Raw genomic sequence first — 72,089 nt, forward strand, 5'->3', positions numbered from 1 at the left:
TACAGACTCGTAGAACATCCTGAGTTGGAAGGGGCCCACAAGGATCACAGAAGGTCAGCTCCTGGCACTGCACAGGACCACAGCAAGGCAGCATTGTCCAGCCCTCTGGTCATTTTTGTGGCTCTCCTCTGGACACAGTCCAACAGGTCCACACCTTTCTTGTGCTGGGTTCTTCAGAGCTGATGCAGCACTGCAGGTGGGGTCTCACCAGAGTGGAACAGAGGGGCAGAATCCCCCCTCACCTGCTGCCCACAGTGCTTTGGATGCAGCCAGGATGTGTTTGGCTTTCTGGGCTGTGAATGCCATGGCTGGGCCAGGTCCATCTCATTCAGCCTAAATCCTTCTCCCACCAGCTGTGTTAATACCAGAGGCTGTCCTGACACAGGTGCAGCACCTTGCATTTTAGAGAGGGAGGGGTGAGGCCTTAAATTCTTTTGGGAGCAAATCTGTGATGAGTGGCTCTGAAGGCTTCCTGGAAAATGAGATGGGGAATCATGGGACTGAAGATGTTACATGACTCAGAAGCTGGTTTTATCTGGCACGAGAAGGAAGCAAATGTTGTATCGATAAACATTTGCATTGCCAGCAAAATACAGAATGTACTCCCAGTCTGCTCAACGTTATTGAGGCCTCAGTTGTAGTGACATGTCCTCTTCAGAGGAATATGGGCTCCCTGGAGATGTTCTGGCAGAGGAAGGCTGGAGTGATCATCTGGTTTAGAACTGAAGAGAAGGCTGAAAGAAACAGGTCAAATAAAAGCTGTTGTGAATCTGTTCTTCAGCAAGCATGTGATACACAGAATGGCAACTTTTGCAATGGTTTGGAATCATAGAAAGGGAGGTCCTTGTGTATTTTCGTTTCCTTTCTTTAGCTAACTAGGAAAACTGTGTCAAACACTGTGATGGGTTGCTGGAAGAGTCTGGGGCACCTTTGCTTTGGAGACCCCAAAGAAGCTATGAGGCTTTGTCTGGTATTTTGTCTGTTTTATGAGGAACTAGTTATCTAAAAAATTTAATTGTGACACTGTTCAGGTTATATAAAGGCCAAAAGCCTAAAATATTAAATAATCTTTCTTGTCTAGATATCAGGAGTCTTCCTGGCTGAATATCAATCTGGGTAAGGATAGAAAGACCTTCAGCAGAGAGAAGCAAATGAAATGGGAGAATCCCAAGTTTGGGACTATGCTTTTACTTTAGGCTAGAGGAGAAAGCCTTGGAAATTCCAACATTCCAGCCTGCCTCATGCTATTTGCCACCTTACATGCTGACAAAAGGGCTCCAGATTTTACTGAGATATTGTACACTCTCTGACTCTTTGTAGAGTGATGCATCACGTATGTGAGGAGCAAAATAAGGAGCACCTGTGCAGTGTAACACAGCTCCTGGGCCTCAGAGCAGCTGAGACCTGCAGGAAAACAGGATTTACTGGTGATGCAAACCTCTTGCAAGCTAGATTTAAGGTCAGCAGCTCAGACTCCCACGGCAACCCAGCTGATGTTTTCCTTGGCTGTTCCCTGGCTCGTGACAGTTCTGAAGGCAAGGCAACACAGGGAGATCAGAACATTTTCTCTACAAGCTTGGATTTTCAAGAGGTGGTGAAAGCTCCAGGGACACTTCCTTGCCTTCCTTTTGCTGAAAGCACAGGCCTGGTTGGCCATCACCATGAATTTTAGAGAAAGAGACAGTATGTGCCATGCCAACAATGTCCATCCTGCCCCTGGAGTGCCATGTAGATTATGTACAACAGTATCTGGACTATGCACTGAGTCAGGATTTTCTTCCACACTAGTGGGATAGTGGGGTTATAGCCAGCCCACCCAAAAAAAGGTCATCCAGCCCTTACCTAAGTCTGTGGTATTTGTCTGGTGTGCTGTAATGCTCCCCCCTGCTGATGTATCTTCCATAAATATTGAAATTGATCTTTGGGATGATATGTTCCTTCCATGATTTGGTGAAGAATTTAAAGTTTTGGGGATGTTGCAAGAAGGAACCTCTCTTTTTCTTCCCAATAAAAGTCTGTTGAAGCATGGCCAAGTTACCAGGCTTCACACTGCCCCTGCCCTGCCCTGCTTGGGGAAGGCAGAACAGTTTGTGCAGGTCACTGAGGAGCAGGAGCTTTTATAGCCACTGCCTCCAGCTGAGCACATCTCCTCATTCCCATGCAGCTGGCCTGACTGCAGAGCCCAGGCTGAGACTGTGGGGTACAAACAGGCACATAATTATTAATCTCTGCTAATGCCATCACTTGGCACCAGAACAGAGGAGTGGGTGTAGAGCATTCAGCAGCTTTTACCTCGTGCATAGCTGGAGCTCTTTAAACCTTGTATCAGTTAATAAGCAGCTAATGACCTTCAGAGGTCAGAGTTTATTAGGAAGAGAGTAGTCAAGCAAAGTGTCCAGGAACAAACTGCTACACTTCACAAAGCTGCCATGTGTGTACAGATCCCTGCCTTCCCTCCCTGCCTGCCTGCTCGCTCTGGGGAGCAGGAACAGAACCACCCCAGGCTGACCTGTGTAGGTAAGAGGACATGGAGTTTAAAAACAGGTAAAAGAAAGAGAGGAGCTTTAGGAGGGGAAGAGAGCTACATGAGAGTGTGCTCAAGTGAAGCCTGGAGATTTAAGCAGAATTCCCACGTCTCTGTTCCCCAGTAAGGGCGTGAAGGGCATGGGGGCTTTCAAGCTCTGCTGTCCTGGCAGGGTGTCTGTCAGTTTGAAATGTCAGAATCACAAACCCTCATGATAGCTTGGGCTGTGGTGTCACTCCTGCTGCTGATATTTGCCTTTACAGAACATAACCCCATTACTGCCTATTTTTTAGGTCTGTGGTCTGATCCTTCAGGTCACAGCATTAAATTCTTTAATGATTAAATTCTTTTTGAGACAAATATCAGTATGCTACATCATGTCCTCTATTTTGCATGCCATTCTCTCTAGTTTATGTGTTTTGACCAATTTCTACTCTCTACACGAGCAGTTTAATGCACAGATCTGCAGAGTTAAGTTTACACTAAAAGCCTCCTGAAAAGTCCCAGCTTTGCAGCTTCAGGGCAAAGATGCTTTTATTAAAAACAGCCAGCCTCTGAAGTCTGTAGGAGACATACATAAGTGTGTGCTGTGGAGTAACCAGTGAGACTGTTTACTGGAACATGAGCCTTTGTTTATTGCCTTAGAGCAGTAAGTTAGGTGATGTTTATTCTGAAAAGCTGCACTGAACTTCCACTGGGTGCAAGCACATGGGTGTGCGTGGCTTTCCTCTGGGAAGAGACCTTGGCTCATGCTGTTTTCTGGAGCTCTGAAGTTGCTTGTAGACTCTATTGCTAGTTTTTATTGAGGTTCAGAAGGTAGGAGGGTGCATGCCTGAGGTTCTTATGCGCCATAGCTTTGGTTTTATGAAAAGTTTTAGTGTTTTAGTTCTGCAGAGTAATCTGTTCTGCCTTTAAAGAGCATGGCCTGTGCTGTGTGATTCCCTGCTTATTGCAGGGAAGTTGGACTAGGTGACCTTTACAGGTCCCTTCCAACCCAAACTGTTCCATGATTATATGATTCCAGTCTAGCACATACCAAACATATCAGGGGTTGCTGGTTAGAGTCATGCATTTTGACATGGGAGGAGTTCAGATGGATGAAAGGCTGGAAAGACTTCACAGCTTAAAGGACATTCCCTATACATTTCTATTTAAAATTACACTTGATTAATTTAAACATCACTATGCAGCACTGAGATTGGATTCTTTGTTCTTTGGAATTTTTTTGTTTATAACTTTGAAGTGGGAGGCTCTTCATACCACCATATCTCAGGCACTTATTTCATGGATGCTTGTCAGTTATCTGTAAAACTAAAAACCTTTTTACTAGACAGGAGAACTCAGTTTTGTCCTGTTTTTGTCAAACTTTTTTTTATTGTTGTAGCAGTGGCAGCAAGGAGAATGCTTTTACTCCTGCTATAAACAAACATTTCATTTCTGGGAGAAACTGAACAGCTTTTCTAACTGAAATTTTGCTTACAGCGTGGCACTTCAGGTTTCTCTCACTGGATACAAAAACCCCCATCACAGTTAGGATGAACATCTGGCTGCTCTCCTGTTATCCTCAGTACAAGGGATCCACTGCCTTGCAGATTTATTGTGGGTAAGCAGCTGTATTCAACAGAGCAGCAGAGATTTTACACAGCCTTTGCTCTAGGTTTGTGTGCCCCTAGCTCACAAAGAAAGAGAAGTTAATCACAGTAAGTTTTCCTAAAAGTATTTCACTGAATAATTAAAAATCAACTAAAATTCAATTAATTAGACATACATTCATGTTGTTGCTTTTATTTTTAAAATGTTATAAGATGGATTTGGCATCAGAATGGATTAAAAAACTGTAGATAATGGAGGGGAGCTGAGGACTTCATATATCTAGCATGTATTCACACCAATACCTGTTCCACCTATTCCAGGCCAGCAGATCTTTAGTGGCAAATGCAAGTTAGAGGGGTTTTTAACCTAATCCAATGGGTCAGGTACTAAGTATCAGAACATTAGATTTAACTCTTTGCCATGGGGGAGCCTCAAATTTTTTCTTAGATTTCTCACCTTGCAGCTCAAGGTTTAGTTGGAAAAGTAGGGGCTGCTGTCGCTGGGGACATTGAAGTACTGTCTTCAACAGCATCCTTCTCAAAATCACTAAAAACAAATGCTTTTCCTTTGGGATTTGAAAACACATGCATCACTTGTGGTGCTACCATGGTGTTAGAAATCATAATGTCTTCAATTAAAAACATATATTTTTTGTTTTGGTTAATTTGGATTAATTACTTTTTACTTTATAGTCAAGTGGAAGATTTTCGGCTGGTTTGAGCTGAGAAAACTCAGAGGTAGCTGTGCCCAGTGGAGCTCTATGCCAAGCTGCCCAAGGGGATGTGGTAGACATGGGCTTTTCATGGGCTAACTTGGCTTCTTATTGCAGGCTGACGAAACTTTCCAGTGACTCTATACAGTGAATGCCACAGTCACATTACTGAAAACTTTCATGTTTGTTTCTCATTTTTAAGCACAGTAACAGTGCAAGTCTATCTGCACATCAGCAATGAGGAAAATAAAAGACTGCTCTTCACCTACTAATCAAGCAGCAGCACTGCTGTCCATTTAAGAAGAGCTTTTTTAATCTGGAGAGCTTCTTTGTGAGTGACCTACTCAAGTCACTGTCTAAGATAAGAACCTGGGGTATGTGCTCTTCCTTGTGAGCTGGAAGTCACTTTAAATCTGCCAACACATTTGCTTAGCTTTCCTGTTAGAGCAGAGCCAGCTGTTCTTCAGGGTCTCTGGAGTATCTGTATGCTCCCTTAAACTCTCCTTTCTGGCTAGAAAATAAGGACAGTAGCTAGACTGTTTCCCATACTAAAAGTTTAACAACCTTGGGTACATTGCTCAGATATGTTCATGGTCATAGTTCAGTCCCTGCTTGCCCTTCTGGAGGCTTCATCAGCCCCACGTGCAGGCTCAGCTCTTGGAGCAGGGCTGGCTGCTATTTTTCAGGTCTGTCTGTCAGCCCCTGCCACAGCCCACCGACCCTTCACTGTTCAGAGCTGGTGGCACTTGACTGACAATTGGTTCTTCTGTCCTGGTGAAATCGAGGAAAAAGCCAAGGGTTCTGTTATCTGAAGTTAATTAGGAGTTAACGAGGCTTGTGTGAAGCCAGCAATGGGAGTCACAAACAGCTGGTGATTAGACGGGATGTGAAAAGGGCTGTGCTGAGCCATTAATCAGGCAAAAAGAAGAAAACAAGTAATACTGACCTAAGGATGTTTTTCCCTTCTGTTCTCCAAGTATTAAATTCATGCTTAGGATGAAACTACACCATTTTAGAAGTGAGATAGAACAGTTTTGTGAAAGGTTAAAGATTCTAAATGGGAGGCAGAGGAAATAAGAAGGAAACAAGTTTTATTCATCTTGGTCACTGGTCATGGAGTTCATTCCATCATTCCATCTTCTGTTGAAGGATGAACCTGTGCTCCCTGTCTCCTGGAATGACAACTGTTGAGACCAAGCCATCTTCTCCCAGCTGAATACACACACTGGTACTTGTTCTTCCCCTCCTACTCTCAACACAGGGAGAAATCAAATCCCATGCCCCTGAGCTGGGGTAGGATGGAGGATGGAGCAGCAATGCTCAGGGGTTTATAGACAGAAATTAAAGCAAGTGTGTGATATGATCAGCACAACTGGGCTGTTCAGCTGATCCCAGAATCCTGCTGGCAGAAGAACACTTAGCCACAAGAGTAAGCAAACTTAAGTATAATGCAAGGGATTGGGTTTTGCTGTTTTTGCTGTGGTGGGTTTTGTTTGTTTGTATTTAGGTTTATTTTTTTCCCCTCCCCAGATGTGACAGGTGAGTGAGTAAAGTGAGGCTCCTGAAGTGTTTTCCCCACTGCCCTCCTGCTTCCCACAAATATGGAGAGTAATTTATGAAAAAAGCTGTTGAGAGAGGAATTCAGAACTGAAATATTCACCTAGTGTCCAAATACTGGACAAAGGAATTTTCAGTTAGGGATGCTTATTTTTCTCCTTAATCAATGCCTTTTTCAAATTGGCAGAATCCTCAAAGTAGGTCCTGTGTTTTTCATGTTTCTGAATTCAAAATATTTGTGACTTTTCTTTCCATTTTCAAGTGCCTAAATTACTGGAAATAATTATTTTTATAAACATTAGTATCTGTACATTGATGTGCCTGATCATGCAATGAAAGTGGCTACAAAGTCATCCAAAGCAAATTTAATTTTCTTTTATGAATAAACACACTGAAATATTTGTCCAGTTCAGACAGAAGTACTGTCTTTGCCTGTTTTACTGTGCTATTTTGACTGGTTCCATTGTTTGCTACATTCCTGCTGCATTTAGAAGATCTTAAAATTTTAACAGGCAAGAAGAAGGTGGGTGAAGGATGCTAATGCATGCCTTTATAGGAAAATATAATGTTTATTATTATGGGTTTCCTGTGAATGAGAGTAGTCCAACAGGAACCCTGGACCTGCTAGTCAGTGGTGCCAAGACCTCCCTTTCACTAGAACCCATTTTAATAATTTTCCTGGAGTTGAAGTAATGAACTGAATATAATATTCAAGTAGCATTGAGTATCATGATTTTATGCAAATGACAGTGCATTTCCACTTTCCCCCCTTCTTAATGAAGCCTATCTTTGACTGCTATGCACTAAGCAGGATCCCTTAGTGAGCCACAGAGTGACAGCATGCAAATCCTTTGAGTGAAATGTGAAATGTTGATCAGAAATTATCTCTATGTGGCTTGTTTTTTTCTCCTTACCACTCCTTACTGCCTTGTATTCAATTTTCACTGCCATGTTTGTTTTGGCTGTCTCCATAACCCTGCTGTGACCTCTGTCATCAGGATGGTATATTTTTTCCCTGCCTCGTGTATCTCCTCTGTTTACTTCACAGAACTGAACAAGACCAATGTTGATCTGAATGTCTATTCACAGCTATGTTTACTGGCAGTATTTTCCCATGACAAAATTTTTGTTTTCTTTTCTCTGGCTTTTACCCAGTTCTTAGTACATAACAGGACTTAATTTTCTATCCAGTTACCCTGCTTTCCCCTCCCCATTTTTTTTAATAGTTCTGTCCAGAATTAGCTTTTTATACATGGAAAATGCTTTTAGACATTTGCATAGTGTTTTCCATGAACTTAGGCTTCTAAGGAGGATCTCTGGATCCACTGAACCCAGAAGAAGGAAGAATATATCCAGCCTGGCATATTTAATGCAAGCATGCCTGTTGGTCATGCCATGCCATGCCACATCACTCTCAGTAGAGTTCTGGAGCTGTCTCCCAGAGTAGAGGATGAGGAAGACCCTTCCCCAGAAGACCAGGGACGTGCTCTACCTAAACTGGTAAAACTGCAGCAGTGAGTTGGGTGGTCTGAATTCCTTCCACTGTGCAGGACAGCTACCTGCAAGCACTTGAGTTAGCCAAGTTAATTCTACCTAAAGGGTTGTCCTGTCTCTGAAATAGGGCTTGCTCCATGTGGTGACTCAGACTCTACTTTTGTAGGACAAAGGGGGGAAGCCCTGAAAATGTTCATGCAGCTCTCTCTTGCTCTGATCTGACAGACCTGCAGTGCAGCAGGAAGCTACTGAAGTTCCCTCTGCCTGGGGGCTGTGTGCCTTAGGGATTCTCTGTGATCTGGATCATTCAACCTTGAAAGGGTTGCTCAGAAAAATTCGACTGAGTTGTCTTTTACACTTTCATGTACAAAGTTCTTACCCTCATTAACAAATATGAACTGTGACCTTATATTAACACATTTAGGGATTGAAGAAATGTTCCAACTTTTGCTTGCATTATACAGAACTATGCTGGAAAACTGAGAGAATGGAGGTGCTTTATTTGGTGAAATTTGTGGACTTTGTGTAGAGAAGATATCTTACAAGGATGTGGCTGCTAATATATCTGATATTTGGATATTGCAGCAGCTTTCAGGAGAGAGAAATTTAGGCTCAGTGTAAAACCCTGACTGAAATGGAAAACAAACTTTGTGAGATCCAGGATCCTGCCTCTGGTTTGCCAGGGCTGTGAATGTTTAACTAACAAGGAAAAATACCTTCCTTCTTTTGTGAACATTTTAAAAGGGTCTGGTTGTTCCCGCCTGGAGTAAAGGAAGTAAGTACATGGCTGTCTTGTTTCCTATCCCATCCTTGATAACTCTTATCAAACAGCATTTGACACATGGGACTCAGCAAGAAAACTTCAGACATGGTTGGTTTTCTGCTGCTACCCTTGCACCAGGGAAGTGGCACATTGACACTGAGTGACAGATGAACTTGACTGTAGCAAAATGCAGCTGCTCACAGATGTGTAAAAATGAGACAGCAGCATAAGTGGCCTGTTAGGAGAAAGCATCAGGAATGTTCAAGGGGTTTTGGAGTTCTCTGACCCATGCAGCTGTGGAACATGGGATGCTTCTTCTTTATGAGTTGTTTGCTTGGCCCACTTGAAAGGTTTTCTAGGTGATAGACATAACTGAACACCAGCTTTCTGCAGGTGTACTGCAAGTGTGTGAAGAAATGGTCTATCCTAACTGAAACAGTGCTGAATGCCTATAGCATTCTTTTAGGATAACCCAACTCTGTGGTTTTCACTGATTTAATTTTGACAGTCATGATGCATTCAGTTGTAACAGGTCTCATGCACTTAACATAATTCAACCATACACTAGAAAGTTTCATGAAAATTGAAAGCACTTAAAATACTTTGTATAATAAAATATTATCAGGTACTGGTTAATTTAAAGGCTGGAGAATAAAAGTGTGAATATAATTTTATTTTCTAAGTGAAAATTAATATTTATTGCCTCTAGTAACAAAAGGCAAGTCTGATTTCAATTTAATGGACTCTATCAGAAGACTCTGAAATGTCAGCCCCCAACGAATTTAGTATGATAAGTTCAGCCTCTATTTTTTGACAATATGAAGCCAAACCCAATATCTCATTCTCCTAGGGGAAAGAACGGAGGAGGATTTGAACCAAAAGAAATGCAATCTCTCCTATACTGAGGAGCTGCACCAAATCAAGCTGCTCCCTCACAGGACTGCTATTGTTTAGTCCAGATTTTATCTAGCAGTTGTGTCAGTGCTGTGTCTTCACATTCTTAGTTGTGGTATTTCTGCTTGAGTAGCCTTTGTGGATAGCTAGAGAGCAAAGGGAACCATGGTTTTACACCAGAAGGAAACTTTCTGTGATCAGAGAACTGGCCTGGCAGAAACTGCCCACTCAAATAATCACCTCCATGGGGCACAAGTGCATCTATGGAAAGAGCTTGGGGAGAGAGAGGTTCTTTTAATGCCCTGATGAATCAGCCATGGTGACAAGGAACCAGTGCTTCAGAGTGCTGTCAGAGTGAAGTATAATGTTCTTCAACTTCTGGTATTTGTTATGTCCCAGTAAACATTCTGATAAGGACACAAGGCACTTTTTAAACAGCTTAATATCTCTTTCTGCTTTATTTCCCTGCTTTTTGAAATGGAGCTACTTATCATGTGAGTTAATTAATTTTTAAAGTCTCAGCCAGTTGTAGCTTCATATCTCACTTTGAAACTAAATTCCATTATAAAAGTGCTGTTTCAAACTTATGAGTCTGAATTTTTTAATCTCCCTTCCCTCCTCTAGTGCCACAGCTGCTATATGGATTGCTTTCTTCTCTTCAGTTCTAAATGATGGTTTCTGAGGCAAACATTATTTTTGAACCAAAAATAACACAAAATAAAGTGAAATTTGACTTAATGTAATACTTCTATCTATTGCTAAATCAAAGAGGTTACAACATTGATTTTAGCATTATCTGTACATGCCTTTCTTAAACTCTTACCCAATTTCTGTTTGAAGAAAATAAATTGTAATTGAGCAAATTTGTTTATGAGTTTTTGAGGTTAAATATTTTTGGAGCTGTTTCTTGTTGATTTGAATGGGGTTTTTTGAACAGTGGCCTACTTGAAATAACATTTACTGTTGTGAATCATTTATCATTTCCTTGGCCAATGAAAATGTGTGCTGGGCTTTCGAGCACGTCTCCATTTGGTTGCTTGCATTTCCAATCTTCTTTTAAAACCACAGATTTACTTAAAAAAAAAAAAAAACAAAAAAAGAAAAAAACCCCAAAACTTTCTTTTAAAACCACAGCTCAGATTTACCACAGCATGTAAATGGAACAGAGGCATGTCTCAGGGTGATGTGCCTGGAGAAGTTGCTTCTGTACATGAGTACCTCTTGCCTGGGCTGAACCCCAGTTAGTGCATGAATTATAGCCAGGGACAGCCACAGCTTCAGCTGCTGCCTTCCCCCTTTGTGTTTAGAACTGTTTGCCCTCCAAAGATGGAAACTGCTCCACTGTTCTCCAGAACTGAGCATTCTCAAAGCGCTGCTGTGATGCTGCTGGTGGCAGCGCTGTGTTGTCACCTGGCACTAGAGCAGACAGCTCTCAGCTTGATTCAAGGTGAAGGCTCCTGCCTGCTCCAGGAGGAGGAGAGGACTGACCTTGTTCCCCCAGGCTGTTTTTTGCACAGAGACCGGTTATCCATAGTTAAATCTGTAGCTGCAGCAGTGCTTTTGTTAGGCTTGCCTTTAACTGGAGTGCCAAGTCTAAGGCAAGAAGAGAAAAGTGCACTCTCTCTCATCCTTGAATGAGATTGAACAGGGACTAATATGTCCTAAAATTTGAAATGCCTCAGATTAAAGACAGATTTTGGGTGGGTTCTTAGTATTTAAAGTAAAGAAACAAATGTATTCAGCATTCCACTGTGTCCCTTGGCGTGTTGAACAACATTCTATTATAGTGCTGGGTTTTAAACATTAGCAGCTATTGGAAATGGCTTCTATAATTGACCATCTGTAAGTCAGAAATCATTCAAAAGTTAAGAAAATATCTGTTGCTTGAAATGGGGAGCAACTCTTGGGTAGAATTCTTGGGTAGCAAATCCAACAGGAGAAAAGACAATACTATTTGCTTTTTGTGAGAATGGTCCCATCAGTTCATTGTGTCTGACTTGACTTGTTCAGTATCACACATTTCTTCAAGTCTGATTAGCCTTTGTTTTTTCCTCCCCCTCTGCCTCCTGTGTTTTTGTTTTCCTTTATTTTTTTCTTCCCTGGATTACTAGCTGAATCCTTAGTGTAGAAAAGCAGCAGAAGTAAATGTAAAGTCACTCACTAAGAAAGGTCTGTATTGCTTCTCATATTTAGCATTATTTCTCAATTCAGCATTCTGAGAATTGTTCTGTGGCAGCCTGAAATTTCAGCTTCTTTACAATTCTGTAGTAATATGAAAATCTGAAATTCAGCAACAGATACAAAATCTCACAGAGGTGCTGCTCCAGCTGACTTCTGCCTTTTGGTAGCATTTGAGTCTTGTCTGGATGTTAAAGGGGAGAACATGATGATGGAAACTTCCTCCCATTGAGATGCAACAGGTCTAAATGTCACTTGGACTCTACCAGACCACCAAAAGTAGCAGCAGGTGCCTCCTATTTGTGTTTTGAAGGAAAAGAGCAGTGGCTGAGTTGTCTGAAGGGTCTGGTTATCTCTGTGTTATACCAGAGTGATGCCCTGGGACCTGCTCTGCCTGGCTCTGGGATCAGAGCAGGGTCCAAGACAAAATGTAATCTCTGGGAGAACTGAGGGAGTCATAAAAAGGAGAAAACTAACACAGAACATGGGCTTGGGGGTCCTAGACTTGGCCTGGAGTTTTAAGAAATACTCATTTTGCACATCAACACTGTTGCTTAATTGTTAGGCATTAAAAAAATTATTCTCAAATAAAATATTCCTTAATGATCCTCTTTGGATTAATTGTTTGGCAATTACAGAAGTGGCTTAAGGAGTCTCAAAGAAGTTCTAAATTCTGACAAGTTTTGAAAATGTCTTAATTTCAAATTTTCCCAGAGATTAGCATTTGGAGATAAAGCCTGGGAAAGAAAATGTTGTAATTTTGTTGACATCATCATATGGATGAGTTTCCAAGAAACCAAGTCTGCTTTCTTGTTTTGTTTTTTGTTTGTTTGGTGTTGGGGTTTTTTTTTGAGGATTCTGAGTTATTTTTGGGAAATTCTTATTTTTCTCACCTTTGCAAATTGGAAAGTTGAGTAGATTGAATTGATGTTGATGTGAAGTACTTGTAGAAACTATTATTTTTTACAGTTTATTAATTTTAAATTAAAAATAACATTTTTCTTGGAGTGGAATGATTTACTTAAGGTCAAACTAATAGTTTAATTTTTTTTTTATTTTCCTGTGAACAGAACAGCCTTAAATTCATTTCTGACAGCTGTAAGAATGCTTATGTTTTCTGTTCCCCATGCCAAGACTGAGATATGAAAAGAGAACTTTCCAGTAATGTTCTTTGCACAAAGAGAAACATGTTCTCCCAATGTTGATTAGCACTTTATTTTTCAGATCCTCTGGAGGTCTTGGAATTGCCTTGTTCTCTCTATTAAAATATTTAAATTCACCTATATAACTGGGTTTCTTAACAAAAGAAAAGAATTCCTGCTCAGATCCAAGTCTGAAAATCCTGTAGCAAACACTAAATGTTGCTTAGCAGATTTAATAGGCTTTTGCAATCAAGCTGCCAAAAAAAAAAATCACATTTTTGTGAGACTTCTGAACATGAGGACAATAGAAAACTACAAAATTGCTTGTTTTCAATAAACTAATGTGCTTTAACAATCTGAAAGGGAGTTTACCACTTTTCCTTTTAAATGCTGCAAATATTTTGTCTGCTTCAAGTATTTCACTTGTTAAATGATATCTGCATTTGGCTTGTTCTGAACCAAAGTATTTTTGCCTCTTGTGAGATCACAGAAATTGATTCATTTAAGGAGAATAGTTGTCATATTCTTTTCTCTGTCTAAACCCTAATTCAAATTTCTTCCATGAGTGTTCATTTTATTTTAGGAAAAATTTATCATCTAAGATGATGAAAGCTACAATTTTCTCAGCAAGCTGTCAAACAACAGTTCTATTATCCTGTCATTTGCACATGAATAAAATGTCTGTGAGAACTAATAATAAATTTGCCTTCATTTTAATGTGACTGGTGATTTCTTGCTATCTCAAGGAACACTGCAGAATACTACAGGAAATGCAGCTGAGCAGGCAGTGATAATTTCATTTTGGCCCATCTTCAGTTACATGGGAATCCCATCACAGTCTGGAAATGTTTGTTAATGTATGTAAAGTATGGCAAACCAAGGCCTGTCCCAACTGAACCAATGTTTATTTAGCTACTATGGCTTAAGGGTGATAACATGTGAGTTTGAGTATGTGAACTCCTGTGGACTGCTGGGTGAATAGACAATGTGACAGAGGTTTTGCAGTATCACTGCAAGTTTATCACTGATATTTTCTTTTTGTTCTGCTGGGTTTTCTTTCTTTTCTCTTCTTCCTGCTGTGAATATTCCTAAAAGACAGGATCTTTTTTTTATGTTCCCTTAAATGTTTAAGAGATGTGAGCATGTGGGCATGCCCAGTGTAAATACATAAATATTTCTATTTCAGATTCTCTTTTGGGTTTGGAAATGAGATTAGTCAAAGGGATGGGGGGAGAAGGGAGAGCATGCAGTCAGCTGGAGAAAAGATTAAATGCTTTTTGATCACAAGCAGCAGGACTGCTCTTCCCTTGCTGTGTCCTGCAGCTCTGACTTTAAAGTCCTAGAGCTGAGAAATACTATTTCCACTTCTTTTTCTGTTGCTACCTGAAACGTGGATTTCCAGGGAGGTTTGGAGCAGGACTGCCTTGCCAAGGCTCAGGCTGCTACCACAGAGCAGGCACATGGTTTCCACAGCCCTGCAGAGGTACCTGGTCTTTTGGGGGCCACAGCTGAAATTAGGACTGTAAATAAATGATCCTGTGATGTCCCTCCTTGTCATGGGGTGTGTGCTCTGGGAGAGCTTTATATAAAGCTATAAAAACTTGCAAATGACTGAATTGTCTTGCATGATTCTCCAGCTGGTGGCTTTTTGTGGAGGATGTCCCTGGGATCATGGAGACCCTTGGTTTTTGGGGAAGACCAGCAGATGCTTTTTTACTAAAAACTACATGTAATTTATTTACAATAATTTTCAATACCTATCACCTATGTTAGACAGTCTGTCTCTACTCTAAACCAATCCAGAAGTGTCACCATCACAGAAGAAGATGAAGGACAAGAAGAAGGAGGACAGGACATGCCCAGATTCCTCCATCTTTCCTCCTGAACCCCCACTCTAAATCCCCAAAATTCTACTTTTTTGCCCTATGATAAATGAACTATTATTCTATTCAAACCCTTGTGGCTTGTAACTCTTCACACGAAGCTGGTAATTGTTTCCATGGGCTAAAATCAAAGGCACAGGTGTTTTTTACTCCCTGCCAAGGTCTCTGAGCCCCTTGCCAGGATCTCGAGTGCTCCAGGGCAGTCAGAGGAATGTCCTGGGTCCCTACACCTGGCGCAGCTGGGTGCCACAGAACAGACAGGAGCATCCTGGCCAGGCCATAGGAAATGCCAAAGGCAGGGATTATATCTTGGGCTGTGTCCCTAAAACTAATTTATCTGTGCCTCCACTTGTAATTCATGGCCCCAAGAAAGGAGCCAAATCTTTCCTTTCAGAAATAAAATAGGATAAACTTTGAAACTGGAGATTACACTGTTTTTTTCTCCAGTGTCTGGAGTAGTCAATAGAAGCCATCCATTTCTCTTCCCTGCTTTGCTGCCTCACACTGGCTTGTGGCTGGCATTCCTTTGGACCTGGATTGATTACCTGTCTCTGCACCTGTACAATCTCTGCTGCGTGGGAGCAACACAGAGTCTGTACCCAAACATTTATGGAAGCCTCCTGGAAGGCAGGAAATCTCTCTTTGGGCAGATCTTGACTAAATCCTCAGTCAGAGCTCTGGCTTAGGGGCAAATGTGCAGGGAGAGGTGGGCAGGGGAGAGCAGGAGTGGGAAGGACTGACAGAAATGTCCCTGGGCCACACTGGGTCAGGCCAAAGGACTCTCTGGGTGAGGGTCTCTGTCTCAGAGCACCCCAGTCACCTTGCCAAACCATGTTACAGCTGTTGTCTGACAGCCCTGCTAATCCTTCTTGTAAGTCCCGTGTAAATGAGACAATTCCAAACACGAGGTGCTCTGGGCCAGCAGCAGGAGAAGAAATGGGAGCAAAGAGCAGCATCTGCTGAGATCTCCCTGTTGCACTCACCCACTGTGTTTTTCAGGAGGTGAAGAACAGGAACCTACTTCTGAGCTTCCTATACTGACAAGGAAAAATTACAGCAGGCAGATACAAAGTAGCTTTTGGCATCCGAGAAGAGTTTTGTGGAATTCCTTGAGCTGCCTGTGTAATATTACCTCAGGAATTCCCAGCCCATTGAAGTGAGCTGTCCAGGTAGTCCTGAGCTCTAGATTAGGCTTTATGCCTTGATGAACATTTCACAGTCCTCCCCTGAGCTGAAATTTAGAGGTTCTGAGCTCAGCAGTGGCTCGTGTAGGTTGCCTAGAAGCAGTGGACTCTGGGTCTGTGAAAACTTGGTCCTGACTTCAGCTTTCACAAGTGATAGTAAAACATTTTCATCAGAAAAATTCCAAATGGTTCTAATCACAGTAGAAATGAAACTAGAATCTCTTCCAATTTCTCCATCAAGTGTTGTCAGACATAACATATTCTCACAAAAATGTGAATTTTTTTAGCAGTCACCAGATATCTGAAAAATCACTTGAAACTCAGTATGTGATGGAAAACTTTGAGTGAGGAATTCATTAACAACTTACAGGCAAGTAGAATAAGTTTCAAGGAACAGAATTATTTGAATTTATTACTTACTGACAGTTTAGGTGTGTATCTCTTTTATTTTAGTTTTTTATATTCAGATTTGTATGACACCCATTTACTAGAATATTCTAAATTACCAGGATAAGAAACTGAGTAATTTTGTTTGCTGGACCAGTTGATCTTAATTTCTTTCCCTCTCCCCTTGGTTTGGGCTGAAAAGGATGTAGAGGTGGTGTCTCATGTCTTAGATGTATTGTTTTATTTATTCTTTTTCCAGTAGGAAAGATAAACTTGCCTGCATGGAAGCAGGCACTTCAGCACTGACCTTAAAAAGAACTTGGATTGACAAAGGCAAATACCTATGTGACCAACTGCTGATATTCACTAGAAAAAAAATTGCATCATAGTTTCTTGAAGTATGCTTATCTTTTTGATATTAATCAGGAATTAAAGAATTTCCACAGTTTTTTTTTCCACTGCTGGAGAGTGGAGGTTGTATAAATAGTTATGCTTTCTTTTGTTTTCCAGTTCTGTTTCCTGTAGAGAAGCAGAGTTTCAAGGAGTTTGATTGAAGTTTCATTAAGAATTGGTCAAAAAAAATGAATTAGTGGCTATAATATAGATATCATTTCCCCCCCCCAGGAAATGTTTATGCTGTTTAATATCTATTTTTTCCTTTTGTTTAGTTCTTTGTGTAAATAAAGTTAGAAGCTAACACATACAAGAAACAATCACCATCTCTGCTATGTTAGTTGCTTTTTCAATAGGATCTCAGACCATAAATTCCCTTCAGATCTTGGCAGAAGCTTCAAGCTCTGAACCTCCAATTATTGTTTATTATTCCAGAAGAGTAAGGCCACAGGATGCTCTGCATTCTTCTGCTCCCTCTGTCCTTGAGCTGGTTTTGGTGCCACAATTGTATCTGTGTATTGTGGTAGGAATAAATTTTATCCACCAAATACCTGGTGTAAAAGAACTTCTGCCACTGAAAATACTGGATTATTCTTTCATCACCCATTTATTCATTGATGTTTGGTCTTTTCTGGCTTTGAAAAGACAAAACTTGTCCCAGCTCAAGTTTAGGATGAAGAAATACAACTGTTCTATTGAATTGTGACAATAAAAAATCTCCTGTCTAAAATCAAAGAGCATTTCTTGTTTCCACAAAGTCAGCAGTTCTAACGCTGTAACTGCCAGGGATAAATTCCTTTCAGGCCTGGAGGAAGAGTGTTGTACAGCTCAGTGTGCCTGGTGAAAGGGGGGAACCTGTCTCAAATAATTTGCTCAGCTGCAGGCTTTGTGTGAGACTTTGAGCAAATGAGCTTTGCTTCTAAAAATATGAAGAGTAATAAAAGCCTTTCTGCATTTTCTTTTATTTTCTAAGCTGGAGGATGCAGAGCTTATTAAGAAAAACACAAAATGTGATCTTTCTCTAAGTCCTGTAGGACTTAAGGAGCAGGAAATAGCAGGGGGTGAGTGTCCACCTGAGCTACAGCCTTGGAATTTGCCCTCTGTACACTTATTTTCCTGGCTTTGGTGATGAATTCAAATTGGGAGGCTGTAGGATGCTGCTCTCCAATTCCCTCTGCACATTGACTCAAGTAATGCTGCTCCCAAGTTTATAACTCTCCAGGGGACAGGATTTTCTGAGAGCCTGGATTTATAGTGCCTGTGTCTGGTGGTGATAAAGCATGATGAATGGAAAAATAAGAGGGTCATGATGTTTTTTAGCTGTTTCCTTTTATATAAATGTGTTCAACTATGATTAGGCCATATTCTTGAAGTTAAAGCTGGGTGAGATCTTAGAGGAAGGTTTGTTTTTATCTATGTGCATTTTCTGTCATTTTAGTCTGACAGCTTTTGTCACAGTTCAGTAAGAAAAAAAGGTGGAAAAAGTGTGTTTTTTCATTTAAATTTGGTTGCTTTTTGCACATCAGCAAGTGTGGTTTTGTTTCTTAAAAGAAGTCTGAAAATAGTATTTTAGATTGCAAGGTGGTAATTCATTTTAAGCCTAAAATTTGGGTTACACTTATCTTAATTCTGAGTAGTAACTTTACAATTCTCCATTGATATACAACACAAGGGTTGCTCTAAGCCCCTCGAGTTCTCAGGGCTGACCATAAAATAGATATATGCACACCTCAGCTGTTCCTTACCTGGAAAGAAGCTTCCAAGATGCACTGAGAGGCAGGACAAGGTGACATTTCACTGATCTGTTTGCCACTGCTTGCTTTGGCTTCCCCTGCTCCAAGCTATGGGGGGCTAGCATCTTCTTTCCAGATGTCAGAGGCTGCCACACCTTGCCCTATGCCAGTTTAACCCACTAAACCTACAGAAATATAATCTGGGTTTTTCTGCTGGGCTGCTGAGCTGAATCTGTCCATAGAGGCTTCCAGCAGCTGCCAGATATGTCAGGTTGAGTTATGACTGAGCATGACTGACAAGGTGGAAAGAGAAAAACAGAAAGCTAAGGAGGCAAAAGTCAGAAATGCCTCTTGACCTCTATTTTTGAGGGTGATTGACTGTCCTGTCTTGTACTGGGGGACAGCCCCCAGTAAGGGGAGTCAGCAGACTCAAGCATCAGACCATGAACTCTCATCTTCCTTAGCTCACAAACATCACCAGAGAAGGGAGCCTGTTCTAGGAGGTCATTTGGGAAAATAATGACTAATTTCAGTGCCCTGGAATACCTCAGAGGGACAAGTCTCCTCTCTCTGAGTACTTTATGCATCTGGAGCAATCAGCCTCAAAAAATTAGCCTGTGCAATACTTTCCCTAAAGTTTTGTTCTGTCTTTCACCTGCAGTTATGTTCTTCAGCCTCTCCCTTTCTTGCCATTGCTGCCTCTGGTGGGGAATGTCTTGTGTCCTGGCCCTTTCAGGACAGCTGGGCTCTATTGACTGCTCTGAGCCAGAGGATCTGCCAATCTGTTGTAGATAAATAATTTATTATTTATAGACCTCCCCTGTGTCATGTAGGAGGTACAGAGTTTGCTGTTTCACATGCTAGAAATGATAGTCCAGTTGTCCTTTAAAATGTGTCCCTTGGTGCTTCTGTAGACAAGGGAGCCATGATAATTTTACTATTTTTCCACTGTACTTAAAAAAAAAAAAAAAAAAGATGAAATTTCTCCTGGCTCCCATTCCTCCCAGATTTCAAAAATATTAAAACTGAAGATCTTTAACTACCTGACACAAGTTAAAATTCACAGTGGCTGTAGGGCCTAATCTGAGCAAGAGTGTAACTTCTTCCCAATATCTTTGAAGCAGTGCTTTTATAACCTTCTTCTTTTAATGCCACTTGAGTGGATTAAAACAAATAGGATTGCACAATTAGCTGCTGAAGACATGTGGTTGCAATTTTACTTTTGCAAAGACCCTGCTCTCACTGCTAGGCTCCTAGCAGTGCTTCTGAAATGTTGTTGGCTTTTTCTCTCTTCCTGCCTCTCCTGCAGCTGGAGGCCAAATTTATGGGCAGAAAATAAATATTTTTGGGGTTTTTTTAATTGAGAAAAGAGTTTTTCGCATTAAATGGCACGAGCACAGCCATATGTAATAAAGGCCGTATTTAGTCTCTTATTTAACAATTACAGTGGCTTTTTGTTTGCTTATCAACATATTCCCTTATTTTTTTACAGCTTATTTGATCTTTTGTTGCCTTGGTTTCTTTTCTATAGCCTTGCTACTTCCAGGCCTTCTCGATGTACCCATGTGCCTGTGTGTGAGCAGGAGTTTTTTATGTATGTACATAAAATTCTGCCTTAAACTGAAACAGCAACATTAAAATCCCTCTGATCTGGAATAGTGTCATTCCTGTTCACTGCAGCTCCTATAAAAACATGGACTGTGTATTTCTGGCCTGTCTCCAATATCTCAATTCTTCTCCTCTGCCAGTTCTAAGATTTGGCCTTTTGCTGCATCCTGTGCTTGGGGTGGAATTCCTAAACTTTTTGGGTCCCTTTTTTCCAACTTACACTTTTAACCTTTGATTTAATTTGTATTTCCTGAGTAATGTGATGCATTAGCAATTCTCAAGCATTATCCAAAATACAGAGGCAGTAAGTACTGTTACAATGCTATGTTCTGTTTTCTGTCTTCTTAAATAGAATGTTATAACAATCTTCTGTCCTTTAGTTCAGAAGGTCACCTAATGTTTTTGGTTACTATATTATGGAATTGAAGATTGGTCCGTGGTAAAAATGAACTTGATTTATAAAATCCAGAGGTATGTGGAAGAACATTTAGTAATTTAAAAGAGCTGAAAAGGAAAAGTGTGAAGGTGGCTTTGGTTTGTGTAGGTCAGGTGTTCAGTGCTGACTGGGACAGGGCTTGTGTGGGGAGTGACAGTGCCAAACAAACACAGCCCCAAAGGTTAGCAGAGCCAGCCATGACCAAATGCATAAGGACCATAACAGAAAGTGGATGGATTAAACACAGAATGGACCTAAATTTTTTACCATTTTCTTCCTATACAGTCAGAGAAGAGGGGGAGAAGTGAGATTCTGCCTTCCTTGTATTGCTGCTGCTGTTGCACAGACAGCATCAAGCTCTGAGTGCATCTGTCTGTCTTTGTGAGCTGGTTTGAAGTGCTGGGGGATGAATACCTAAAGCACAGCGAGACAAGCTGACCCACACAGCCAGAGGCAACCTGCACAGCAGGCTCCACAACCCTGAATCAGGGATCAGATTTCTTACAATGATAAAAGACCGGTAGCCTTCTCAGGGTGGGAGTGAGAAAATTGGGGATCCTGGGCAGAGAGCTGTGTTGCAGCTCTGTAGTCAGTACAGACAGATCTGTGTCTCACTGGGCTGCTGCTAGGAGTGGGTGGGAGAAGACAATGGCATTTGGCACTGCTGAAATGGATTTACCAGGGGCGAGCCATGCTTGACCAGACTGCTCTCTGTGACAAAATGACTGGGTTTGAGATGAGAGGAGAGAAGTGCATGTCACCCAGACCTTAGCAATGTTTTCAGCAGTGTCTCCCACAAGGTTTTTGTGCCCCAGCTGGAATATCAGATCTGGCTGTTTGGATACCAGGTGTGTTGATTTGATATCAGATTTTGGCTCAGAGTGTGGTAGTTAAGGAGCAGTCAAGTTGTACAATTTCCATCCTAGAAATGTTTAGTGCCCTACCTGGACATGACACTGACCAGCCTGGTCTAATTTCATTGTTGATCATGTTAAGAGCAGGAGACTCTTAATGGAGACATCCCGAGGTCCCTTCTACCCTGAGATATCCTGTCAGTCTCTTATTCTAATGTTTGGGTGCACAGCTGACTGTCCAATTGGCCAGACCAGAGCTGGCCTCACACTGACAGTCGAAGAACATAAAGTGCTGACACTGCCATGCTAATTCTGTGGTGGCAACCTTCCTCTCAGAATATTGTCAACAAGCTTGCTGTGAAAAACCAGGGATTCACATTACATTGTGTTTTCTGTCATACAACAAAAAGACTTTGATTTAGTGGTGTTAATGACAACTGTAACACAGCACACCCACTTGCCAACATGAGGTTTCCAAGTTTCCTGTCCTCAGTATTTCGTGTTGGTTATGTCTTGGACTACATTGCCTCTTGCATCCCACCTTTTATGGGAGGGTTTTACACTTTGGTATTTAGATTCCTGTAGCTTTCAAAACATTCTCAAGGGCTGAACAAAAGCAAATTTATCTTGATGTTAAGGCTGAATATTTTTCTACAGACAGGTAGGAATTCCTATTCTTTTCTTATTTTGTAATCCCATTTTATTCCCAAGGCTGTCTATGTTCTGATCATGAGGGGTGGTTTGACTGTTTTTTAGCTGCAGTAAATTTACTAAAGGGGAGGAGAGAGACCCTTTTGCTACGGTCTTCAGGGTGTCTTTATTGAGAACTATGGCTTTGAATGCCTGGAAAATGGAATTTATTCACCAAAATACATCTGGGTTCATGCCTTCTGGGGGAGGACAGACTTATTCCTTAAATAATTTTAACTTACTAGCAGAACGTTTGCCAAATCCTGTCCTTGGGATGAAACTTGTGGAGAAACTTCTGGCAGGGCATCCTGAGGCAGTCCCAAGGGAGCACCTGAGCCATGCAGCCAAGGTGCATGTCCAGTACACAATTGAATGGGACACTCTCACCCCCCCTGGAAATACAGGTATGTTTGCACTTGGGTGCTCTCATGAGCTGCCTCTTGCCTGGGGAACTTGCCCTTTCATGGATCTGTCCCCAGCTGGTTTGCTCCTGAGAAGATACAGGACAAGGGTTTAGAGTATCTGGAGCCCCTGATGATGCATGTGGACGAGGTTTTCTTCTTGCCATTGGGGTGAAGGAGTGAGAAGTCTGACCCAGGTGTCCACAAGGCCAAAGCAAGTTGTAACCCCCAAGCCACGACCTGTTTTCCATTGTCTCAGCCTTGCATTCCTAGACATTGAGGGCAGACAAAAGTTAGGGCACAGATTTTGTAGCAGGTTCGTCTCTTCAAGCTCCCCATGATAAAAGCTCTGGTGACTTTGCATTTATTCTGCACTCTCCCTATTTTCAAAGCAAGGTGAGCTACCTTGTGCTGTGCAATTCCTAGTTTATGTTAAGCCTATCTTCACTGAGTACTAAAGCAGAAACCAAAGGTCCTTGTAAATGCACACTTTTCTTTGTCTATAGCTCTATCCTGGCAAATCCCATCTGTACAAAAGCCTTGGCTCTTAATGGAAATATGTATTGCTGTTATCAGAATTCAGTCTTTGCTGGCTGAGACTAAAACTCAGTATGAAAACACAATTTTCTTTTCTTTTTTCTTGAAGTTAAGTTCTGATGTTGGACATCTTGTCAAATTTTCTGGTCCTGTTCCCTCAACAGTTCTGCACATGACTTTGGATAAGTAAGAGTGCAAATCTTCACAATAGTCATTCCAACTAGAAAATGAGGTGCAAAACCCATCTTTTTTTCTTTCCCCCTCCCCTCTATAAAAAAATAAGGGTAATGTGAGGCTATCTCAGCCTATATTCTTCCTTAGATCTTGAATCATGCCCAGAAATATGTCTGGTTTTTTCTACATCTGAGTTACAAATCCTGAGGCTTGCTATAATGGTGCTATCAATCTCTCCTATGACAACACGGAGGAGGAAAAAAACTGCTTTTTGTCTTTTTGAGCTTTTATAAATTAGGTTTCTTTTTTTTTTTTCTTTCTTTCTTTTCATGGATCTTGAATTTATTTCTGTGGTAACCAAAAAAATCTTTTTCTTCTAGAATTTTCTTTCGCATTTTACATCACCAAAGACCAAAGGGTCAATTAGCTCAACTTGTTTGACCTGGTCATTGCTCCAGATCACTGAGTTTCCTCAACACCCCAGAACTTCATTTGAACTCAATCCTTTCCTTCCTTAGGAAGCTCCATTTTATGCTATAAACAGAAACTTTATGCAGAAGTTCTCAGCTTGCCTTAAGCAGCATGACTCTTGCTTCAGACCTGAAGAAAAGCTTGTGTGCTTGAAAGTGTGTCTTTTTTTGCTTGTTTGTTTATATTTATCACCCCTGGCAGTGTTGGTTGGTTGAACAGAGCTTTTTTCCCCCTCCTGTGAGTTTTGTCTCCCTTGTGGCAATAGATTGTTTCAGCTAAGACAATGGTTAAGCGGCAGCATTGACTCCAGAATCAGCAGCAGCTTTGGGAACTGAGTGGATGGCCAAGAGGTGCAGCAGACAGGTACTCTGTGCTTCAGAGAAATGTGGGAAAACAACCTCCTTCCTAACTCATGCAAGAAAAATATCTGCAGAATTTATGAGATGTTTTAATGATACAAAGGAAAATCCGTCCTCATAGTAAAGAAATAAAGTTTATTTATTGCAATCTACTTGTAGACTGCAAAACTCAAACTTCAAATGAAATATAAAAAATGTTCCATTACTCACTTTTCTCTTTCTTTAGAGCACACTGGAAAACAAGCACGTCGTCAGAGGCCTTTTCTGAAAGGTTGCTAAGAAATAAAAACTGACCCAGTCCCAAGTGTACAGTGCTGTCTGCAGGACAGAACAAAAATACCCTTATTTTCCCCCACAAAGTTGGCTGCATAAACACGGGAGGTAATGGTTGCATTCAGTATGAATAAGTAGAAAATTCACCCAAACATCACTGCTGCACTTGGGAGGGGAGAGGGAGCAGCCTCTACCTGCCCAGAGCCTGGCCCAGAGCCTGGCTGGGAGGGCTGCACCGTGCTGGGCACACCCTGCAGGGGAAGCTGCTCAGGTGCTGCCATTACCTGCCTGCAGACAGCTGCCTGCACTTTGCCAGACCTCTTGCAGTCCTGCAGGGCTGTGCATTTTACAAACACACCCAAAGGTGTTTCATAAATGTCTCCCTTTAGCTTGGAAAGACAAAGTAAAAGTACCTGTGTGGAAGCTTAGAATAAATAAAGTGTTGAGAGCTATTACCTCCACTTCAAATCCTGTCAGGGATTTGATTTTTGAAATGGGAAAACATTCTTACTCTGACTGAGCCATCCCCAGAAAAAGGGCAGCAGGGTGGGGTGGATGGAGGACTGCAGAGGGACATGTGTTTGTGTTTCCAATTTTGACCCTCCTGATTTGTTTAGCATATGTAGTTATTCCATCAGTTTCCTACATTCTGAGTTACTGACCTGAACTGTTCAGCTCTGAAATACAAGAACTTCATCATCTCACAGGTCTAGACCAGAAGTGTAAAGGAGTTTTGAAGAAAAGGAAAGAAATGTCATTTCTAAGCCTTATTAGGTGTATACTTGTGTTGTAAATACACAGCCTGAGAAGAACCCTGATGCTGCTGCTCCTTGCATGACTGCTGCAGCATCCTCCCATCCTTGTGCATGTCCACACCAGCTTCTGCTCCCTGTGAATTCCAATGAGAGCTGTGCAGGGATGGAGCCATCTGTGTGTGCAGACATGTGTGTACTCAGCACAGAAGATCTCTGTAAGTCAGGGTCTCTCCCACTGTGAGGTCTCACCAGAGGAGCCACTGCTGCTGTCCCAGGGATCAGAGAGCAGAGGCTGCTGGGGGAGGCAATGGATTAGAGAGCAGAGAAATGCCATGGTGCAATTTTTTTTTTCACCTTGACTCAGTTTCTTGGATTTCATGAACCAGGTCTTTAAAGGCAGCTGGGAAAGTGTCTTTCAAGTGTCTGATTTATTTCCTTTGTGAGAGGAAAGTTTTGGCTGTCTCCATCACAGAACAAGTGGGATTTTGAGTTCCCTCTTGGGAGCAGCTGTGACACTGATGAGTGACTCTCCCACCTTAACTTCCCCACTTGGCTCAAGCTCAGCAATAAGTTCCACTAAAAGAGGGAGGCCACCCCTGCTCCCAGTGTACTCTGATTTACCAGTGCATTTCCATACATTGTCTCAAAATCTGACTCTTTGTCAGGCTAATTTCATCATTCTTATACCAGTTTTCATCAGCTGAACTGAATTCCTCCTTTGTGAGGAAGCAAAAATCCCTAGATATTTTTTTTAACTATTTTTAAACTTCAGAAGTGTATAGAAAAATCAAGGGTGAAATTATATAGATTGTGGAAGCAGAAAATTGAAGCAGGACACTTTCAAGCCCTGAATATGTTTAAATGTTCTGGTAGTGCTTAACAGGCTTTGTAGGATATCATGACACAGCAAAGTCAAAAATACACCTGAGTGGCCTTGGCTTTTAGTGATCTCAATAAGCTCTCCTTGGCTTTTAAAAGATGTGATGCCTGTGTGTTTTGCCATTTTTTTCTGGTTTTAATGGATCTGCAGTAGACTTCCATCATTATCTACAGTTTATCTTCCTGCCTCTTGGAGCACTTTGAAAATTTTAATTCTATTTGTGATTTAAGTGCATAATCCAGAGCCCACAAATGCATTTACAGATGTCCTGAATGTTCAAAACTGAGTTGAGTCTGAACTATATGTATTCCTTTTGATGCCAAAGGGTGCTGAACACTTCTAAACTGACAAGAATAAAAACTCATGGTGTTCAAATGTTTGCATTTTCACAAATCAGCTTCATGGTTCACAATATTGAGCTGATATAATTGCCTCTACTTCCTTATCATATGGCTTGCCCCTCAATAGTAATAAGTTTACATCCAGAATGCATTTCCTAGCTAGGGGACCATCTTTTAATGAGGAATGAAAGAAAAAACCTCCCAAAGCTGAGCTCCCACTAGGACATATATTATGGGATAACAGCAGCAGCCCAGTCACTGACACATGACTTTAGTCTTGAAGTGCTTTAAAAAATATTAGCTGCTAAATGTCTCTACCAGAAGATTGGTTGTCATCCATTGTATGTTTTTTTTTGACCCTGCTTTGGTGGAAGAGAGAATTTAAGTTGAGGCAATGGATATCAGAAGTATTTTCAAAGTATTGAGCAATTGTAGACTGTTGGAACATACTTATCTGTCAGCACGAGGAACAAGCAGATGTTTTAGGTGCCTACTGGCCCCAAATCAGCTTTCAAATGATGCTATAACCAGAAGATGAAGGAAAAGAATTCAAAATAATATTAAGATGTCTTAAGGCATAGGCTTGGTTGGGGTTTTTGATTGTGGGATTTTCCCCCTTTTAATCTCCCTTTTCCTCCCTCTTTCTCTCTTCAGGTGCCCAGTCTGGGTTGTTTCCTTCTGTTTGCACTGTTCAGATTCTCTTCCTGCAATTTCTGCAAAGACTGACCTTCAACATGCTCCACTCTGAGTTAAAGCAGATGTTAGAATGGTTTTGAAATTTGAGAAAGTAAGAACCCTTTTAATCTAATTAAAATTATTGCTTATTGCATAGTAGATGTACTGGATAAATTTTCTGCATTCATCATTAAAAATGAGTAAAATGGAGCACTGGCTCTGTCAGTATTATGGCTTTGGCTGGGGAAAGTAATGCAAGTTGGAAATGCTTTCATTATTTTTTCCAAGGCATCACTAACATATTTTCTAGGTCAGGTTAGTGATGCCAAATCCAGCAGTGAACAATGCCATATGTTTAATAAAACCCCAGATCAAACAGCACATTATTGCAATGGACTCATTCTGTGCTCTTTTTCCCAGGTAATGCTCATATTTTTTTTTCCTATTGCCGTGTCTATCATGATTAAAAAATCAATCTGACTTGCTGCTATATGAGGTATTTTGGTGTGCTATAGGAGTGTCTCAATTCTTTTGTTGACACACCCCTAAGCTTTTCTTATGCCTCCTTATTTACTTTTTCCCTCTCCCACTGCACAGCCTCATTAGTTCTCTAGTGATGTACAGCCCCAGTGTAATGTGCTGAAGATGTCCTCACAGGCAGAAGCCCCAACACTTTTCCAAGAGAGGCTAAATTGAAGCTTTATCTGAGCTCTGTTGTTTCTGTTCCTCATCATGCTCTTTCTACAGCATAATTTGCAACTTCCAGAGGAGCACAGCATGGGTGTGAGTCAGTGGCAGGAGAGGAGATGGCTGGTTAGCACTGCTGGTCAAAAAGATATTTAAGGCATGCATTTCTGTATATTTTGTGAGGCTGAAAAATGTCAGTGTTTATAATTACCAAATACATCCTTCTTTTCACTGAAGTGTTGTAAATCTGAGGTTGAGAGGATGACCATATTTTAAAGGAGTTGTTTAAACATCCTTCCAGTCAACAAAAAATATGGATTTTCTTTCTTTTATTTTTTTTCCTCCTGCACTCTTGGATGCAAGTAGAATTAGGTTATAAAGGGAGATAAAGAAATAGATCTAATAGCAGTACAGAGCTTAGCAGTTGAGATGCTAGCCCCAAGGATATTTTCAAGTTGATAATTGTTAGAATTTCTTACCTGTCATTTTAAACAGAGATTCAGGGCTGAAAACAAGGAGCCACCTGAGATGACCCTGTTGCATGACAGAGCATGGCAATGTTCTGCACTTGTCACTTGTCTGCAGAACATGTCAATATTCTGCACTTTTGCTACCAAATTGCCTGGTGATAAACCTCTTCTCACACATAAAGAATTGGTTTTATGGTTTTCCCAGCATTTTAGAGTAATTGTATTTAGTAGAGGTGGTGCAGCTTGTTAGGCTGAAAGAAAGAGCATCTCTCTTACAAGGAAAGGCTGAGAGAGTTGGGGCTGTTCAGCCATCAGAGGAATGGCTGAGAGGGGACCTGATCAACATCTAAAAGTGTCTGAAAGGAAAGTATCCAGAGGATGGACCAGGCTCTGCTCAATGGTGCCAACCATGGGCAAGGGACAATGGGCAGAAATTTATGCACAGGAAGTTCCACCTGAACATGAAGAAAAACTTTGTTGAGCAGGTAACTGAGCACTGGGACTGGCTTACCAGAGAGGCTGTGGAGTCTCCCTCACTGGAAATAGTCCAGAACTGTCTGGATGCAGTTCTGTGCAAGGTGCTCTGGGGTGGCCCTGCTTGAGCAGGGAGGATGGATCAGATGACCCACTCTGGTCCCTCCCGACCTGACCCCTGCTGTGATTCTGTGAAAGAAAGAAAGAGGTTTTTTTAATAATAGAGCTATTGCAGTTGTGACTATCTACAAACCTGACAAACTTTTGGAGAGAGTAAAAACTGAAATTAGACCAGTTTTTTGTGAATGCAAACACTCAGTTATACATTCATGAAAATTGTTACTCTTTGGAAACTCATCAGTGGATTAAAAACAACTACTTGAAAAATTAAATTGTGGGGGATTATTCTGGTTGTTTGTTTGTTGGTTGGTTGTTTTTTGAGGTTTTTTTGTTTGTTTGTTTTGTGGTATTTACGGTTTTTCCTAGAACCATTTAGTAGGTTGGAGGGTGAAAAGGTGTTTTAATAATGAGAGGTGAGACAGGAAAGAGAGGCTTAGTAGGAGAGAAGGAATTCAAATTGGGAAGCATGCTGACATAAGAGCACATATTAGAACATGAGCATGCAAGACACACTGGGATCCAAACCTCCAAAAAGCTCCCAGTCCCAGGAACAGACTGTGCATGCCCCATGGATGTTGGCTTCTGCCTGTTTTAGCTGGCCTCCAAGGAATGCAGCACAAAGCAGCAAGAAGAGAGCTGCCCAGGCTGCATGTTCACTCTGATTTCTGTTCTTCAGTAATTAGAGGCTCTTGCAGCTCTCACTGAATCCAGCAAATCTTTGCTATAACAGATTATTCTCCGTGCTGCAAACAGAAAGTAAAACATTGTAAACTAAAGGAATGAAGCCAAAGCAAAAGAACATCTCTCCCCCATCAAAACTGGAGTCCAAGTTTACTCCTAGTCACCTGTTTTCTTCAAGGGAAGGAGAGGAGCATGGGCTGGATGGGAAGAAATCCTGTGAATTAGAGTTAGTCATAGGCTGGGAGAGGAGTGAAATCTCCATAAGAAAGAGGTTTGCTTAGCAGCTAGTGAGGTCTCCTTAGAAGCAATGCCATTGAAACAGGAACATAATTATAGGTTAAGCTTCCTGAAATAACACTCACAACCTTTTTTTTCCTAGTTCAGCAAGTGTGATTTGAGAATTATGAAGAGGAGTTAAATTAAATACCTTCTGAAAACCCTAAGTGAGCTGTTTCCTTCCTAGATATTATACTTTAATAACAACATGCCTGCCATCTAGGAGAATAATATTCAGTGATGCTGCTCATACAGACATAAAAGCTGCATATTTGTGTAAAATTATATTCACCAAGGCAGTTATCTGATGTGTTGTGCAATATACTATCTGAACCTGTCATTTTTGAAATGATATGTTAGACTGAGAAGACAGCAAAAGAAAATCTGTTCATGTACCTATTTTGTGTGGAGAAACATCCCCCTAAGTTCTCCATCTCTGTCAGTGGGACTACATGGCATCACTTGGTTGGTCATGGTGGTGTCAAGGTGGTTTATTCCCCTGTACTTGGGGGCAGAAAAAAAATTGCATCTGAGACTTTGAATTAGTCCAAAATTAGGAGGATCATCTTCAATCTCTGCAGGCAGTTAAACTTCTGTCATCAAGGACTACTTAAAATGAATTTATACTCAATCCAAATACTTGTCCCTTCAAAATAGAGCTTGCAACTATAGTCATCTCTATTTTTTTGCCATGGAGCATCAGGATGCAAGAGATGTGAATCAACATGAAGACTGGCCTGCTTCCATATCAGCTTAGATTCAAAATGAGTTGGAATAAGCTTTCAGGTTTTGGATGCTTATCTGAAGCATCTTAAATTTTTATTTTTCAAAAGTTAGGTTTTATATCTGAAGAGAAAAGGTGCTCAGAGCTCTTCAGAGCTATGGTTTCACATGACAGTGAAGAAACCTTTTACTCTCCTACTTCAAGTAACAAGGTCTCTGTCAGGTCTCTGTGTCTGCATGTACATGTGAGTGGGGAATGAGCCAAATGTTCCACAGCCTTGACAACTAAATTTAAGCTGAGGCTGTTTGTACAGCTGAACACCGGCTCCAGAAGAGATCTCAAGCATGAGAATTTGGGGGGATGATTTTCTGATCAAAAATTTACTGATTTTCTTACTAGTAACAGCTTTCTCATCATCACCCCAAGTGCCCTGAGAGGGTGGTGGGAGTAAACTTGCACCGTGCATGAGTTGTCATATGTCTGTTTTAGAAGAAAAACAAGACATTTCAGTTTCTGCCATTCTGGCACTTCCTCCAAGCCTTTGATGCATTTAAAAAGAGCTTTCCCTAAACAAGTCTGTTATTTCTTTGTCTTTTTGTATCTGGATCCAGGCTGAGGCGTGTGGCAGATGTAATTGCTTGGCATTACAGTGAGCTAGGAGCTCCCATTTTCATTCTCTTTCTTTTCTCATAGGAAAAAACCCCGCAAAAATGAACTCCCAATTCCACAAACCACCAAACACCCAGACCCCCCAAATCCTGTATTTTCTCAAAGGATCCTCTCTGATACCTAAAGCCAGAGGTGCATATTCACATCCTTGATATGAGGCTCAGCTTCCTTACATTCCCAGCAGCAGGATTCATGGCCAGTTGTGGCTGGTCACTTGCCCTCTATGTTTCCCAGACATGTGTTTTTCCTATCAGTGCAAGGCTCTGCAGAATGTTGACTTTGTGCAATGGGATTCTGAACTCCCACTGGGTAAGCTGGATATTACTTGATCAAAACTTATTTTCATCTGAACAAGATCCTTTCACTATTCCATAATATTTTACTACTGCACCAATTTTAAAGAGTTTGGTCTAAATGCTTCAGTAATTTTTAAGAACACTTACACTGAATTTTGTCTTTTATTTAATAACCTGTAATAGTCATTTGCAGGTAGAAGGAAGTTGTTATATTTTCATCTAGAAAATGCTTTTCTTTTATCTGTGACCTATTAAAAAACACTTTCATATTTCAGAATTATATATATGGACAGAGAGATACATTTGATTTCTTTTTTGTTTCTCAAATACATTCATTATTCATAAGTAACTCACAGAACAGTCCAAGCAAACTAATTACAGACTATGGGTACTTTGTAAATTATTGAACTGGACTATTTGTGGCATGTTATTGAAACAAATTCTTCAGTGAGTGTGACTAAAACTTCTGAATTACAGAATAAAAAAGTAAAAAAATTACTAAATTATAAACAGAGGACTTATGGTATCAAATTTTATTTATACTAATTTATGCCATGCTCTGTAGATCTTACCTTGCCAAAGGTTTGATCCTGAAAAACCATTGTACCTGCTATAGCTGTTTGTGAAAAATACCTAAAAATTTCCATATTTATTTTTAATCTAATGGCAGAAAAAATAAAACAAGTGCATAAGAAACTGAGTTTTATTTTTTAGGTATGTTTTCAGACCCATAAAATGTATTAAGTTCATTCTCTCTGTTTTGTTATAGATAGCATGTATCTCTGGTTTGGATTAATATTTTCTAGTTGGGCTTTTTTATTTTTTGTTGTTTTTCATGTGAATTTGTCACACACAGGATGTCAGTCTGTGTTATCCTGTTCAACAGACAGCACCCTACTGAACTCTTTTTTTAAAATATGTTGGCCTTTCCCACTGGTATGTTCTCAGTGGAGAAGTATTGGATAAAATTGGTATGGCTTGTCAGCCATTTCAGGAGGGCAGCTGGGGCAACGCCTCTGAGGCATTACCTGTCACTGGCTGTACTTGGATTCCATCCTCTGAAGCCAGCAGGGTTGTATAAAACCTCAAATTTGTTTTCATTTTGACTTTAGGAAGTCAGATAACTTCTCCTTCCAGAAGAAATTATTAAAACATGTCTGTTTATCTTTTGTTATTGGGCTGATGCCTGTGGATGCTGGTGAGAAGCTTTCCTGCTGCTGCCACGTGTCCCAGGCAGGTCAGTGAGCAGAAGAGCTCTGGCAGTGGCACAGGCTTGTTGCTGTACATTGCTGGTGGCCCATTCAGCCAGCAGCAAAACCAGGATGACTTTCAATTCAGTAGAAGTGTTCCAATGGGAGTTAAATGCAGTTTTATGGAATCCCTGGCTCCTTTTTAAAAATGTAATTTTCACCCTGAAATTTGAGTGCAGAAAGGGAAACTCTCCTAGAAAGCATTGGGGAAGTTAATACAAGTTTACTTAAAGGTTACAACAGGTAAACTCCCCACCCCCCCGGAATAAGGACAGTGAGAGTGCAGATACACAGCCCTAATCTATGATTCAAATGTTCTCCTTTCCTTGGGAAACATACTCTCTGCAGTTCTAATTCCATTTGCTGAAATTGTGTTTAATACTGGCAAAACCTCAAGTTTCAATCTCTGTCAACGAAGTTGACTGACTGCAGCCAAGCTGTTCCCAAGTGAACATCTCCATGAGACAGGGCAGAATCAAGCCTTCAGGGAGCAGAGCAGGATTTCTTTTTCCAAGTTGAGAAATTATTTATTTTTGCTTCCTATATTGTAGAGAAAAGCCTCACCACTCCCCCCCTCCAACCTTTTCTTACTAAAGACAACATGAATTATTAAATAGAACATCCATTCATATGTTATACTCTTATTTATTAATTTCACTTTTGCAACATCCTATTCACAAATGTCCTTTGGGCATCTTTTTTTTCACTGAGGTGAGTAAAATTTGTTTTCTCAGCATCTTTATCCATTATAGTAAAAGGCCAGCAAGTACATTTTGCTTGTCTGAACATAAACTTAGAAGAAATCTTTGCTTGACTGATTTTATTGTTTCCTCAGACTTGTTTGAACTCCATTCTAGATATGGATAAGTAATAAGATAATTCTGTCAAAGTTCAAGGGATCAAATGTGTAAGAACAGTCTGAAACACATATGGTCAATCTCAGTAATATTTGCCATTACAACAAACATCCCCCTTAACTGTGCTGCTTCCCTTCCTCTGCCCCCAACCCAGATTTTATTATCTTGCTTTCTATCACAGCTCTGGTATTATTTATTTTTATCTATCTCTTAATATTCAATCTAAAACAATTTCAGGAAAGGAACCTTGTAGAATATGTGGGCAATGAACAAATAAAAGTGGTGGGAAGAATATTCTCCTTGCACACCTCGTGAAGCTGCAGATTTGTGTGCAGCTGCTATTTGGAGTCTTGCTGCAGGAACATGGTTATCCCAAACTTAGAAGAGTGTTTGGCTGGAGCTCTCTCTGAGGGAAATGTGCTGCATTCCCATGTTTAGCCTTGAATCTCTGACCTTTCATGCTTCAAGTTTCCTGTTGGACTGAGCAAGATTTCCAGCCAGCAGAGTTTGACTCTGACCCCATGGCACAGGCTATGTTTAGTGCCACTGACACAGAGCTGCTCTGTGGTTTCTTTACACAGAAGAACAAATGCCCCAGGCTCCCCAGGTATTTCACTTTCCCATGCATGCCCTCCTATCTGCTCCACACTAAAGGAAAAGCTGTTTTAAATTTAATCTGGTCTAATCCTTTTGGAATGGGTGAAACAAGCTTTCTGATTCCCATTCCAGACCAGCTCAAGAGAGCCAGAAAGAAGAAAAAGGTTGGTTTTGTTTGGGTTTTTTTTGCTTTTTTTTTTGTTTGTTTGTTTGTTTTTGTCATTGCTGTCAGAACTCCTTGGAATTAAGGACAGTATTTCTTTAGAAAATCCAGGACTAGTCTGCACCCCTTTTTCCTCCTCCTTGTGCAGTCACATCATCTTCTTCAGAAAGACACGTTAGAGTATAACCATTCAGAACAGGCCCTCAGTATTCCTTAACTCCTCCATTCTCCTTGTTTTACCCATCCTCCCCATTCAGTATGTCAGTGCTGCATGTGGCATTTCTGCAGCAGCAGCTGCAGCAGTGTGGCAGGCCTTCTGCTGGGCAGGGTATCCCAGATCAGAAAAGAGCCTTCTGAAACCCCAGCTCCTTATTTTAGATGGTCATAACTGCTCAGGGTAGGTGGGCAGAATATTGCTTCCAGTGTGTGTGACAACTGTGAAAAAACCCTTGCTCTTCTCTGACTTTTGGCATTTGGCAGTGCAGTCAAAGCAGGGAGTCTGTGGAGCATGAAAGTGACCTGGCTGACAGCTTCTGCCAGGCATTGATGGGGCAGTACAGATGTGACCACTCCTGACTCTGCGTAGCTCTGGAGTTCTCCAGGTGGGCCAAGGCAAGGAAATAAAGATTTTTTCTGTCTAAGCCAGAAAACGGGCTCGGGATGGAAGAGTCATGGTCCTGGGCTGGCACATCCTGTGAAGCCTTTTCAGGTTGGCAGCAGACTGCTGTCCTGCTAACCTGCATGTTCTCAGTAAGTGAGACTAAAATGATACCCACAAAACCAAAATTTTAGCTTATTGATGAAGTTTCTTTCTAACTCAGTTAGAGTAGATGCTATGTAAATAAGCAGAATGAATAAGACCCACTTTTGTTGAAAGTGGGAAAGATAATGTATTTTTTCCTCCCTCCCCTGCTCAATACAGAAGTGAACTGGAGACTGTCATCTTAGGGATAAACAAGTAGCCAATGACATTGAAGATGAGAAAAAAATGAGAGAGAGGACTGAAGTCTGACCTACTTGTTCTGGTGCTTAGAGCACTACTCCTCTTTATCCATGCTGTGGGAAGGATGTGTATGAATGGCATGAGCATGTGATTAGATTAGACTTCTAAAAATAGTGTCCACATTTTCAGCCTGAAAATAATTATATATATTGTGAGCGTGGACATATACATCTAATCTATATAGCTGTGTTTTTATCTTCATTAAAGCTTATTATCCAAAACTTGACTGCAATGAACTGACAGTTCTGATAGCTCTCAGCATGTGATGTTAGCTCTGGGAGGGGGTAAAAAGTTACATAGCCCTTGAAAATAGTTTGAAAAAATAATCTTGCATTCTTACTCAGGCAGTTTATGGCTTGTTTTGTGTAGAGGGTGGCTGGCAAAGTCAAGCTGCAGCCCTGACTGAGGAGAGGGCTGTGTACACAGAGAAAGTGCAGAGCTGGAGGACCAAAAAGAAGCAAAGGCAGAGACATAGAATATGTGACTTGTGTAGACAAGTAAAGAGATGGTGATGAGGAGGTGGAGAAAAGTCCTGGGTGCCCTGAAATAGGTAGCAGTTTTTTCAATGGCAGCCTGGGAGTCTATTGAATAAGGTCTTGTCAAGGGAAAGGTAGGGAATAAATTAAAAACCAAGCCAGGAAGGTAAAGGGAAAAAAAAAGGAAAACACAGAAGAAGAATTCATTAGCAAAATTAACACAAGAAGGGTTTGAGAGAGAGATAGACAGGAGGGAGTGGGATGAAGAGAAAAAGAAGACAAAATTCAAAACTTCTGAGTAGCAGAACTCTCATTATCTTTTTGTTCATTATCCCTGTTTTGTGAACAGCTAGCACATTGTGAATTCACTTAAATATCTAGAAAAGCAGAACTTGTGCAACTGAATGCACTGAAGTATAACTGATTGGAAAGAAACAAGGGAAGAAAAATTGTCTTTTATCTTTATCTGTAAGGCCTGAATATAGGAGGAGGTCCCCTTTGAGAAGAATAATACAGACAGACACTATGAGGCAAAGTAGCTGAATGACCTGCTCAAGGTCATCTCACAGGCAACAGACAAAGCTAAAAAGCTTGGAGTTACATTGCACAGTGAATGAATTCATAAAGCTGACAGAGGGCTGGCATGCTCTAATCCAGTTTTGTGGCTTCTTTTTTTTTTATTTTTTTTTTGTAATCTTCAAATGAATTCCAAAAATTGGGATACTACTTTTTCTCCCTTTAGAAACTTCTTTACTATGAGAATTAAAAAGATGCTCCAATACTGACTGAAGTCTTACAACACTGCCTAGGATGGCTCTTCTCAGTCTACTCCTCCCATCCAAAGCACAATGCTAACAATTAAGGAAAATCCCTCTTTGTTCTGAAGCCTGGAAGGAGGTATACCAAGCTATCTAACATAGCTTATATGACCTGGTAAACCCCAGTAAAGAATCCTCATTCTCTGATGCAAGAAAGCAATTCCTCCCCATGGAGTTTCCCTGCAATGCCTGCTTTCTGTAGTTGTGCTGATTAATATTTCTAAAGACTGCAATACTGTAGCCATCAGGCACTGAAGGCCAAATTTCAATCTAATGCAAAACCACTAATCAGAAGTTGAAGTAGAATTGAGCTTTTAATTTATTAACTTGAGAGAGGATATCTTGCAAAGGGCCAGCTGAGCAGAGCATGTAAGTACTTCTCACCACAGCAAGCAGCCTCTGCTTTAAACAGTATTTGTGTCTTCAAGCTAAAGCATTAGAAATTTATATTAAATAAGCTCCTTGACAAAGTGTGCTTCTAAATGCCATTTTGTCAAGCTTTCTATTGAAACCACAAGGTTTTGGATTATTGGGTCTTTGATCTCTTAGGATAATTCTCACAGTGCAGTTCTAGCTTTGTGTGTTTTAAAGATGGAAATGTTTGAATATCTCTCTCCCCCGTTTCAGGAACAGTTTGCTGAGTTAGCATACAATTCTGGTGGAATACCCCACTGATTTATAAAAGAAATCAGTGATTTATCATATACACATTTTCCACTAAAGTCATTCGACATCACTCAAAGAAAATCTCTGAAAAGAAGTTTTACCTTAGCAGCAAGAATGGCAGAGTAAAAGTGGACCAATTACTCTCTCCCCATCACTTGCATTAGTAAGGAGCTATGTAATTGTTTTATGCATTTAAATATGCATCTTTTAAACTGTTGCTGTTGCACAAAGTTATATCACACATTGTATCTAAATTAGCTTGTTTCACTTATTGGAAGAGCATTAAAAAAGGTGAAGATGTTACCATGTAACATACAGAATCATTGCAGGGAGGGTGCAATATCAGTGATTTGCATAAATGACTCATAAATAGAAGCATTCCAAGTGATGGATCTATAATATCAGCAGTAATGGATCTGCAGGTATATTGCTGTGCATATTTAAAAACAATTTCTCAGGAGCCATGCAGAAACAGTTCTGATGAGGCCATCAGTGTTCCTATTGCAAAGAAGCAGTGGCATGTGAAACCAAAAAGATAACTTGATTGATGGTAATGTTATTACATTCCACATGTAGTGGATGTGTTGAAGCATTATGAGGAGGACTGAGCTCAGAGGGCTTTTTCAGGAATGTAGAAATTGGCAGACAAGGAATAATTACAAGTGATATCTGGAAATTTTTCAGGGTGCTGAGGTGTCATTACAAAACCCTTTGAGGTCATGAGGCAGAGAAATAATTTTACACAAACATTCTTTGTCAAGAAAACAATTTTCCCATTGTTCCCTGGTGACCAGGCTCATTTCAGAACTGATGATTTAGCTGCTCTCAGCTCAGGACTACAAGTGGTAACTCCTGAAAACAAACCTCTTGGCAAGGTACTCCTGTTTCCTTTCTAAATAAGCTGAAATTGATCCTAAATATAATCACTTTAAGACTGAAATATAAAATTCACTTGACTTGACCTTTATACTAATAATGAAATGCAGTCATGAGAAAGAAATTTGGTGTCTCCATCTCCTCAGCCCAAGAGGACCTAATAGATGCAGAGTCATAAACTAAATTTTGAACACATTTTTTAAAGCCAACACAGGGTTTTAGAAAGACACAGAGTTTCCATTTTTCTGATTATAAATTCTATTTCTGTATTTAAAATCATGGCTTTGTGATTGTTTTATTTTGGGGAAAAGGATTTTTGATTCGATGGATCTCACTTTGGCATTATCCCTGTAAATTAATTCAAGGCTTCTGCAGGGATACTTCTGATGTAAACATATACACATAAATGATTAAATAGTCTTGGGCAGCCTCTTAAACAATATTCTAATCAAGGCAAACACTGGGACCAAACCAGCAGCCATAGGAGGCTGAAAGCTGTGTTTGTCTGCCTCAGACATGAGGGGCAATCCTCCTGTGTGTGTGGGATCCTCCTGCCTGTGCCAGACGCCAAGGGGAGGAGGCTCTGAGCAGTCCCTGCCCTGCTCTCTGAAGGACATTCTGGTGCCCTTCCTCAAGCTGGGTGGGGACTTGCCCTACCAGGACTTCCCTCCCAGCTTGCAATAAGATTCCTGTCAGCCAGCCATGGGTACAGACAGATGCAGGTGCCAGAGCTCCCTTGGAACACACGGCCAGGGCAGCACAGAGATTCCAAGCTCTCAGGAATTAGGAGTTGGGCACTGTGACTCCTGGCATGCAGAGGTGTGCATTGATGGCCACTTTCCCCAGGGTTGCTGACTAGTTTTTCAAAAGCTTTGAACACCAGCCTTCTTTGCCACCCTGGGTGTTGCAGTCCCATTATTATAGGAATATTATAGGAGTATTATAGCACTGAGAACAATTGATAATGGCAACATGTCATTATAGCAAGACTTCAGCAGTCAGAGATTCCAAGACTTATTTGAAGGCCATTATAGATTCAGTTATCCTTTTGGCCACATGGGGCTTCACTGGAGTTATTTTTGACTTATTTAACTGTAACTGAAATCAGAATTTTTCCCCATGGTAATTGAACATTTCAGAGCTTTTAAAGGCTTGGGCTGTCATAAAGAGCTAAAATGTAAGGTGTGAATGTACAAACAAACAAAAAGGAATGTGTGTAGGCAGAAGATGTATTCCCTAGTCTGGAAAAATTTAAATCAGAGAAGAGAAATTCTAAAAAATTTCTTAATGGAAATGTCAAGGTAGCTGTATTCATGGCAGCAGAACCAGACACCAGCTCAAGAAATAATCAAATGAAAAAGAAAAACAAGGCAGGAAAAGAAAGTAAAATAGCAATATACAGCGTGAGACAAGATTTCTGTTACAATCCAACTGTCTGTCAGCTCTGCTAAAGCCACTCCTCTGTTAAAGCCAGTGAGCACATACACCTCATCTATTGACAGGCTGAGGATGCATTATTTCCATTAGCAGGTTACCTAGAGCACAAGACTGGAAGGGTCTGGAATATTGAAAAAGCCCTTTCTATAACTGCAGCAGTCATTTAAAAAAATGTTTTTCACATTCTTGGAAAATGTGCTTCAGATGCCAGAAACAAAACAGTTCAAAAACCATGACTGAAAGAGCAGGCTGAAGCTAAAGTACATTTGGAAAAGACTTTTAGAAAGATTAGGCACTTTCCTGGTGCTCTGGGTTTTGCAGTTACAGGAGTTTGTTAAATACAACTCTCCAGAGAAAAACTCCTGTGGGCTCAACTGTTCTGACTTGGGGGAATGAAAACCAATCCTCCTGACTGTGAATGTGGTGGCAGGGTTTTCATCCTGTGGAATAGATTTTTCACTGTGTTAATGAAATGCTGATTGCCAGACAATAAAATGGATGCATCTTAGTAACACCAGATCAATTTGACTTCCTTATTATAACAAAGGTAACATTCATTTTTCTCAATTAATCAGGCACATCATCAGCACATCTCAGCTGCAGTCAACTAGTGATTATAAATTGACTCTGGGGTCACTTGGTCTCTGTCTTGCAAGGGAACATTTTAAATAATGTTCTCATTTCCCTGCGTGGTGTTGGAAATCATGAACATGCACTCATAAGCAGAGAGTAGACTTGATTTTCTTTGCAATTTAGCCAAGATCTGGAGTGTGTCCAACAGCAATTAAATCATGCCACCTTCTTTAGGCTTCAACAGAGTGGGGCAATTTTCTCCTGTTGGGAAAGGGAATGTTTCTCTATAATTATTTGGTCAACAGGAAGATCAGACTCAAGTTACATATACTGAGAATTTCTTATTCCAGTCCAGATATTGTACCTGTAACAATGGTATGCAAATAGTTCTCACGGGTATTGAAACAGCTTTTTGTCTCTCTTTCCTCCTCTCCTCCCTTTTCCTGTTCCCTAGTTGTGGGTGGCAGAAAACAGATTCTTTAGATTATAGCCCACTTTTGTATATAGATTGATCAACATTTTTATCTTTATTAGCAGCAGGTAAGATAAAATATTTACATCCTCTTAATAAACTTTTGGGTCTTTAATGCTCACATTCTCTGGGCTCTTTCTGTGGACTCAGAAGGACCAGAAACTATATAGAAACAATTTGTAGGATGTTGGTGTGTAGGTATAGATCACTGCAGAGCGTGTAGAGGGAAGAAAGTGCTTTAATTTACCTGTATGATGAGCAGGAACACCCTACAGTAGAGGAATCTGAAAACTGAAGGAAAAAAGGGGTAGTTGATGCAATGCTGCTTGTCAGACAAGTTATGAACTTGTGTCTCCCACTGAGCATGAAAATATGTACCCAGAGGTGAGAGGGTTTCACTTCACCTTTCCTCCAACATGCTGGACACCCACCAGCTCACGATTTTCCCAAGTGAAGAAAGTCATTCAGTAGCCAAAGTGGATAGTCAGCATGATGCTGTCAAATGGCTCAAAAAATGATGCTGTCAAGAAGAAGGCAGGCACAATGGCCTCCCAATACCCAATACATTCTAAGAAACTTTAACCAAACCGGGCTATCTTTCCCATAAAGAATTAAATTGGCCATGAATTTACAACTTAAGATGACATCGTCTTGCTATAGTTACCATTTTATTTAACTTTTAAATTCCTCTTTTTTTTTTTTCTATTTTATTATTTAATTTGGAAGTCAGCTCTAGGGAGAGTTATTCAAGCTCAAAACTTGGGTGGTTTTCACATTTTATAATCTTATAATCATCATTTCCAAACTTCAGACCAAGTCAGGAGTGAATCTCATCCAGTTAAAACAGATTGGTATTTTTCAATCTCTTATTTCATTGCACTTTGAATAAAAGTTAGCTTTTGTGTGTTCATATTTCATGGCTACTCATAACAGATATGGAGATCATAGCTTAACTCCTATTGCTTGAAAATTGCATCAGCAAGTTTGTTTAACTTAATCTCTGATCCCTACTTTGGGAAAAAAATTCTGAATGCTTTCTGATAGCTTTTCCTTCTCTCTTATATCCCATTCCTATCAGAGTTCATTTATATTCTCCCAGCTTACTCATGCCAGCCCTGACCAATTTAAGAAGCCTGCTGCCAATGTGCAGACTTCCCCAGAGCTCCAACATCATAAAGATAAGCACTGATGTTGCTAAGAGAAACATCCCTGTCTCTTGCCCAGGCTTTTTTGTAAAGTAGATGAAGTGAAATAATAATGTTAAGCTAAATGTGATTAATAGGGTAATCACATTTTTCATCTCAGAAGCATTCTATCAGCTCTCCTTCTATTTCAGACAAGGGAGCTCTCATTTTCTGTCATGCTCTATCTCTTCAAAAGGAAAAATGTAAATAAATTTTGCAGGGTATAGGTGTCCTTATTCAGTTTCAATCTGTTATAAAGGAATATGCTACCAGGTAACCCCCAAAGGACAAAACCTGTTGTGCAGGCTTGTTTTGGGAAGTGAGTCCATATAAACAATGCAAGCTCAACTAACAAATATTTCCATGTTAATACAGTTAAGCTTAATTATAGAAAAAATTAAAGGAAATACTGCACTTCTTGGTGCTCAGACTTTGGTTACTCAAGTCATTGTTTATGGGGCCTTCCAGCCTGATTGTAGGGGCCTGTATATGGCTTATATCCAGGAAAGCACTCAGGAGCAGGTTTGTGGTTTAATGGGCATCTAATGTTGTGCTGGATTAAAAAGTACTGGAGCTTTACAATGCCATATTTTTGGGCAGCAGTCTTTGTCAATGCCAGCAGGGATTTCTGCATCAGACAGTGGTAAATGCTGACCACTGGCACCACAGAGACTCTAACAGAGAGCTGTCCCTTGTGCTTGAGCTGATAGCTTTGGAGGATATAAGTTCTGCAAGCAGCAGTTTGTGATGGGTTTAGGAGAGAAACTGCTCTATTATAGATCACATTAAGGAACCTTTCACTTGGGTGAGGGTTTTTTGTTCTCCTATTCCCAGATCTAATCTCATGGCAATTTGCTTAATTACTAAGGAAATTGCTTATTCTATGTCCTCTTGTATGTGCTCACATACCTTGTGAGTACACCTCAGGGTGGACTTCATGCCAAGAAAACCCTGGGACAAAATCAGATGTTGAACCACTGGAATATGAAGGAAAACAACAAGTTTGCAATGTCTCTCCTTACTGCACCTCTGTGGGGAGCAGGAAAACTGGGCAAGAGCCAGGTGGGAGCTGCTTGCAATTGAAAATAAACCAAGGCCAACCAGGTGCTCTACAAAAAACCCTTCAGAGCTGGTGTTGTGTAAGGGTGCAGCCACACTGGTGCTTCACTGCCATGAACTTCAGAAAAGCTTTTTAGAAAGCAAAGGCATACTGGGCTTTTGCCCACAAACTTCTAGACACTTAAATTTTGAAGACAGCTCTAACCAAAGCTGTTATAGAAGCAGAAAAAGAAGAGCTTTGTGGCATTCACTTTTTCTGCTGATAGTAAAAAGTCCTCTGACATTCCCAATAGAAAGGTCAAATGCTGAAAGGTACTGAGCACCCATAATTTTCACTACAATCAACCTCTGAAAGTTCCATACCTTCAAGGACTGGACAGAAAGAATTCCTACTGGAAAAGGTGTGGGAGGGCCTGACTTTTGACGTGCCAATCAGGAGAAGAAGGTGTTTTGAGTTAAAAGACCTACTGATGAGGACAAAACACTTTTGATGGTTTCCATCTTTAATGTTACCACTGACTAGAGACCAGGATGTCCCTGATTTGCCCTGTGATGGGAAAAGAAGTGTCTTGTGCCCTGTTGGGAAACTGACCAGCAAATGAATTAGTGTGAACAGACTCTGAAAAGAGTTGCCCACTCTTCTTCTTGGCTGGGAGGGTCTTGTGTGTGCCCAGTAGCCTCGACACTGGGGAAATATAAGGACTGAGAAAAAATATGTGGGGCACAGGCATTTTGTAAGACTGGAACAGGACTAAATCTCTTTGATCTGGCTGTATGTGATATTCTGACCCCTCAGGAATGAGGCAAAGTGCTGTAGATTTCATTAGAGGAGAAATTAGAAGGAAAGATATCGAGGAGACAAATAAAAATCCAGTAGTGGTCTAACATAGTAGTACTACTGTTATTTCATCCTGCAAGGTGTGTAAGAATTTGTAAAGGTTTTGAGTCCTGATGGTTTTGAGGTTTCTGCAAGCTGGAAAGGAAAGTGATGGGAGTGTGGGGAGAATGGCCATTCAGGTTTAATTTGGGCAAAATCATTCTCTAAAGGCTTTAATATCAGCTTAAACACAGCTGGGGAAAAAAAGGTTAAAGATATGCTGTCTCTCAAAATTCCAAGTAAGGAGATTATAGATAAAAGGAAAGTTGGAAAAGGAATAAAAAGACAAGACTTAGAAGAAATTTTCCTTAGTGTCCTACTTTATAAAAGGATATAAAAATTGCCATTTGACTGAGTAATTGCCCTGTACTGCTGAATTGTTTTTCAGCATATAATCTTCAATTAACAACAAGTTTGAAAAGCGTTAAGCTTCTAAGTTTCTGGAAAAACCCAACTGACATTAGTCATAATTCTCTTAATTGCATTTTAATTTTGTGGGTTTACTGGACTACCTGATGTAGTTTCAGCAGAGGTTTGCATTCCTTTTTGAAACGGGATATAACTCTTGTGCTGAAGTCTGTGGATTGCCTCAGAAAACTGAAGTCATTAAAATTTTCTTATTAGTGAAAATCCTGTAAAGGGAAATTCAAATGTATGTTTATTGAATTGCTTGGCCAAATACAAGAGAATGTCATGTGAAAGCTGCTTGGAGACCTTTTATACTGTCTGAGGTGCTAAATTGATCTGCCTGTACTGGTATATATTGTTCTTCAGCTGGAATTATGCCTCTGATAGAAATCACCCCTCCAAGCCTGATTTTATGCAGGAGGCAAGGGTTAATGAATTCCTGCAGTGCTGAAGGCAGATGTTAAATAAGTTGCTGCATGTCAGAAGTTCTGTGCTGGAGGAGCTTGGAGGGCAGTGCTTCAGCGGTCGTGCTGCCTTGGCTCCTGGAGGAGAGGCAGCTGCAGGCACAGAGCCACAGCTCTGGGTGTGAGCAGGGGTCATTTGCATGGCTAACAGTGACCTTTGGGTGTCCTCTTGCTGTGTCCATGCTTCCCAAGAGAAATTAGAACATGAGGTACAAAGATGTGGCTTTTTGAATCTCTATTTCTTACAGACTTTTAATTAAAACAAAGAAAAATAGTGAGTGTAACGCTTGGTGTAGGAGGTGCATACTTTAGTAGTAAATAAGACACCAGAAAAAGAGAAATAGTAATAAAAAGGTTTCTTTGTATATGTTTTCCCTAAACAAATCTGCTAGGGAAAGTGCACTGTCACTTGATTTTTCTTATCACAATATTTCCTATCTTTACCCTGTAACAGGAAGTCTCTCCAAGGGCTGGGAACATGAAATGGTTACACCCATGAGTTAAATGGAAAAATACGCAGTGACAGACAAGGAAACTGGATTTTAACAGCTTTCAGCTGGCCTTCCTGGGTACAGGTGGAGTGACACGCTTCCACATCTCTGCCTAAGGAAATCCACCTCCATGTGTTGGGGAAGGGAAGCCCTGTGGTACATCCCACAGCTCTTGGGAAGGGCTGCAACATATCTGACACGTGGAACTCAAAACTGCTTATCTGCCCTCGCTGAATACACAAATCTCAGTGGCTGGTCACAACTCTGCAGCCTGTAATGTAAAAGCAATTGCTGGACTTTTCAGCTCCGGTAGCACCAAAAACTCCTAACGGGGATAAAACTGCATCTTTGTCAACCTTCATGTTTTTGAAAGTGCAGTGGTGTCCTGGTTTAGGACAAATTAGGGGAAATCTCCAAAAGGGAGTCCCCTAAAAAAACAAACCTCCAACCACCCCTCCTCCAATACCGGGTTCGGGAAGGAATTCCTTGGAGGAGCAAAGTGGAAAATAAAACCTATTTAATGACAAGTAACAAAGGAAAACTCCCCAACACAAGAAAGGGGAAAAAAAAGAAACCAGGCAGTGTTGTGGAGGGTGCTGAGCTTCTCTCGCAGACTCCGAGGGGTCCTGGATGTCCCAGGTCAGGTCCGGAGCCGGTACAGTATCTTCAGGGGAGGGTAAGAAAGAGGGAACGAAAGAAAAGGAGGAAAAAAAAAGAACAGCGCAAAAAGCAAGCAAGCCAAGCTAAGCAGCAGCAGCAAGCAAGCTAAAAGCCAGCAAGCAAAAGCCAAGGTGCCCGGTCACCCTCACCCCCTCCCTGCCCGCCCCGCCGCGGCAAGACGGCCGGGGGAGGGGGGAGAAAGGCGCAGATGCCAGACACAACACACGATATTGGGATAAAGGCTGTCACCCCACGACAAGTGGGCTTAATATTCCATTGGAAACGTTGTCTCTGCCTTAAAATAGCTCTAAATTTCAGTCAGAGCTGCAGAGGGTTCTAAGTAGATCTGGGATCATTTTAAAAGACTGTACTAAGTTACTGGTAGAAGGCTAGCTCTACAAAACCTGCTGCATGCTCTAATCAGCAAAGAAGGACTCTGGTTTCACTTGTAATGAAGTACCCAAGCTAGGATGTTTGTTTTGTTAAAGTCTGTGATAAGGCTGTTGAAGGGCTGATGAGAATCAAGTGTGGAGCTGCTCTTTGAGCACAAGCATGGAGCATTTCCATGTAAATAAGTTCAAACAGTTGAGGGCTGGTGGCTGCATTAGATCCCTCAACTGGAGTGGGGTAATCAATGCCTTTTCTCTGTTTTTTACAGAGCTCTTGAAGTAGAAGAATTTATTCTCAGACTCTTTAACTGAGCAGTGTCTTCAGCTACTCTCTGCTCATCTACCCAGTAATAGACTCTGACATTAGGAAGTGGGAAAGCACACATTTCTCTACAGACATATTTACCTGTTCTATGGAACAGGATCTGCGGGTGTGTCCTGTATTTCTAAGTCCCTTTTCTTTACACAGATATTTGTAAAGTCCCTAGCTAAGCCACTGACACCTCTTTTATTTTCTTATCATCTCTAGTCCCACTTTTCCATTTAACTTCATGGCCTTGTGTTTATTCTGCTTAAGTGTGACACTTTACAAGTTCTGCACATATTTTTGGGGATTTGTAATACCTTTGGAGGTATTCCCTCCATCCTTCTCTTTTCATACCACGTCAAAGGAATGCTTTTGGGCTTTGAGTACTACTATTTTTTTTTACCACTTAAAAAGACAGTTTTTCACCCGGACTCACATTGTCCTCGCTTGCTGGAAGGATCTTTGTGATCAGGATTCAACTTCTGACATTGCTGCCAGTCCTTTGATACCCTGTGCTTGTAAACTTCACTGTTGTTATAAAAGAGAACCATTAAAGTTCCTCTCTAATCCCTCATCTTTTCTGGTTTTTGCCCTATGAAATTACTGTCTGCTCTGGGCAGAAAGGCTTTCCTCCATTGTGTTCATACAGGTCCTCACATAGAATAAGAAGCCAGTTAATCAATATAATCACCCTGACAAGCATAGCTGAGAATATTCTCTTGAAGTTTCTTTAGCTTTATTATTGTCACTCTCCTCCCTTTGTCCAGGTTTCATTCATTTTTTCTTAAAACTTGTGAATTTCAATAATGCCTTCTGCTCAGCAGATCCACTAAAGGTAGCATTTTGAAAAGGATTTATTTCACAAATATAATTTTCTGTAAAGAAAGTCTGTTTTACAGGATGAATTCTCATATTCATTTGAGACAGTCCCAAGAGCTGCAGCAGACTATCCAGGATTGCCTTCTGAAGCACAATATTGTCAGGTCAGACACAGCACTTTCAATAAGCCAATTAAAAGTTTTATGAGTTCTGGCCTGGTTTGGCAGTGACAGCTCCTGAGGTCAGGCCAGGTCAGTTTGCATCAACCACACTTTGCTTTTTCTGGGCAAGATTCACACCAGCATTCACAGGCCATTTGGTAACAGAACCCTCACACAGTTTAAAGGCCTTTTAAAAGTGAGGGAAACCCAGTTGTCAGGACATCTGGAACTCTGGTGTGCTGGTATAGTTCCTATTGCAAAACTCCATCCCTTTGTTTGCTTAAACCCTGCATGACCTGACACCTGTTTTGTGAGAAGTTATTCTTCCAGTTCTCCAAAGAAGGCCTCTTCTGATGGAGATCTTGATTCATGATATGTAGAAGACTTGAGAAGTAAAATGCACAAGACAAAAGAAGGAAGAATTATCTAAATCTCATAAAAGGAAAATATTAATTTAACCTTTTTTCTTCCCTCTTTCTCTAGTACCCCCTTTGAAAAGGCAGAAGTATCCATGCAGTTCCTCTTGCAGAGCCCTGTCTCTTCCTCCTGGCTCTGTCTCCTATCTGGTCCTTGACTTTCCAGGAGGCTGCTGACAAAAGTATCAGGTTACTCTGATACTTTTGTCCCCCTATCATTAAAAATATGGTTGACATAATCAGTGTGCTGTATAATTTGGGAGAATCAGTGAGAGTGTTGTAATGTTTCCTGCTCTCATTTCAAGCAGTATTTTGTTGTCTGGTGTCAGGATGAGGGCTGGTTTTACAGCCAGCTCCTGGTTTTGGCTGCTTTAGGCAGGAATAGAAGATGGCTCAAGAGCAGAATTAGCACCATGAGGAGGTGACGTCATTTTTCCTTCTTCTTTCACTGCTTGGGACCAGAATCAAGCCTGGGAGAACCTCCAGCACTGTGAGCAAGCAGAATTCCTCCATGCTCTGACATAAGGAGGGAGCCCAAATGCAGGCAGTCTCCCTCTTCTCAAAAACATAGAGTCATCAAAAATCCATTTTCTGCTTATGATGTTCTTCTGAAAAATGGAGCCAAAACAGGAAAAACATTTGTTTCCCAATAAAAGCTTTCTGATAGGCAATGAATTCAGACAGCAAAACTTAGTGTAATATGGCCAAAAATCTGACCTCTGTGTTGTTTGACTCTTCAGATGCATGAATATGCTGCAAGGAAAAGAATTTAGGTATTTACCCACACTGAGCAAGACACTCATGAGTGCTTGTAGATCTGGAAAAGCTGTGTAGTCCTTGTCCTTCACAGAGCTTAAATAAATCCAATAAGTACTCAGTAAACTGCAATTAAACTTTGTGGGATCCAAGCCATAAACTGTAACTTTTCAAAGGAGAATTTGTCCTTTTTCTATCTGCTTCCACAATGTTATCTGCCAAATAATACCTAAAAACTTAATTCAGCCTCTAGGAGAGAATTAGAAATTTTTACTCCTTTGTTCTCAGTTTTTGGTAAGTTTGGTCCAAAATTCAATGCCACTCATGCCCAGGAATGTGAACTCTTATAGCCAAGTCATTTGTAGACTCTTATGTGAATTAATTTAATATTAGGAAAAAACTTAACACAAAAGTAAGAAATAGAGAGGACCTAGGTACTTACAGTTATTAAAATGCTTCGTGTTTCACGTTGGTGCCTTTAAAACTAGTAAGTTTTCAAACTGATAAGGCATTGCTGTATCAAGTTTGACCTAAGTTTTAACCAAGAATTAAGGACACTTAATAAAAAAAGAAAATGAAATCTCTCACTCCAATTAACACATAATTACATATTGGCCTTGGATGAAATGACTGCCATTTTAATTTCATTAATATGTTGATTGAGTCAGCTGTTAAAAATCCTCTTAATAAAAAACCTTCTTTCAGTCATATGCTAGGCATTGCTACTATACAGTAATGATCATTTTATTGAGAGGAATGGTAATATATTATAATTTCTGGTCATAAAAAGATAGAAGTGTACAATATCTAGAAAGGAATTTAATAGAATAATTTCTTGCCAAGGTGAGGTGTCTTTTTTAGAAGTGATTTTAGTTTGCCACTTGCAGAATACAAAAGACTAAGATGAGTTTAGGTGTATTTACTTTGCCATCTCTCTAGAGGCAGAACTTCAGATACTGGGACAGAAGGTGCAGTATAAGACCTGTGAATTATTTCAGCAATAGTGCAGTAAAGACATCTCTTAATATGGAAGGCTATTTTTGAAAGTATTTTTGATATTTTACAACTTGGAATCTGAATGAGTCATTTTTCAGCAAATTCAGCATCACCAAAACTGCTGCTTTCTCTGCTCCCTCGTGGCCTTGCAGTCCAGCCCAGAGGAGTGATGCCTGGCAGCTTGGAAGGAGGAATGGGCTGGGACCTCCAGATGTGCTCAGGGACAGTCCCTGGAGCAGGTCCATCCCAGGAGTAGGGTGTTGGGAAGGCACTGAGTCAGGGCTCACCTGCAGTGTGAGTAAACCAGAGTATTTATTTCATTTTATGGAGACATCTTAGTGATCCCATAAATCCTAGTACTGCCCATATACACCCCTCACAGGGTTTGGTGTTAATTTTGCTCCATTGCCCAAAGCTTTTCATTGTTGTATTTGTGTATGGGGGTGTCTGTGTGCAGGCACATGGCATGGCTGAGGATTGGTTGTGATTAAAGAAGTTTTCAACAGCTTTCATGATGGTATTTTATTATCCAGTATTTCAGAGCAATTCCACTTCTAGTGTTGCAAATTTGTTCATTCATGAGATGTTTTTATGAATTACTGTTTCTCCACAGTGCTGCTTGAAATTTGTCCTAACTCATTTTCTTCTACAGGTTTTTAAAATTTTCTATTTAAACCTTTTTGATATGATTATATAAAATAGGTTAGAGCAACAAGTTTAGACTTTTTCACTAGATATTCTGGAGACTTGATGAGTAAGGCATTGCATTGGGCAAGGAACAGACTGAAAAGGGAAATGGCAGTTAATGGAAGGATGCATGAAATCTGAAAGACCTTATTTGATATTTTCACTAAAATTCTAGTCTGTGTGAACTAGAAAAATATTCTGGTAACAAAAATTGAGATTTTATCAATCAGTATACAATTGAAAAAAAATAGCTCACTGTGAGATCTGGAACACTGAAAAGAAAATCAGAATTCCAGGTTGTATTGTGAGGCATTAATCCTACAGAAAAATCCTGCAGACTGCAATAACTACTATGTAATAGACTCATATGTATTTTCAGATGTCATTTCAAGAATAAACATGTACAAATGCCCCATGAATAAACAGGGAAGTTTCTTTCAAATTTTGCAGCATTGTAGCAAAATAATAATCCTTGATATTTTAAAATGGAATTTGATGTATTTACAAATCTAGCTCTAGCAAGGCATGTTGTGGACATTGACTCAAGATTATTCTCAAAATATGGAGTAATTTGTTAGATACATCCACCCTACTTTTCTCCAGTCTTGGCTATGGTTAATGGTGATTGTATGTGAGAGTAAAATCAATTTATGTGAGTGAGAATTACAGAAGAGAATGTGTTGCTTTCAGACATTTATACACTACTGTTACACAATCTATGATTCCCAAGTAAAAAAAAAATAGTGCCAAGTAAGATCCAATTCTCTGAACAAAAATAGAGATCTGCTGGCTTTGGCTTTTGTAGCACTGAGATAGTCAGTCAAGCACTGTCTTGGATGACAAGGGTAAAATATAGCAACTGCACTGTGGATTTAAGACAAAATTATAATGGAGATGGCAAACTTAGTTTGTGAACTAAAGGTCACTATTTTAGGGAGGCACTGTATAATTTCACATCCTCACTGACTCATATTCATTCCTTGGTATGGATTACTCATGTTTCTGTTAATATAATTGGGGGTGGTTTGCAATTGAGACTGTTTGGCTGCTGTCAGCTGGGATAGAGGTGCTTATTAGCAGCGCTTTAAGGGTGAGTGGGTGTGTGCACATGCTTCAGAAACATCTCAGTCTTGAAACTGAATTTGGAGCTACACATTGAAATAACCTTATATTTATTTGTTTCAGCTGGATTATTTCCAATTATCTTCTCAGATTCATGTACACATCCATCAAAATGATCTCAGTTCCAAGCAATATACTGTAAAACACTTCCTTGTTCAAAACCAGCCCTCAAAATCACTGCAGCAGAGCGTGTCATGTATGTATATCCAAAGTGCTCCTGTTAAATGGTGGAGGTGTAATTGGATCCTGAGAGCATGGGAGAAAAAATCTATCAGGCTGCTGGTGAGTAGTTTTAGGATAATTTGAAAATTTTTGATCTCTTCCTTTGTTATTCCTAAAAAAGGAGTTTTCAAACCAAGAAATATTACAGCATACATACAAAGAGATCATCAAAGGAAATTTGCCCTTGTCTATAAAAATTGCCATAACAAGGCTTCCCTACTGAGTATTGACCAAGTTTTACTCTCATCATTGACAAGTTGCCTTGGTGTGGTGAATGGATTCATTCTGCATGCGTGGAGCAGGCAGGGTGAGCTGTAGTACTCACCAGAGCTCCTTGCAGCACAGATTTCCACTTGCATGAAAGTGTGGATCAGTCAGGATTAACAGATGTATGAGGATTTTGTGAGTCCTGGGAGGGGGTGAGTACTGAGAGTGTTAAAACTCATGACAAGGAGTATCCTTGTGTCCTACACCAATTTGTAACATAATGATTTTCCTTACTCATCTGAAACCCACATATTGTGATTGACTTTAATTTGCATTTAGAGTCATCATAACCCCAAAGTAAATTATTTTAATGCAGATGAAGTATCCACATTCATGTTTTAATATTGAAGTTATAAATAAAAAAGTTGATGTGTAAAAAATTGTACTGTCTTGTTCAATCTGACACTGTGTTCACAAAGCAGCATTGCAATCTAAAAGGTCCTTTTTTCCAACAGGAAATATATTTAATTTTTTACTATTCTACTTCATAAAATTAAGCTAGTCTGTTTATACAACTAATTGGTTTGGGGTTTGATACTCAGTCTAAAAATACCAGTTTCCTTTACTTGGGACTTTGAGAAACACATGAACTTCAGACATAACCTGGCAAGAAAGAGAAAGCTAGACGTTAGTGGAGATTTTTTAGCTGTGTACTGCTGGAGAGAATTGTTATACAGTAATCTGCAGACCTCAGAGGGCAAATTGAACCACCTTTTCCTGTACTCACCTATAGACCCACTGGGAAAAACAGAGAGATAGTGAATGTCAGCCTCTGGCTGCTGGAGGATGTGCAAGCAGCTGCTAAACCATAGCCTGGAAGGAGAACTAGTCTGTAAATATTTGTGTAATGTATTTAATCTATTTCTGACCAGCTGTGTTTACAGAATAGATTAACTGTGAAATTGTATTCAAAGTGGATTTTTCCCCCCACAAAATAAAAACATAGAAAAATGGCATAAAATTATGTTGCTCCTCATTTTCAGTCAGGTAGCTTTAATAATAGCAGCAAATTCTGCTTTGACTGTTTAATGCAAAAAACAAGGAAGATAAGTTGCCACTTAAGTTTTGCGGAATGGAGAGCAAGACTTGTTCTATTTCTTTATTTAGTTTTGCATTAACTTATCTCCCTGTCCAAACTTGAGTGGTTCAGCTCTGTCTGAGTGGCAAAGCCTTTTCAAAGTCGTCAGTATTGAGCTGCTTTCTGAGACAATATAGTTTTAATTCCTTAATGCATATTTTGGGCTTAGTGGAGCTGCAAGAATTTGTCTTTGTCTACCTGGTGAAGACAACCCATAATTTCTTCACTCCAAAATAGATCTTGACTTCTGGTGGCATTTTGCACATGGAACATCTCCCTGCTATTACTGTCTGCTATTGAAATAGGACGCGCTTTCTCCCAGGAAGGGCTCCCTGGGAACGCTGAAACTTTCTGAACACGCACGACTTTCTCTCCTCAGAGCTGGAGTCCACCCACTCACAGAGTGGGAGCCTCATAACTCAGGTAATTGGAGCACCAAGCGCAGCAGAACTGGGAGCAGGAATGCTGGTGTGGAGCTCCTGGGACATGATGACACCTCTGAGAGCCACGGGACAGCCCCATGTTACAGGAGCTTCATGGAGAGCAGCGCTCACCCATCTTCACAGAGCCCCTGGATGGTCCAAAGTTTTGCTGTGTGGATTGGGACTCCATCTGAACCAGATATTCTTGTTTTTGTATTGCCTTTACTTAACAGGGGAAAGGAAGGAGTGCTTAACTGACAGGTCCTACTTCTGGGCAATAATTATAGAATAGTTTGTGTTGGAAGGGATCTTTTAAAGGTCATCTGGTCCAACCCCCCATCAACGATCACAGAATAAATCCACATAAGCAATGTTTCAAGCAGAGCCCTTTTGCTTGCTACAAATTGACTGAGTTTCTCCAAAACCGTGCTGCTTTCTCTTTTTTTTTTTTTTTTTTTTTGGAGTTTAGTGAGTAGAGCCGGTTTTTTGCAGTCTGTTTCTCGTCTCCTACACCCTATGTTTGTTAACATTCATAAACATGAAATGCAACATGCTCTTCATCAGTTTTCTCTTTTTTGCATTTAATTTGTTACTCCCACAGCAAAGAAGCTGTAGGACTTCACCACGGTGCCAATATCACTTAGATACATTTATTTTTCATTCAAATAATTCAAAGATGTTCCTGAGTAGCTGAAATACTAGACAGAGAAGGAGGTCTCTTGGACCTTGTATTTACATCAACTCCACATCTTGCTTTGAGAGCAATGCATAAATACATCTAAATGTGTTGCAAAAAATATGTAATCATTACAGCATACTTTTGAAAGGAATAAATAGAACAAGAACAGGGAGCATTTTTACTTTTTATTGCATCATTGCCACTAGAGGTTAGGAGAAGAGCAGGATAATGTGCAGCTTTTCAATATTTCATATGCAGTTCTTACATTCAGGCAATAATTTTAAGGTCCTGTCTAACTGTAATTGAGGAAAGGTGCCACTGAGCTTTATTTCAATTGCACTAGATTAGATCTGAAGTAAGATACAGCTTTGCTTTATTTCAGTTTTTGCTTTTGATCACAGAGGCAGGGATTACTGAACATAGAGAAAATGCAGAACTTTTTTGTATTCTGTGTAATGACTCAGTTTGGGGTTTTGAAAATGGCAATATTGAGAACAAGAGATTCTCTCTGAGGATTGACATATAGTAATCTGGAAGGGACACCTCTACAGCCCTGTAAACTTCTTGTAAAGATGCTCCCAACCTGTGCTGGGTTCACCAGAACCTTTCTATTTGAACTGTAATCACACCTCCTATGTTAAAAATGGGTCTTTAATATTTTCTAGAATATGCTCCAGTTACAGGTGCTCAGTTTTGCTGCAATACTGAATGTTATTTGCAGGGTATACTTTAGTGGTTCATACCCCTCTGAGACCCTTCTGTGAACAAGAAATACCCCTCAAAGTATCCAGGCACAGCAACCTACTCACCCCAAAATTTTGCATAGACCTGAAAAGGGGCAATGAGTAAAGGCTCTTTACCCTGGGGCCAGTTCTGTCCTGCCTTTGACAGCCTCCTAGCTAATGCAGTTTGTTCAGTGGATGAAACGACAGCTGTCTCTGCTGACAACTTTCTGAGGAAAAAAAGACTGAAAAAGAGAATTTTCTTATGTTTTCTCCTTTAAAAAAGCCTAGAAAATGATAACAAAACAGCAAGCTTAAAAGCTGCTCATGCCACCCTGATATATGACATAGGCACAGAACAGAAAACAATTATAACTGCAACTACTTTGACAGAGAGGTATATCAAATATAGTATTTAATGGTTTTGAAAGCCATCCTTTGCCTTTACTTGGGAGAGAGACCATAGTTAGAAGTCAGGGTGAGTGATGCTGCTCATTGCAGCCCAGGTAGACTGGCTTAAAGTGAGTGATTGCCAGCTAGATATCATCTGTAGAGATAGATGGTCAGGCTGGACTCCAGACATGAATCTTCAAGAGATCCCAGTAGTGATTTTTTATAGCTTTGTACTGTTGGAGATATTGAGGGATCAAAGTGTTTTTCAAGTGTGCTGCATTTGCCGGATATGGAAAGGCATAAATGGCAATAATTTTGAAATTAGTTGCTGGTTTACTGATTTCTGCTGGTTGCAATGCTTTGCCCTATCTGAGGAAAGGAAGATTAAAGAAGCACTCAGCTGAGAGGGGTCTGCAAGTTCTGTTGCTGTTGAGTAGTGCTGTTATTTACCTGATCAGCCTAATCCATTTTCTGTTATGAACAGTCTGGCAGATAAACATCTGCAGTGCTGTGGGGGGAGATATTCCACATGCACTGCTGTGCAGCAGCGTGCCCACCCATTAACCACTCCCAGATGAATCCCCTGAGCAGAGCTTGTAAGCACAGTGTCCTTGTGCAAGCAACTTTTCATTACCCTAAGTTGTATAGACTATCCCTTATACCAGCAAGAAGTAATTGCAGAGGCTGAGCACAGTATAATTAGAAGCTTTATTATGCCAGTTGGAGGAATATTTTATATTAACACTGACAATTTTCCTGAGAGTTTTCTGTGAAAAACAGAATGAGAACATGGATGTGATGCTAAATCTAACAGGTAGCTGTTTCCCAGCCTGAAGTCACCTTTCTAACTTCTTATTCACACTGACATATCAGTGGCTCCAGAAACTTCCTAGCAGTACTGCTTGCCTCAACCACAAAACACTGCTGTGCAAACAAATTAATACAGTAATTTGGGGATTTGAGAGCTTAAAGTAATCTCTGAAAATGTAGCTTATTATTTAATACATTAACATTCAGACTGAAAAATCTGTCAGAGTAGTGACTGAATTTCATTACATTTTTCTGTTATGCTTATGTTTCTTAAAAATAAAAAATAGAATATTATCCATCATTGCTTAATGCTCAGGTAAATGGAATCAATTTATTATTCATTCAGAGATGTCCTCTCAACACTTAAGGTAGTTATAACACTGGTTAGAAACTAAATTTTGGCAGACATCTTGGCTGCAGCCATCCATTTCAGTACTTGAGTGGTATCCTGTCACCAGAGGCAGCATTGGCATGGAAAGAAGGGAGTTCTGCCTGCATGACACTCATCTGGAGTGGCATTATTCAACACCTGGCATGCAGTGTGGGACGAGGAAGGATTTGAAAAGATGTTCCCACAGCAGCTTGTGGTAATGGAGCAGAAAGGAGTGAAATGATTTTGTTGAATCCTATATTTGCAAATGTGGGTGGAATTCTCTGAATAATTTTGGCTGAAATGAAGCCTTTGCTCAATTTCCTCCCCTGCCTGGGGGAAGGGAACCCACACCTCTATTGGGAATACTTTAGTTAGAAGGCTACCACTTCATCTGGGGTAGTAATCCCTCATGCCCTGGATTGCATATAATGATGACATTTTGTCAATAATCAACAATTAAATTGGCTGGGGAAAAGCAGAACAGGAGTGAGCCCACAGCCCAGAGATTGGGCCACTCATCTGGGAAACATTTAGGCAGTTTTTCTCTAAAACAGTCAGAGAAGGGAGTTGAACCAAGGGCTGCCTTTTATTCCCCTGGCCTTGGAACTGAAGCACATCAGGTGACATCCAGACTTCTGCCTGGAGATTACAATAAAAGAACAGTGCATCACACACAGTGCAAAATAGACTTAGCATCTCTTCTAAAATTATTTCCAGTGTCTAACTTTCAGGAAATAGTGTTATCTTAAACTACAAACACTCTAGCTATACTAAAGTTTGCTTCAAATGTTATTATTGATAATTTTAGCATAGATTTCTGAAAAAACTCATGGTGTTGAAACCTGAAATAAGTGCAACAGTGCCTGTTAAAGGATGAGTTTTAGATTATTTTTAGATTAGTGAACCATTTTTTCTGCAGTAAATAATATGCAAAGGAAAAAATGCCACATTCAAAATACATGGGCCAACCTATTATAACTAAAAGGAATCCTGAAGATTTCCTTCTTTATCACACAGAACACCATAGAAAGAAATTGGCTGTTCATATGTTCAGATCAGGCCTACTTGAAAAGAAATAGTGCAGTCTTGATTTCTCTACTGCATAGATTGAAACCAAACTTGAATTTTATGGGTCATAAACACCTGTGATGAATGATTTTTTTTTCTTCAAAACTTAATTCAGTAACAATAATGTTTCTTGCAAAACCTTACTTCAAAAAGTATGTTTATGTCTAATTTAGGAGACAAAAGATGCAGTTATCTCCTCAGTTTTGTACAGTGGCTTTCACAGTGTTTTAGGCTCCACAAATTCAAACTCAATGAGTCATATCCTAGTCTCCCTTACAAAGAATAACAATTGTGCCATTGATTTGAAAATCATGACATGTAATTATCTGTTTGGACGGGTAGAAATTACCCCTGATTTTTCTAAGCTTTCTAGGGACGTGGCTGGGGGTTAAAAGAACTGTGGGAGAACTGAAGGATCAGGTGCAAACAGGAGCACATGGGCTGCCCTCTCCTTTGGCTCACTGGAGGAGTTGTTCTGGGCATGGCACAGGGGAGGGGGCACCAGAGCTTTTCACAGGATCTCTGCTGGTCACAGGGACCCCGAGATACACACAAGTCTCTTTTTCCAGCCTGGCACTTGAAGAAGGAGTCAGAGCTCTTCATTTCTCGGTCTCAAGGTTGTTTGTTGTATCTTACTTATAAAATTCTTTCTCTCAGGTCTGCTCAGCAAGACAGTCTGAGGCACTCTGCCCGCCCCTGGGGTGGTATAATCTTTTTATACTAAAAACTACGTGTACAATATTTACAATTACTTTCCAGAGCCTATCACCTCTGTTAGACAGTGAGCTTCTACTGTAAACCAATCTAAAAGTGCCACCATCACAGCACAAGATGGAGGCCAAGTAGAAGGAGAAAGGCTGGACACGCCCAGATCCCTCCATCTTGCCCCCTGAATCCCCATTCTAAAAACCCCAAAATCTATTTTTCATCTATTTTTTAGTGATAAATTCACTATCATTCTACTTAATTTGTTGTGGCTTGCAATCCTTCATATAAAGGTTGGTAATTGTTTTTTCCGTGAGCTAAATCAAAGGCACAGGGGTCTTGGGCTCTGTGCCAAGGTGTCTGAGCCCCCTGGGCAGGGTCTCGAGCCCTCCAGGGCAGCCAGAGGAATTTCCTGGGTTCCCACAACCTTTGACACCTGCCTGTCATCTCATGCTGGCTGTGCTTGCCTTTGGCTCTATCCCCCTGCAGATGTATCCTCTTTTAGATCTTTTATCAGCTAATCTCCTCATGCCTTGTATATCAGAGAGAGCTCCCTACATCCTTTAGATCAGGCCCTTTAACATCCTTCTCCCAAAGGAAGGGTCAGAGTCCCTCTGCTCCCTACCCATCCCACACCTTCCAGAACCTTCACTGGAGCTTTGAGGATCCACACCTTGAGCACAGCCCTGCAGGGTGACAGCAATCTTCCTTCTGCTCATGGTTTTGGGAGCCACAATTCTGAGCATCTCTTCTCAAGATATCTTGCTACAGCACGTGGAATAATATTTTCATTTGATAGAATTTGTGAATTAATGACTGGTCTGTGCAGCATCCTGGAACCTCTCACAAAAATCAGAGATGTTTGTTTCTCTGCCCCTGCTAGAGCTAAATTACAAGCTCTTAAAAATTGAACAGATTTATTGCAGGGCTGATTGCTTGAATAAAGTAGCTCTTACTGCTTTGAAGCAATCAATTGGCTTTCTAGGATTCTGCTCTAACTTTAGATTAAATATGGCCTGAAACAGTAAAGTTCCCTCATACTGTGGTTATTTTTTTCTTGTGCTAAATGGGTAAAGATTATTATCTCCTGTTACACTAAGGTTTAGCAAATAGATGCAGGATCTTTGATTTTATTGGAATTCTGCCTACTCAGAGGCTTGGAGCTGACCCTGAGGTATAACCTGGTTTGTCATAGCAGTGAGGGGTTTTCTGGAATACAGGACACTGCCAGATAAAGGAATTAAATCTGGCAAAGGTGAGCCCTTGGTTATTATACCTGAAGTAGGAAACAGACCTGTGTGCTCACATTTAACCTGTTAATTGACAGGCTCACCCCCTGTGAAGCTGAAACAAAAGTGAGGTCAGTGGATTTACCCAACTCCAACCTCGATGTCAGAGAAAATTACTTCTCCTTTTTTTGCTATTTTGCTGGCTTTGCTTCCTCTCAGATTTCTTGGGTTTTGAGAGCCAAGTAGATGAAGAGTGGCATTAGAGGCAGACAGATGTCTTGGTTTTTCTCCATAAAATCTGAAATGGTAGAGTCCTGTCATGGTCTGCATTGGAAGGCACCTTAAAGACCATTAAGTTCCAGCAACCCTGTTATGGGCAGGCACATCAACCATGAGATGAGGTTGCTTAAGTCCCTGTCCTACCTGGCCTTGAGCTCTCTTGTTAGGAAGAGGAGGAACTTGTTTTCAGAAGAGAGTGTGATACTGTGATATCCCAATCCTGCTTTCAGCTTTTCTGATTTTCAAATTTTTTTTGTTGGGTTTTTTTTTGTTTCTTTTTCTTTTTCTTTTTCTTTTTTCTTTTTTCTTTTTTCTTTTTTTCTTTTTTTTGAGAAACTTATCTGAAATTCCATGAACCCAAGAGATTGTTACATCTGCTGGAAAATAATATTCTGGCACTTTCACCCCTCAAGAGCCCATAAATCTCTATGCCTTTGAGCTAAGATATTTTCTGGGTTTCTGCTTAACACCACCTGATGTTTTTATCCCCATGGGAGGAAGATAAAAAGCTTACAGTCTGTTCTCCATGACATTCTCTCCACAAGACTTGACTTCATGGTTTTCTATGAAGTATGACAAATAGAGGGCTTTTGGTACTTAGCACCTGATTAATTGCCACCTTGTCCAATCAGGCTGAAAAATCAGTGCTTGAGTTGCAAGAATTTTGATTTCTCATCAGGCACAGGATATATATGACTTTTTTAACAAAGAGCATGAAGCTCTGTTGGCTAAGTGGTGCACTGAACAACTCTAAGGATTCATCCTTGCCATTCTCAGAAATAATTTGAAAAGTTGTCATCTTGACCCCAGCTTACTAAGCAGGTACACTGCAAAAGACCTAATTTTTCACTTCCATGACTTCCTTCTATACTCTGGTTTAGGTTTTTTTCTTTTAGGAATAAACTAATAATTCCAATTCAACCCATTGGTTCTGTGAAATGGAATTGTAAAAATCACTAGATTTAAAGTAACCCAAGGCAAGCCTTTGAGGGTTTTCAGCCAGAGCTTTTGGCATCTTGTACTATCTAGTTTTTCGTCTTGGAGTTCCTAAATGCCTACTCTAATTTGTAACTAGGGTGCAGGTACACTGATGGTAAATTGAAATCAAGTTTGCTTTTCTCAGTCTCTCTTTCAAAATGTTATAGACCATAAATTGAAAACTAGTTTTCCCTGTTATCTTCCATGCCTGCTGGGTTCTATTCTGCTAAAATCAAATGATGCAATTTGAAAAAGACAGGCAAAATATAACAGGAAGCTGGTCTCCAATTCTAAGAAAAATAATCCTTAAAGAATTTTACACTATTCACTCTGCTCTGATATTGAGGTGGAAGTTTATTTCCCCTTGCATTGGTTCCAGTGAAATGCTAAATGCTCTCGATGAATGAAAACTTGGAAAAAAAGAGAAATGTTCAGCTCTAACAGCAGAGAATAAAATTATATAGAGGTGATAAATCAAGAGCCCTTTGTTAGCTACCTATTAAAATTAAAATATTCATTTTGTCTAATCACAGTGGAAAACTAAGCCAAAATGCAGGTATTTGGAACATAAATCATTTTTACAGTTATAATAAAAGAAATATTTGAGTGATGCTGGCTCGCTTCTTGACTTCAGAACCATTCATTAACAAAAATAGGATGTTTATAATTCTTAGGCATGTGTCAGGATGGGAAGTTAATGCCAAATTTATAAACAAAAATTTAACACAGTTTTTTTTGGAGGCATTATAGTGATGGCTTTCCCTCCAGGAAACTACTGAATGAAAATTCAATCTTGATATGAAAACCTCATATTTAACAGAGTGACAATAGACATGTTTCCAGAATTTTTCCATAAAGATGATGATAGTAACTCATTCCTGAATAGGTTTGAAATAAAAAAGAAAAGGAAAAGGTGCAATAGGTTGGGATGAAGCCAGAGACATGCAATGGAAAGATTTCAATGCAGAAGGTGTGGAAAGGCAAAACCACAACATTCAGATTTATTAAATGACAAGGAAAACTACATCTCTAAAGCAACAGAACCAGTAGTTGGCTCTGCCCCTTCCAGTTTCTGGGTTTGTGGATCATCTGACATTTTATTGCTTGTCAGGTTCTCTTTCCCTCTAGACAGAGGCAGCTCCCTTTGAAGCACCAGCCTTTCAGTTCAGTGTGACAAAGAAATTTCTCCACTTCTACCTTCAGCAGACTTAATTCAAATTTTCACCAATCTAAACAGGAAAAGGATCAGGTTTTGCACAATCACCACACAATCACCATCTTCATTCTGTTGTTCAGTGCTGGTGGGAGTGTTCCCTCTCTTAGTCTTTTTTTTTTTTTCCCTTGGCTACCATCCTTCCCTTCTCTCACTCCCTCCAAATTACAAAGCCTGTAAATAAAATAAACCAAAACTTCAAACTCTCAGCTTCCACACAAAATATAAAGGAGCAGATAGCACAAAACAAAATGAATAGCAGGAATCACAAAGACTTGTTCCCATACCAGAAACTCTAAATTAAATTTGGTTACCTGAGGACTAAAAGCTTTCTCTGACTGCTGCCCTGCAACTTAAAGATTCAATTAACCACTTCCATCATGCTGGTTTTGTACCACCAAAGTAAAACTGGCTTCACAAAGAGAGAGTCACAATCAATACAAAACCACTATAGGGTGGTTAAGCAGGTTACCAGGTTGGCCAAACTAAGCAGAAAATTATGTCCCTGAATTCCTTGAAAGCAAGGACTGCACTCTCCAGTGGGGACTGAAAGGTTCATTGGATCCTATTAGGACATAAACATTAGCAGCATTTTCCCTCCCAGGGATGCCTTCAGGGCCTTTTTATGCTTGACCCTACCATGAAGTGCTGTTTAGGGTGCCCTTAGTGTCTGCTAGTTCCTGAAGTCAAACAATCCAAGTGCATCATCTCTCCCAGCAGTTAGGTTTTAAAGGTAACATTGCTGCTATAAATACAGGTGGCAGGTTGCTTGGTACCTCCCTGACTCTCCCCAAAAGACCAAATATCTGGTGCCATTGAAAGATTTCAGATACTATCTAAACCAAATGATCTCACACATTGCTGGAGCCATGGGGTGAAAGGAATGAGATTGTGGTGGAGCCCTAAAAGATGATAAAAAAGAGAGTTTAATTTCAAATTACACTCTGTCTTCCAGATTTTGGTCTTTCAGAAATGTCAAAAGCATCACACAGACCTTTACCTTGTGCTCTTAAATACTGTGGGGACCTCATTAATCACCCTGGGTAGGTCAGACACTCAGCCTCTTCCTGACCAGACATATCCCTTTTCCCTTGTGATTGAGCAAAGCCTATAATCTACTATCTGATTTCAGGCCCTTTTGTGGAGGAGATTGCCAGGATTTCAACCCTGCTGTGTAAAGCCTCCCAGTTCCAATCTCAGATGTGATTAAGATAATGTGAATAGTTTTCCAAGCCTGGAGTGTTAGAACAAATTTCTCAATGTTACAGTGGTATGGATGGGATTGTGGTTTAATGGCCTTTTGTCTCTTACTAGGGGTCTAAACCTTGGCTGTCTAGCAGTGGGAAAAATCTGTAAAACGAAAATTTTTCCTCTGTAGCATCAGAGCAACACCTAAACTAGAAAGCAGCTATGTCCTATTAGATGAGAAAATTACAGAGCAGGTAAAAGAGTGATGAGAAAACATAAGAAAGATATTCCTCAGGAAGATTGTGATCAAACCACCATCCCCTTCCAGCCCTGCTGCTCAAGCCCAGCAGCTGCTCCTGGCAGTGTTTGTTGAAATCTCTTCTTGTGGAAAACAGATGCTCCTTATGCACTGTCCCTTTCTCTCCTTTAACAATATACAAAGTCTGCATTTCTCTTCATACATGTTTGTATTCCTCCCTGTGTTTAGGGAATGTGTTTAGGGCCATTTTGTCACACAGAAGTCACTGCTTGTTTATCTTTTCCTTTCAAGCTGTCATCTGGGTGAATGACTGTGAAGGTTTCAGTGAAGCTCGCTCTTAGCAACCCCCTGCAGTTATGTGTTTGACATAAAAGTTCACAAGGAAGACATGATAGAAAAAATTTATCTCTGTTTCCAAAAAAAAATTAATTTATAATCTAAACATTCTTCTAAGCAATGGGCACACATAGGCTTTTACATACACCCTTCAGTATGAAAATGTCCTTCTACTTAGAAATTCCAACCATTTCACTTCTTTGGAAAGTTTTAAAAATCCTGAACAAGCTCATCCCAAAGCCATATACAGTCCTCAATCTGTTCTTGCTTTTTTTTTTTCCCCCCAGTGTATTTGTATAAGATGTGCAATGAAAAGTTAACCATGAGAATTTGTTTATCCAGTGAAGAGGACAGAAAACCTAGAATCTAAATTTTATAGATGGTCATGGGGCTAACTATAACAAATGTCCACTGAAGATCAAAGTAAGCTCCTTCATGATATTTCTTCTTTTCCTCCATGTTTATTATGTGTATGTGCCATCACTTTGGTTTAATTTTTTTTTTATGGATTTGGTGTAATTAATATTGGAAACATGATTCCTTCTACCATTACATTACTAATGACTTTGAAAAATAATACAGCCTGCTGAAAAATCTATGTTAGAAAAAAACCCCAGCATCTTATATGTTTTGAACATTGCAAATGGCTGGGATCTCCCTCAGTAAAGATTTAGATCAGGATTTTAGTCCTAGGTGGCTCATAATGATTTTTCCTTTAGGCTGAAGAGTGTACTGGGTGTGTTCTTTAAGACCACTTCTTTACCTTTGGTGACTTTAAAGATTTCTCAGGTAAATTAGAGCAAGTTGTAGCTGAACTGTGATCGGGTAACTGAAGCCTCCCTGAGGAGAGAGACAGTTTAATTTCTGTACACTCAGCAGAGCTAACTTATTTAAACAGTTTCAATTTTTATATTTTTAACTTCTTTTGTGAAATGTTCCAAGACATTTACAAAATGAAATTTTAATGGTTGCTTTGTTTCTTCTTAAATCTATAATGTGAAGAGCACCATTCCCACAGCTCCCATGGGAGGTAGGGGAGAAGCAGGGAAAAGTCTCAGACACAAAGGCTCTAAAGGAGGAGTAATTTGCTTATGCCACCCACTCCTGCCCTCAGCCATGATGAATTTCACACACACAGATTACTGTGGACAGTAAAGGCCATTATGATAATCTAGTCTGACTCTGCACAACACGGACCAAAGACCTTCACCAATCATTTCTGCATCACAGCTGTAACACGAGGCTGTAATCTGTCTTTTAAAAAAGCACTCTAACTTGATTAGAAGAGCTATCACACCCCCTAATAAGTTGTGCTAACAGCTTGTTATCCTCTTTTAAAATTTGTGTATCCAAGTACATCAAGATCCAGTCTCTAAAATTTCAAGCTCTCTATTCTGCACTGAAGAGCCACAATTCTTCCACAATTAAGTTCTACTTGGTTGTGATCTTAATCTTTAACCTTCTTTTGAATAGACTCTTATTCATTATGACCTCATGTTAAAACTTATTTTTCAGACCTTAGATCATTCCAGCTCCTTTCTCTTTGCCTTTTCTTTGAACTCCTGACCCAAGACAAGGGGACGATTTTCCAACAATGCTCTTATTTAAAGTTGACATTCCAACAAAAAATCAATCACTGCATTCACCTCAGGAAACCAAGTGGAGAGCACTCATGTGCTTCAACACTAAGGCACATTAGCATGGATAAACACTGAACCAAATATTTAGGCCAAGAAATCAGCTACCAGAACTTTGGGGAGTTTTCTTCATTATTCCACTGCTGCCTTAATGTCCAACAGCCTATAAATCATCTTATATTCAATGAAATGAGTTTAAAGTTACAAATAATTGATATGATTAAACCTGTGCATTAATTCTGGTGAATTTATCCTTCAGATTTCCAATATTCCTAACACCAAGGAAAATTAATAATGAGTGTGGTGCTCTGTAGTTGTGTATTGGTCATTCTAGAGCATGTATATGGAATATAAATGCATGATAGCTTCATTTTTAATCTACATTTGATAAAGTAGAGCCTCTAAAATCAACTTACAAAGCATGTAATTTAGCTATTCCATGAAGTAACTTAATTTTCAAGCTGCTCTGATGCTGCAGTGTCCTGTCCTCTGCTCACAGACATGTAATGCTGATGATGACCAGAGTTTCCTTAACTGCCCCTCAGTGTTCTATATCCTAATGCAGTTTATGTTCTAACCACAGAGATCCAAATCAAAGTCCTGTATCAATCATTTTTCAGCCTTTTAGAGCTTTTAATATTAGGAATTTTACCCATCTATAAAGTTTCTCATTCATTTGGCAATTAGTACATTTTCTTGGATAAAAGCCCCAGGTTCTTGTGTCTTCCTTAGTTACAGAACTTAAAAATTGCCTAGAAGATGAGCTGATACAATACTAGGGAGCTGGGGTTGTTTAGCTTGGAGAAAAGGAGTCTTGGGGGTGACCTTATCATCACTCTCTACAGCTCCCTGAAAGGTGGCTGTACTCAGGTGGGGTTGATCTCTTTCACCAGGCAGCAGCTGACAGAACCAGAGGACACAGTCTGAAGCTGTGCCAAGGGAATTATAGGTTGGATATTAGGAAAGAAGGTTTTTACAGAAAGAGTGATATAAGTACTGGAATGGTCTGCCTGGGGAGGTGGTGGAGTCACCATCCCTGGATGTGTTTATAAAAAGGCTGGATGTGGCCCTGGGTGCCGTGGTTTGGTTGAGGTGCTGGGGCTGGGTTGGACTTGAGGATCTTTAAGGTCTCTTCCAACCTGGTCAATCTGTGAATGCTGTGTGAATAGTTTACTGTCCCTTTCAATAATGTCACTTTGGAAGGTGTCAGATTTATCCCATGGTGTTGTGAGGCCCCCACACTCACATTTGGTAGCAGTGAGGGCAGTTTAAAGATGGTGAGAGATGGAAAGATATCCCTATCAGATCCCAAGGTGTGACAGGGGAAGCAGAGAGATAAACCTACACTAGTGATAACAAACCCTGCAGAATTTCCTGATGCAGTTCAGATAACTCCACTGCACCTATTTCCATATTCCTCTCTTCAACTATCCAGACTTTCCTGGTCCCTGTCATTTTTTCAGATTATGTTTTTAGGACATCAAAAGTTATCAACTTGAGGCCCAGCCTTACTGGGATAAACATTCCACAAACACACAGGTGGCATTTCAGCCCTGAGACAATTGGCAGGTCAGACCAAAGATGGGGAAAAGGAAATTGCTGTTTTGAAATAAATGCAGGGTATGGAGATACAGCTCTCGCTGTAATGGTCCTGATGAAGTGACAAGGAATAAACAGAGAGCTCTTGATTTCCATTCAAACATAAGAAAATATTACTTTGCCTAGGAGGTAGATATGAGGTCCATCAACAAGGAAGAGTGGATTCAGAGGCTGGGGATAGTGAGAAAGGAGAACCACCTTTTTTGCTCATTAGTAAACCATTTTCAGGATGCTCACTTCTGATTAGTTCCATGGGTTTGTGATGGGCAAAAGAATAATTTTACATTCCCTAGTTTTACTAGGTAATATTATTAAAATGCATTGCTTCGTATTTTCTAAAAAAATATATATAAAAGTATATATGAGTATAAAAGTATATATATATAAAAGTATATATGAGTATATAAGCACTACAGAAATGATGTATTCCAGAAGATGAAGGTTAGCAAGCTCTTCAGCAACTGAAACCAAGAATTTATAATCCAAAATGATGGAAAAACTCAAGAAATGGGGCTACCAACCCTACTTGTAAAATGATCAAAAGGAAGAAATCTGCCAGAGATCAGAAGAGGAGTGTGTGTTCCTCATAGATAAAGTGCCTTGAATTTCAGAAGCAGGTTGTAAAATTGATGGCAAGTAAAATGATCCAAAATACAATAGGCTGCACAAATGCTGGGAACAAACCTTCAGAATCAAAAAGGCACAGTGACTCCTGTAGCTTGTCTCAGCTCCAAAAACACTCAAAAAGAAATCTTTTAGAAGCCCTTAGCACAATGATTGTGTGGTGGGTATGCCTTGGACAGCTGCCAGACACCCACACAACCACTCTCTCATCCTCCCTCCTTAAGAAAAAGGCTGAGATCAGTCACCAATTACCATCATGGGGAAAAAAGATTCGACTTGAGAAAAAAATAATACAATTTAAATGGATTTGGACAGTGAGAAACAAAGACACAACAAAAGCAAATTTCTCCCCATCTCTCCTCTTTCCCAGAGTCAGGTTCTCTCCTTAATTCCTGACTCCCCTGATTCCTCATCTCCAAGAATAGGCAAATGGGGAATGGTGGTTTGTGGTCAGATCATAGTAGTTCTTCTCTACAGCTTCTTTTAACCTGCTCTAAATGTAGGTTTCACAGATTTCCTTCAGGTAGTATTTACCTTCCTTGGTGTGGGGATATCTGCTCTGACATGGTCCCTGTGTGCTGCATGGGAGTCTCTGCTCCCAGTCCTGGAGCACCTCCTCTCCCTCCTCCTCCACTCACCTGGGTGCTTGCAGAGCTGCTTCTCACATTTCTTTCCTCACTTCACTGTGTGGCATCTTGTCCAATCTTCAATACATTTTTCCAGAGGCACCAGCAGCTTAGCTCCTGGCTCAGGTGTGTCCTGCAGCAGTTCAGGGGCCTGGCAGGAGCTGCCTGGGTTCAGCACATGCTGCCCCAGCCTCTCCTGCAGCCATCCCTGCAGCTCCCCACTGTCAGCATCCTTCTGCAGACACCCAGTGCTCCAGGCTTCTAGCAGCTCTGCAAGGAACTGAAAGGGTTCTGATCAAGAAATGAAGGATTTTGCTGTGTTTATGGGGCTTGAGTATAAAAACTCAAAGAATGAGTGACTTCTTCATTGTGAGCTATTGCATCCCTGGAGCATCTGAACCACAATACCTGTGCTCCCCATTGACATGGACATCCTCTGTCCATCAGCTGTGAAGCTGGATGCAGAAGTGGCCATTCACAAACTGCATGGGATCTGTAGTCTTGGAAGAAAGAGCAGACCTATGTTAGTGGAGCAATTTGTATGGAAATCCAGAGATTCCTTCTTTCTGTGTTGATCAGGCCCTTTATGCTCTGATCTATAGGGTTGAACACGGGGAGGGATTTGATAATTTCAGAACCTAGGCCCTAAATGTAACTATTTTGTTTGAAGGTGAATCTTACATGGTGAGAATTACAAAGCAATGCAAAGGATCTCCATGTGAGTGTTGGGATTTTGTAATCAAATTCCATTTCAGTGTGAATCACTTTTACTCATGGATCATCTGTCTCAGTGAACATATTCAAAGGCTCAACAAAAGGAATAAGAATGTCTACCAGATGCCTCCAAACACTTGCTCAGTCCTCCCTGTGCAGTAGCTTGAACAAATCATCTCATCCCATCTCACACACTTCTGTTTTTTCTCTCACATGGTGGCATTGACCTTCACCCCTGAGATGATCTGATTAATGAGGTTAAAGAGATGCAGGGGATGCTGTAGAGAGATGCAAGGTTGCATTGTGCAGGCTTTGCACTGCACATGTGCAGAGTGTGGCACATTCTGAGGGGTGCAGTGGCTGCAGCTCAGGGACATTATTTCACTGTTTGTGTCCTTGCAGCTTGTGGTTTAAGCATGCAGAAGGGCAGGTCCCTGGTGTGGGATACCTACGCTGGATCCTTCATTCTTCTGGGGTTTTTGTTTTGGTGTTGGGTTTTTTTTCCTATCTTTGAAGTCTTATTTACATATTAAACTAGATTGTAACTCTTGCAAGATTTCCAAATCATCAGGCCAGCTTCCAACCCAAAAGAGAAACAACGAATCAGAGGCATTTCTTAGATGAGCCTATGTGTTTATGTGAAATGTTTACCAGTCCTCCTTTGAACAGCAAGGACAACAGAGATCACTGCTCTGCTTGCCTGCTGGGAGGAACAAAGAGATATTGGTTTAATTTGGAAGAGAGAAGGTTCTGCCTGGATGTTAGGAGAAACTTTGTAGCTGATTGGGGGACAAAAGCTCAACTCAGGATAAAGTAACATTGAGGGCTTTCAGGGGGCTGGGCAGCAGCTGTGAGGACTGTGCACCAGGCCAGGGATGTGTCCTCAACAGTCTTTTGAAGTTTTTGTCTTTGGTTATGGTTTACTGTGTGCAAACCATAAACAAATAGTGTTTGATCTAAAGTCCACAGAAGGATTTTCTTTCCCCTCCTGGTTAAATATTTCAGAGAAAACAAACCCCCCCAAAAATTACCCCAAACCAAAACCTGTTCAAGGGAAGAACAGCACTGATTCAGTGCTGATTGAAATGAGTGATTCAGTCTGGGCTCTCATGTGTCTTGGCCAAGCTCTGTGACTTTTGAGCTGAGAAAGGCTGTTCTTTGCACAGATCTAGAGGAGGAGCCTCTCAGTGTGTCACACTCTAGGGGCTGCTTGTTGGACAGCAGTGCTTGTGCTGGTTCCTGGTGCTGTGATACCAAGTGGCAAGTTTATCTTTTTTCCTCCTCCTCTGCAATGTCCTGGGTTTTTTTTTTCAGTCCTTCTTGCAGCACTTTTGTGCCTAACTCTAGGATCTGAATTTCAGTGTTACAAATCCTCAAAATTGTTACAACATTAAGAATTTCCATCTAGCTACACCTCTTGTGGCAATGCCAGTGATGTGCCTCTGTCCCCTACATCTCTCTGTAGTAGGATTTTCTTTCAGATGACTTCAGAACATCTGTTTAATTAATTGATAAGACAATTGAGTTGCAAAGCCAACTGATGTGTGTAATCAAGGAAAGCTGATGATTTTTTCTTCCAAGCTGATCTGGCAATTTTCAAACCAATCTTGTTAATCAAAAAAAAAAAAAAAAAAACCAGATGTGGGAGCTAAGAATAGAGTTGGGAAGTTAAATGTATTTTATTCTGATAAAAATTTGTCTCACTTTTCTTTCTCCTGGAGAAAGCAGTCTGTAAGAGAAGCTGAATTAGAGAAAGTTGCAAGGTTCTGCACAAATGTGAATTAGACACTTTCCCTGTAACAAGGATAAGTTTTGAAACAAGTAGAAAAAAAAAATGTGTACTTTAAAAACCATTAAAATCTAGAATATGATAGCCAGAAATGTTTGTTAAAGTGGATTACTTTACTTTTAGAACTGTGTACACTAGACACAGGAAAGGCTCTATTGGTATTTATGTTCAGTGTCATAGAAACAAGAGGCTTCCATATAATTAGGCTCTCATTATTAGGCTTGGTATAAGTAAAAAATAATTCTTTGCTGGGAAAAAAAAAAGAATAGAAAGATATTTAAGGATATGCCTTCTCACACATAAGGATAGAGTAAGGTACCTGAAATATTTCAGCACAAAGAGGCCTTTGCATTATTAGAAAAGACATTTCAGACATCTGAGTGTGTCCCTCCATGTGGGACTGTCTGTAAAAGGGCATCCTCTAAAAGCCACATTTATGGAATGACACAAGGAATACCTTACTCTCTGCTAGCAAATAACTGGAGACCATTGCTGGGGCCTGACTCATCCCCTGTTTACTGGGCAGCTTTGTAGGATTCTGTAGAATAATGCTTTGCAAAAGATGCAGTGGGAAAGAAAAGGTCCTGGACTTGTAACACCTAAGGTTATCATATGATTAACCCCACTGATTCCCCAACACTGCCAATAAACCAGACCCTCACTCTGAGAAGTCTAATCTTTCTATCAGAATGCATCTTTTTTGATACATCAGGGGAAGGTGAACATAAGTGACACTAGTGACTGAATTTGGTTTGTATGGCATTGTATCTCCTCCATGAATTGCAGTTTGGAACAAGAAAAATGAGGCCATTTTGCAGTATTTGCTTTTGTGTGCTACTGAATGAATGCAAGAGGCCTGACTGGCCTGGGTGTTCACACAGATGTGCACACAAGGAAAGGTTTCACTGCTCAGAGTGTAAATGGTTACAGGAGGAGGCAAGAACATAAGGCTTAGAACAATGAGCAGTCTGGCTGCCAGCCCTACCCAATGCCAACTGCCTTTATGAGCATTATCAAATCAAAGGGAAAATGTGCTGAAGGGAATAGGGATGATTCAACACATGGAAAACTGAGGGCAGTGTAACACATACTTTGATCCTATGGCAACTGAATTATTTAGATTTAAGATTGGAAAATGATCTGTCTGCATAATTTCACTAACAAACTCAAAACCAAAGAGCATTTAATTTCCGTATTCCCCTGCTTCATTCAATGGATGAAAACTAACAGTAGGAGTATAAAGAATGAAATTTTTTATTATTATTATGTAGTAAGGGTTCTTTAAATGTACACAGCTAAGCCTGTTCTAAAGGGAGAGAGAAAAATATAGGGATGGAACTGGTATTAGAGGTTAACAATCCCTGTGATACAGAGGGAGCATTTTTTAAAGCAGCAGTGGAACAAATCCTTCATAAAGAGCCTCTTGGACATGCCATCAGGTATTGGTGAAATCCTGTGTGTGCACAATCTGTTTAGACACACAAGCTTTGCTCGTGAAGGCTCTGCCACAAGCATTTGGAGATGTCAGGTTTCCTCTCCTCTGCCTACAAGACCTGAAAGCAGTGTGAGGCTGAAGCCCCTCAGCAGATGTGCCCTTGTGTGATTTC

Source organism: Serinus canaria, chromosome 4 (assembly GCF_022539315.1).
Source record: "Serinus canaria isolate serCan28SL12 chromosome 4, serCan2020, whole genome shotgun sequence".
Taxonomy (NCBI): domain Eukaryota; kingdom Metazoa; phylum Chordata; class Aves; order Passeriformes; family Fringillidae; genus Serinus; species Serinus canaria.